We start from the raw sequence: 72,089 nt of genomic DNA, 5'->3' as shown, positions 1-72,089 counted from the left end.
TCGTCATTGAGTGCAAGAGGTTGTTTCCATGAATTTTGAGTACAAATTCAACTATTTTTTGTGAAAGACAATTTCAGGGCATTGGAAGAAAAATTTCACCTATTAGGCAGTATAATACGGTTTTTGTAAATTAAAAAAATAATTCCTATGAATTTTTTTTTTCAATTTTCATATTTATTAATTCACAAATTTTTTTTAAAAGCAAAATCAAAAAAAAAATTATATGTGGGGGGGTTTGTAGCTTTCCCCCCCACATGCCATTGTACCCTCTAATTGTTGTGCAAGGCTCGTTCGCTGTCTGAAAGACCCGTAGACTGGTCCCTAGCTCCCACTGCTTCGCTCATCCCCGCCAACCACTGCAGCGACCTCCGAAAGAGCTTCACCAGCCATTGGCAACTCTTCACAACTCAAGCCCCACCTCTCCAGCAGCGCAAGGCCTCCAGCCTTTCTAGATCCAGCAGTGACCGCCACTATCGCTCAGCCAGTCTCGCCACTGCGGCCCTCCGCCTCTTGCAGCGCCACGTGGTGGGCCATCATTAGCTCTCATGGTTTTTTTATTTTGCACTATGAATGACATGTGGCAACCTTTGATTCACCCATGCGTGCATAATCATCACCTTTAGCAGCGCCATATGGCTCTAGATCTCAATGGATCGTACCCTGCTAGCACAACAACACGTGGCAGGATTTCATTTGTCCATACAGACACATCACCACCACATCATCGTACTGACTAACATGTTAGTTTGCCCAATCATTAGGACACATTAATCATTTGTACGACATGCCAGCTATCTGTACGACACATGACACTCATCTGTAAAATTTGTATGCCCAATCAATAGGTACAATCAAATTGTTGATGTCATCATTCGTACGACTGATGTTAGCATCCGTAAGGCCATGCAAGGAGGTGAAGTTTTCCATGACAGCCATACGGCCATCAATTTTAAGCTCATAAAATATTGAGTTGGCGCATTTTTTGAAAAAAATTGACCCCTCTCCAATGAGCTTTTTTATTTTGCAGTCCAACTTCAAAGGCTCATATATTGGTCATTTTGAGGCATTTTTTAGTGCAATTTTTTTTATTTGGGCTAGTTTTTCATACTCTTCATAGTGGTGTGATTAGTTTCTAATTATGGTGGACATATTTTTCAAAAAAAATAGTTTTTCACAATTGTACCTGTCCAATCCTCAATTCTACAACCTCCTGAACTCCATTAAAGTTCATAAGACTTCCTTTTCATATGTCATTTTTTTGAAATTGCATAATCTTTTGTCTACTTTTATGTGGTGCTAACAGTTTTTCACCATTTTGAGTAAAAATTGTACTTTCAGTATTTGGTCTTTTTTTGCCTATTTGGTACTTTTAATTTACTTAGATCTCAATTTAGATCTCTTGCATTATTGGTTTGAGTCTTGTATAGCCTATTTGAGGCAATTGTAAATTTGAAATTAGAAGCCCACTTTGCCCTTATTTGCAAGTGGCCCATTGTACATGCACCAAGTATAAAGTGCCAAATCACCATTTTTTTATTTATTTTTGTGGGTGGTGGGGGAGGGCAGGAGGGTGTTGTGTGATAGTGCATCTCTTTATCTTGTGTTCTTTCATTTTGTTGTTATGGGTTCTCCTAAATTTCCACTTTTAACTCCACATAACTATGCTTCTTGAAAAATTGATGCATGGGGTAAGCTAATGGAAAAAGGATTAACTCACTATATTGATGGAACTATTATGGCACCAGCTAATCCTAAAGATGATCCTAATGCTCACATGGAATAACTCACTAAAAACATTATGGCTCTTGGAACTTGAGGAAGTATGTATCAAAGGATCTCAAATTTCACATTGAGAGGTGTACAATAGTTAAAGATGCTTGGGATCTTGGGTAAATTGTATGGCCAAATTGATGAGATTAGGGGCTATCAGCTTGATAATGATCTCACTACATGTTGGATCCCAAGAATTTTGATACAATCCAAGACTATGTCACTAAGGCAAATGAGATAAGAGAGTAGGTTAAGGATTGTGGCATTGACAAGAAGGATGCACAGTTGGTCTACAATTTATTGGGAAAGCTTCCATCAAAATATGCAGCCTTTGTTTCTAGCTTCCAAACCCATTGCTTAACAGTGGATAATTCTTTCACTATGCCCTCATTTGATGCATTCACAAAAATGTTGACACTAGAGAAATCAAAGTTGATGAGTATGGGGATTCTCAAGTCTTCAAAGTCCAAGGATTTGGTGGCTAATCAAGGGAATCAAAGCAATCAAGGAAAAGGCAAGAACCAAAAGCAGTCTAAGACAAAGTCACAACAAGATAGAGCACAATCATCCTCTCCACAACAAGGTGATTCTACATCCTCACCTAAGGGGAAATCATATAAGGAGAAGTGTTTTTGTGCACATTGCAAGAAGTCGAGACATGATGAACACCAGTGTTACAAGAAAAATATTGATGAATTGAAACATCTTCTTGAGAAGAATAGAATCAGTTTGCCTTATAGAATGTCTACTTCAGTGTCTTCTTCCAAAGAAAAGGAATTTGATAAGGAAAGGATCCATGATTTTGGGACAAGTAAAGGACAAGCTATTTTTGCTACTACCAGTCATGATTCATGGAGATGGATTCTAGATTTAGGAGCTTCTCATCATATGACATCTTCGCAATCTATGTTCTCTTCATTTGAACCTAGTAGCATGTCACTGATTTTGACGGGCAATCATACATATATGAATGTGAGTGGGAAAGGATCTATTGTTATTGGGGATAACTCCTTCAAGGATGTGTTGTGTGTACCTCATTCAACAAACAATCTTCTTACCATCTATCAAATCATGCATGGGGAAACAAGGAAGACTATGGAGTTCACACCTAATTCAGTTATCATTAGATACTTGGAGAGTAGAGCTATCATTGCTACTAGGGTAGTGGATCATGCATCTTGGTTGTACTCCTTTTCAAATTTTGTTCTTATTGATGAGTTTGATTCTTCAGATGATAATCGCACTTATTGTGTGGATTTTGATATCGAGGAGAATTTTGGTTACTTGAACTTGGGTGTTCTCACATGTGATCCAGTTCTTGAGCCTTGCATTTCATCTCCTCCTATTGATATCACATCTACTATTGCACCTAATGTAGATGTTGCTACAGTTTTGGCTTCTTGTGACTCAATGCAACAAGATATACCTTGTCTTCTAGATATAGTTCCTTGGGATGACTAATTGACAGATGTTGCAACTTTGTTTGTACAGTCTTACATTGCAAATTTGGAAGACATCATTGATGATATTCATCTTCTGTTTGATGGAGATGATCCTTCTTCAGTTGTTGCAAGGGAACACTCTGACCCTCTTGTTCATTCTCGACATGATCATTCTTTTGAGGTTGACATGATTGTGGATACCTATATACAACATTTGGAGGATATCTCTTTATCCTTGGAGGAGATACTTGAGTCTTTGGATCATGTTCTAAATTCATCTTCACTAGATATTGGATTGTCCTTTTCAGTCGTGTGGACTATTACACGTGATTTGGAGGGGGGAACTTTTAGTATCAACATGGGGACACTTGAGCAATTTTCAAAGACTCATACATCCTGAGTTTTTTCTTGCATCTTCCCTTCATGATTGGAGAGACTTCATGGATACACCTTTGGTTTTGTTTCTTCCTAAGGGAAGGAACGTTGTTCGACAATCATGGAGAAATTTCTTCATTCAGTTTCGAGTTTCTACCATTGGTGCACATTCTACGTTGAGGGGGGGCTACTTGGTTTCTCTTCTTCTCTCTTATGGGGGGGATTTTTTCCTCAAATGGGGTTTTGTCCTTCTCATTCTTCTTTGAGAGTTCTTTTGTATTTTCATCTCTCTTTTTGGGGGGAGTTTTTTCCCAATGGGTTTTTCTCTATTTCTCCGTTTGTGAGAGATTGCATTGCTTGCATTTGCATTTGTTCATGGGTACCTAACATGGCCTAGTAGTCAGGACTCATCTTGCATTGTTAGTTTTAGTCTACATTCCCCTAAGTTGCACTTAAGGGGAGGTTGTGTAAATTATGTCTCATAATTACAGGGTAATGCATTTCATAGTAGTTTGTATATGAGACACTTAGGTAAGTGTGCACATAGGAAAGTTTCTTGTAGGAGAAATTTCACCTTTTGTAGTAATATCTTCTTGTCACATTTATTCTCTCTTATGTGCTATTCATTTGGCCTCTAGATCTTGGGTTGATATAGGCAAATTCTTACAATGAGTATTTTAATAAGTAGCTTTGCTTATGGCATATTAAGTTTTCAAGTCGAGTTTGCCATTAATTTAATATTTAACGAGTCAAACCTAGAAAGTGTTGTGAAAGTACACTTCATTAATAAGGAGATAGAAAACTAATAATCATAGGCAATTTTTAAACATAATGTAATAAAAATATTGACTATCTAATATCTATTATTTTTTAACTTTTAAATATTTTGCAATGAAAAGGAATAATAGCCCTACAATTCTTAGTGTGAATTGTCCTTTATCCTTCCCCTATTCCTCCAAGTAATCCTTACGCCTTATATAAGGGAAACGACATAGTAGTTGAGTGTGTTGCATACTTGTGATAGCATTTGTTGACTTAATCCATAACATTCTTAATAACATAGCACTACTAGTCATGACTTCATCATTGTTAGTGTTGATCATGAGTACTCATAATTGAATGAAATTCAGTAGATCTAAAAAGCAACAAACCATATGATGTCACATCAGCACACAAATAGAATATGATTTAGTCCATAAATACCACTCTAACCTTTTTGGAGGCCCTATTGGACACCTCAGACCCAAAAATAAGGTGCTCAATTACTAGAAGGTGACCAAGATAACAAAGCTATAGAACATCAAGACTGTACTTGGAACAGAAGCACATCACAGAATACATCCCTTGAATCTGCAATTTGGAACACAACCCAGTACTGGTGTAAGTACATTCTATAAAACAAATTCCCAAAACATAGGAAGTATAATCTCATAACCTAGGAAGAGGTCAATGGACGATTCTCCTTTGCCTCCAATGATTTCATGGATCTGGAATCTGGATTCCGTGCACTGATTTGTTCTGGAAGTCGGTAATCAATACATTTCTGGGTACAAGAACAATCCAATTTCTTCGAGGACTATAAATACCCAACAAGGCTCTGTAACTAAATGTGATGCCACATTGTATCAGCTAAAGATCCTCCTTGTTCAGCTCTCAACAAAATTAACAGACTGCAAAAGAGGCCTGAAACTCCATACTTGAAGTGGCCTTAACTGTTACAGTCAACTCTCAGCATATCCACAGTCTAAACTACAAACACACATGACATTTAAGTTGAGAGGCTTCTGATCTGCCTCCTTGTTTCTAACCACTCCTAGAATATTCAAGAAGTGGAATTCCTCACAAGGAATAGTCAGCAGGCCAGGAGATTCGAACCCGAATTCTTCTTCTGCCCTGTCCAGGAGCTCCCTAAACAGGGGATGGTTGAGATCTGTGGCCCTCACCACAAAGCGCTTCTGCTGAATAATGCCCACATACACAGGCAAGTGCCCAGAAGGAACATTTAACATTTCACCACCCTCTTCACTGAATGGAGAGGCTTTTCCCCCATTTTTTCGACACAGGACAGAAGCAATTCTTCTCAGTTTTCTCTGCCATTTGATCAGAGCCTGAGAGAGCTCAAAACACATTTTGGGCTTCATCAAGATCACAATTTGGAGGCTTTTTTCTCTGGAATAGCAGTGCAAACAGAAACCCATCTAATAGCCCGAGCTGCCAGCCAATTTGACGTTGGAAATTTCAGATTTCAACGAGAAATTATTATCACTGCACTGTGTATGGGTCCCCGCCATGACGCCCAACTGTACGATCTTGGAGAAAGCGAATGTTCTGCGAATGAACGGGTCGTACGGCCACCCAAATTGGAAAATTAGTTGTCACTGTCGGTGTCAGATCCACATGCAAATATATAGACAAACGTGTAGGAAAACAGTGATGCCATACCATGGCTGTGTGAACTCTGAAGCAGAACATTAATGGATATCAAGCCTGGTCAGCAAAACGCGTCTTCAAGCCTTACAGCCATTCAAACAAGACAGTTTCAGTCTGTACGTTACGTTTTTTCTCGCCCCATTAAAGTTGAGTAATCAGTACAGATTTAACTCTGCGGCCGATGGCATTCTTTTTATTTTTTTGCAATTTATTGCTTCCTTTCCATTTTGGAGCAATTAGACCAGACTCAACTTTTCTTTGACTTTGAATCAAACATTTGGCACGGGCTATTTTCCATGGGGGTTTAACAGTGGTGTAGAGGTGGATCATAAAGATTGAACATTTAAAAATTTCTTGATTGTGTTTTGTGGATTTTAGAAACTGTATTGATTGTCATTTTATATAGAGAATAGTCACATCCTATACATATATTTGACACAGTCTCTATTCCCATGATTTTAAGAGTGGACTCAAATTTATAAGTATTTTGAGTAAGAAGACATTAGCTTTCCACATTCCATAATGTTAGGCACAAGTAGTTTCTGTATTTAATTGTGTCTGATTCTTTTAGTATCAATATTTCGGGTCACGGCTCTGTGGACTGGTAATTTTGAGTATTAATTTTTGGTTTGATGTAGGAGTACAAGTCTAAGCTTTTCATTTGAGGATTAAATATTGAGGGAGTTAATATTTTTTTAGTTGTGTTATCCATTCCACCAAAGTCATTTAAGGCACAATCTTTATCTCATTCCTTATTTATTATAGCTCCATGGGATTAGACTCTTGGTAGATGGCACAATCAAGGTACATACCATCATTTTTACTAGTTGAGTTCAACCAATTGACTACAATCTTGACCCTATTCCTTATTTATTGTACCTCCATGGGATTTGAACCTTGGTAGATGGCATAATCAAGGTACATGGCATCACTTTCACCTATTGAGTTAGCCAATTGACTACAATCCTTTCACAATCTTGACCTCATTCCTTTTTTATTGTAACTGCATGGGTTTTGAACCTTGAGGGATGGCATAATCAAGGATATGTCAACACTTTCACCAATTGGCTATAACTAATTGGTTTTAACATTTAAACTAGAAGTGAATCAAATGACCAGGGCATGTCAACACTTTCACCGATTGGGTACAAGTCTAAGCTTTTCATTTGAGAATTAAATATTGAGGTAGTTAATAGTTTTTCAATTGTGTTATCAATTCTGTCAAATTTATTTAGGGCACAATCTTGATCTCAGTTCTTATATATTGTAGCTCCATAGGATTTGACTCGTGGGAGATGGCATAGCCAAGTTACATAGCATTATTTTTACCAATTGAGCTCAACCAATTGACTACAACCCTTTGACAATCTTGGCCTCATTCCCTATTTATTGTACCTCTATGGGATTCAACTATTGATAGATGACACAATCAAGGTACATATCATCACTTTTACCAATTGACTACAACTCTTTGACAATCTTGACCTCATTCTTATTTATTGTACCTCCATAGGATTTGAACCTTGGTGGTTGGCATAATCAAGGTACATGGCATCACTTTCACCAATTGAATTCAGCTAATTGACTACAATCCTTTCACAATCTTGACCTCATTCCTTATTTATTGTAACTGCATGGGTTTTGAACCTTGAGGGATGGCATAATCAAGAATATGTCAACACTTTCACCAATTGGCTATAACTAATTGGTTGTAACATTTAAACTAAAAGTGAATCAAATGACCAGGGCATGTCAACACTTTCACCGATTGGGTACAAGTCTAAGCTTTTCATTTGAGAGTTAAATATTGAGGTAGTTAATAGTTTTTCAGTTGTGTTATCAATTCTATCAAATTTATTTAGGGCACAATCTTGGTCTCATTTCTTATATATTGTAGCTCCATAGGATTTGACTCATGGGAGATGGCATAACCAAGTTACATAGCATTATTTTTACCAATTGACTACAACCCTTTGACAAGCTTGGCCTCATTCCCTATTTATTGTACCTCTATGGGATTCGACTATTGATAGATGACACAATCAAGGTACATATCATCACTTTTACCAGTTGACTACAACTCTTTGACAATCTTGACCTCATTCTTATTTATTGTACCTCCATAGGATTTGAACCTTGGTGGTTGGCATAATCAAGGTACATGGCATCACTTTCACCAATTGAGTTCAACTAATTGACTACAATCCTTTCACAATCTTGACCCCATTCCTTATTTATTTTAACTACATGGGATTTGAACCTTGAGGGATAGCATAATTAAGGACATGTCATCACTTTCACCATTAAGTTCAACCAATTGGCTATAACCATTTGGTTTTAACATTTAAATTAAAAGTAAATCAAATAACCAAAAGATTGTATCCCAATCGATTGAGCACAATTGATGAGGATAATGGTTACGTTCCTAGATTTTTCAATCCACCAAGGTTCAAATCCTTTGAAGGTGCAATATAAGGGATGGGGTAATGATCAAATCCTAGGTTACTTTGCCAAAATGGATACACCTTAATCCTTGGCTCTTAGTCTATGAAGTTCAATATAAAACCCTCTAGAGAAAATTAAAAGAGACATTCAAATAAGATATATACACAAAAATATATAATTAACTTAGATTCAATGTGATGGTTGTGGAAGTGATAATTGAAATATTGAATACTAAGCTAAGAAATTTAATGTGATATGGGGGGACTTAGCTCTTAGAATTAAGATGGATGATTCTAATGTAGTCCTTGAATTTAAAAATTTAAGAATTAGAACTAGATCATCTTTAAATACACTTTGCCTCGAGATAAAAATAATTGATCAAATTCAAAAGTGTGGATCTTTTCTCTAATCACAAATATAGTCTATATTCATGGAAGTAACCTAGCTTAGATTGGACTCATGTTTTATATTTTACCCAATTCACTTCATTCCTCTCAGTGTGATGGATTGGCAATCTTTACATGCACCTAGGGGAAATCACTGAATTGCAAGGAAAATATTCTCCTAAGTAAAACCCCTTGATAAAACCAAATTTATGGTCATAAAAATAATTTAAGGATGACAATATTTAGACATGAAAAAGATATTGTAGACTTCAATTCATCTGAGGTGCTCAAATTGAAGCTTTCTTGAATTTTACTATTTTAGAATTAGAATCTGGTGTTTTTTATACGTACTTTGCCTCAAGATCAAAATAATCAATCACCTTTGTAAAGGATCAAATTTGTAGGTATGAGCCTTTTTGTAATCACAAATATAATATCTAATCGAGGAAGTGATCTAGTGTAGGATGAACTCATCTTTTGTTATTCATATGATTTGCCTCATTTCTCTAAGTGCTAAAGATTGGCAAAGTTTATATACACCTAGGTAAGATCACCAAAATGTAAGGGTTATATTCTCATAAGTTGAATCCTTTTATAAGACCAACGTTCTAGCCATGGAAAAGATCAAGCATGGAAATATTCACACATGCAAAAGATATTGTAGACAAATGAATTTGAGGTGCTCCAATTGAAGCATTTTTAGCCCATGTCTTCCTTAAATATGAATGATATGCAAATAAATGCTTGAATGTCTTTAAATAAGACCTAGCAACAAGTTGCATAAACATGTGTTTATTTTTCTCATTATAGTTAGTGAAACAATCAACTTTGACCTAGAATTTGAATTCTAAAATCTTAGGGGTCAATTGCATAGATACAAGATTGATCTCATCCATAGGATTGAGCCAAGACAAAAAGATGTTAGATAGGAGTAATATGGATAATCAACATGAATATATAAGAATATATAAGTATATGGATAATTGAATAATACACATTAAAAATGATATGAGAAAATAAGTTCAACTTTGACAAAATTATATCATTGTTTTTTATTAAAGCAAAAATAGGTTTTGAAGGGACCCAAAACCCTTTACAAAAGGAGATCAGTTTGGACTTAACAAGACATTAAGTCAAAACAGACCACAACAACAAAACAACCCCATAACTAAAGATATTCAAGAATAACTACTAAACAAAGTTGAACTAAGAGGAGACGGAACAAATCCAAGAATGGGGATCGAAATAGACTGGCCCCTCCAAAATGAAAAGATGCCTTACAAATAAAAACATATGCATGGAAAATCTGCAGGCAATCCAAGATCCAAAAGGAGATACATCAAGCAGTAAAAAAGAAAAGGCAAAATAAAGTTCCAACTGCCCTAAGGGGTTTTAACAACAAGCACCCCCAACCTGGAGCAAACAACCATCATTAAGATTTTCCTTTGGATCCCTTCTTTTGGGATCTAAGGGTCATGTCAAAAGAAAGCGAAGACCTTTTAGAATGTTTGCTTTTAACTGAAATCCAGCCTTCTTCAACCTTAGAAGCCTCACCTTGCCAATCCAGTGAATCCAATGCAGGAAACCCAGCGCCCAAGGAGAGGCCAGCAAACATCGAAGAGCCAGGGCCAGGCACATCCCTGAAGAAGAAACAGACAATGGGACAGCTCCAGCAGACGCATCATAAGCAGAAACAGGTATAGGGGCAGCTCCAACAGACATACCATCTAGAATCCTGACACACCCAACAGCAAGGACAAATCCAACAAGTAATATATCAAGGCCACCAGATGGCTCAAAAAGAGTCAAAGCGGGAACACCATTTGAAACATCAGCAGAAGGGACAACACCAACAACATCCACTAAAGGAGTATTAGACCCCGTCCCAAGGACCAAGGGGGCAAATCCATCAAAATCTACCAAAGGTACTTTAGATCCATTGATGGGAAGATCCTGCCCAACCGTCTGAGAAGAACTCTTGAAAATCGTATAATATTGAGAAGAGGCACCTTTCCACCATGAAGAGGGCTTCTTCACTTTAACATTCTCTAAATCACATTTAGTCGCGACATGCCCAATCTTGAAGTATCTGAAGGGAATCCCTTCATAATCCAAAGGTTGAATCCAGAAACCCTTGGGGGTTGAAAGTATCATTGTTAGTGTGTACTACTATCTCAAAATAACTACAATTTTAAAGTGAAACTATCTCTATATTATCAAAAAATGCTAGGGATGTCTCTTGCTCCCGCCTAGGTGTTTTCAAGTTCCTCCTCTCCTGCTCGCAACGGCTCCCCTGCGCCGGCCCCTACCATTGTGAATGGCGCTACTAGTGTTGGTGGTGACTAGTTGGTGTCACTGCTATTATGGGTAGTGGTGGGGGTTGCTTCTCGGTGCCCTTGTCCACGACCTTCCCTCCCCTTTGTGTTGTTGGGTTTGTGCGTGTTGCTCCCCTGGTTGTGGGTTTTGGTTCCCCCACGATTGGTGTTCCGATTTTGGATTTGGATGCCCTAGTTGTTGCTAATGATGCTTCAGTTATTAGGGAGTCTCCCAGGATTGGTGTTGCTCCTGACAACCCTCCTTCAGGTGCTAATGCTCTGCCCAAACCTCCTTTTGTTGGGATTCATAGCTTTGCTCATGTGGCTAAATTTGTTGCCCATCCTTCGAAGGGGGTTCGACCTCTTCCTTGTGCCAAGACTTCTCCTAATGTGGTATGTGGTCAGGGGGTTGTGGAGAATGTTCATTTCTATCAACGTAGTGCTTTGGTCTGCAGATTTGTTAGGTTTTGGCCTTCTCTTCCGGACCTTCATCGTTAGGTGAGTGATTCTTGGAAGCCTTTAGTTGCTCATGGCATTGAGCTTTTCCCTAGTGCTAAAGGCTTTTTCGTTGCTTCTTTTACCTCTACTCTTGATCGTGATTTGGTTCTAGGAAAGTTGTGGACTTGGGTGATCTCTCCCTCTCTATTAAGCCCTGGACTTCTTTCTTCAACCCCCTTACTAAATCTTTCTTTGTTCGTCTAATTTGGGTCTGCCTCCCCAATCTCCCTCTCCATTTCTGGGAGCCTTCTTGTTTTGAGGCCATTGATAACTCCATTGGAAGCTTCTTGAAGGTTGATGATGCCACGTTCCCCATGGTTCATTCTACCTTTGCTCATCTGTTAATTGATGTCGACATATCTCTGGCCCTCCCTAAGGATGTGGTTCTTATGGTTGGGGAGAGGCCTTGGACTCAGCCGCTGGATTATGAGGGCCTCCCCTTTCTCTGTCAAAGGTACTTCTCAACAGGTCACTTAGCTTCAGATTGTTCTCTCTCTCACTGCAAAGGTGTTGCTACTTGGTGGAAGGGTGTTACTAAAGATCTCTTGACTATTAATGCTTCAGACTCTTTAGTTGAATCCTCTCGAGATGAGATGCCCCTTACTGTTGATGAAGCCTTTGCTAATATTACCACTACCATGGACTCTTCTGCCCCCCTGGCTCCTACATTTGTTGCTCCAGCACCTCTGCTTCGCTCTTCTCCTGGCGGTTCTGCTCTTGATGTTGTTCTACAACATCATTTTGTTGTTGTTCTGCAACAGCAGTCTGGCAATGTCTCTGCGGGGTCTTCCCCACTTGATTGTTCTTTGATTCCTAATGACAGTGGCTTTCCTGATGGTTTACAAGTGGGATCCTTTCCGCTTGGTCATTCTCTTGATGGCCCCGAGAGTAGTATCGCCTGGATTGTTGTTTGTCGCAGGTGGAAGGGGAAGTCCTCCCCGCCCCCCGCCCCCCCTGGATTGGGTGTCCACACCCCTCCCTGATTTGGGTTTGAGTTGTTTAAGGTTGGACAAGTTCCCTTTGTTCGACCTTGTTGGTCCCCGGCTTGCTCTGATGTGTTATTTTTCCTGTCTGCGGGCTTTTCTTTTTTGTTAGTCTCTTTCTATGTTAAGGGTCAGTGCCCTATTTAACGTTGCTTATTTTTAATCAAAAACATAAGTATACAAATTTCAGCATTGTAATTTAGTGTCTTATTTCTATTGATAAAAAGTCATAAGTTTGACATGTTTATATTCAATTTATTTTTTTTAAAAATCAATAACATTAAATATGTTAACCAAATTAAACGCGCAACATTGTGTGATTAGAAATTTACATATGTAAACCTAACTTAACTTGACCAAAATGGATATGTCATAATTATTGAGTTATAAACAAACTTAGTTTGTAAAATTTAGATTCTATATATAAATAAATTAATATATAATAGATTTCAAGACTAGTCTTTAAAAAATTAATTATTTACTATTAGATTACCTATAATTATCAAAACATTTGATGTTGAGGAGACCAATCGTTCAAGCAACATAAACTCAAATGCAAGATAAAAAATCATAGTATTCATAATGAAACAAACTTCCAAATAAAGAAAAAATAATATTTTCTCTAAATGAATTAAGAAAGAATGCTTAATTAAATATAAAATAATATATTTATTTATAAATATTAAATTATTTTATAATCAAAATAATATTTTGTTAAAAAATAGAATAATTATTTATTATATTAATTATTTAATTGTTAAATTGTTTGATATATAAATAGAACAAATCATTTATTAAATCGTTTAAACATATATAAAGTTTGATAAAAATAATAAGCCTATGTAGTTTATGCCATATATGTTTGACGATATATTTTCAACCATAAACAATATCCCCAAATCAGGTGGCTAAATATTTTATTTTTTTTTAAATGAATGGCATACTAGCATAGGCTTCTCTCACACATCTATGATTCCATAAATCAAGCTAACAATGACATGACTCAAAATCAAATCAATTCCTAAGAATAACCTTATCAAACTAAAAATTATGGACCCACAAGAAAGAGAGATGATATCATATCTCCCACCTTCTATGAGGATTTCAATAAACTAATCCCATCTTATGTCTTTGAGTATAGTGTTATCAAAGAAAGCCATATTATGTGAACTATGCTCAAATCTATTAATCCTAGGACCAACTTTTTAGCAATAAATTAATGCCATATTATATCTCCACATGAAGTGTTATCAAACAAATTCATACTGAGTAAATCATGCTCAAATCCATCAATCTAAGGATCAACACTATAAGTATCTCAAATTTTCTCTTAAGGATCATAAAATCAATTTAATGAGATCAACAATACCTTGACCATGGTTAGTAAGTTAATCTATAAACTTCAATACTTAAAGTGTCTTTATTAAATATATATTTTTGATCGAGTGTTATGTGGAGCATTAATATATTGGAAAATTTTATTATTAGTTTAAATTATATTTAATATTAATTATTGCAAAAATAAATATATATATACTATTATATTTTTTTATAAAATTAAGTAGGGATTTTAAAAGGTACCAAACCCTTATACAAAGCATGAAAAGATTAAAAAAAAAAAACTAGGGTTCCAACCCTCTACAAAGTTGCTAAAAGGCTAGGTGAAATGGGCCTAAACAAGCCATGAAAGGCCATCATTACCTGGCATTGCGGTAGATCTCCTACTATCTCCAATAAATCACCGCACGCTTTGTGGGTTACTCAATGCGAAAATTTGAGCAGCATCGGGAAAGGAGGTCTCAATTTGCAGAGAAACAAAGCAGATAACCTGCATTCGAAAATGGGAGGAGATCTAAGACGCGAAGAACCTGACAGCACGTCGACCTGGAAAGCAATGCCTAAAGTCTGGGCGAAGCTGGAGAAGGGGCTCTCTTACCAGCTTCATGGAAAAGCTTGAGGACTATAACAAAGGTTGGGTTAACTTAGCCATTTCCAAGATTTCTGAAAACTGGTCTAATGGCTCTTTTAAACTTTACAAAGTTAAATTTAAGCTGGATGTTGGGCTTATTTCAACTGTGACTGGAATGCCCCACACCGGGCTTAACTTCTTTCGAGACCTCAAGGTCTCCAACAATGCGGTTAACCTGTTCCCACGGAAAGAGAAAGAGCGGGCCAAAATAGTCAAGGCTACCGGGGGCTACTACGAAGCTGCAAACATCAAGAAGTTGTGGGGCTGGGTCCTGAACGCAATCATGGAGTATATTACAATTGAAGGTCATTTCTCCAGGGCCCACACCTACCACTTCGTGCTCTTAAACCATTTTAGATACGACAAAAAAGTGTCTCTGCCCTACTACCTTTTTCGGTCCCTTTCCAGGTCCCTGAACAAACACAGGACTAACCCTTCCAGCCCGATTCTCCACTGCAGACTCCTGCTGCTCATTTATGAGCATTGCAAAACCCTCGCTCTGTAGGAAAATAAGCGGATTTCCGCTTCCCCGGGTAAAAGAATGATGGAAGAGGGAGAAACTAGCAAGGAGAATGCGTCACACGGCAAGAAAAGGAAAAGTGCCCCCGGGTTGGAAACAGAGGACATTGTCAAGGAAAGCAGTGGTATGGAGACGGACGAATCTAACGGTGAAGACAGCTGGAAAGAAGAGGAGCTGGGCAACAAGGAAGAAAGTGGAGATTTCGAGCCTGGTCAAGATAGCCCTATTCTAAGTGATCACCCTAGTAAGGACAATATCCATCTAATGGAAGAAACGGCTCCCAAGGATAATGAGGAAACCGAAGTTAATTATGAGAAGGAAATAAACAAAGACTCTGAGAAGGACTTGACTGAGGAAAGGGATAGCAAGGACAAGGAAAGTGCTGGTGAGGGGCTTATCCTGGATAATCTCAAGAAGCTCTCGGAGGCCATAATGGATTTCGACAAATGGACCTACGAAACCCTAAAAAACCTGGAAAAGAAAGGGATAAATTCGGCTAAAAAGAGGGAGGATGAAAATAGAGAGCATATTAATTGGAAGCAGGAAATGAAGAACAAGGTAAAATCGCTGGAAGAGGGAAAAGAAGCGATGAAAAATCTGATGGGAGTTATCCCAAGTATCCTCTCTGCTGTCACCAAAAACCTAGAGGACATCGCCAAGGTCTTTGACCATACTCCTAAACTGGTTGTGGATCTTGACCTGGAAGAGGAGACCATCCAGACTGGAAGTGGTGATGCTACCCCAGCGGGCGAGACTGCGAAGAGAACCAGGGCTAGTATCAAGAAAGTTGTGGTTGTCGCTGCTAAGGACCCTCCCAACTTCAAAGACAACATCAAAGAGCTACAAGAAATTAGCAACACCCTAGCTAAAGCTCTGGAAAAAATCTGATTCCTGGATGGCCTGCTGGCTTTTCGGGGCTTTTGTGGGTTTTCTTTGGTTTTCCGCTGGTTTTCTTTGGTCTTGCTTGTAAAGGGTTTCGGGGCCCCTTCAAAACCTTCTTTTTCATTAATCAAAAACAAGCCATGAATAGCAAAAAAACAACACTACAAAGAGAAAGAGGAACAACTATAATCAAGATGTCAAATAAGAACACAAACAAATGAGAGAGTTGGGGCCACCAAGGTCCACCTTAGATAATCTCATATCTAGAGAAAGTTGACCTTTCACCCAACACTCGAGCATGAATTTGGGAAGCAAAATTAGGACCTTTCTTCCTTCTTCTAACAAGAGTCCAAGCGATATTATCATCCAAAATCTCATTACAAGGGGAAGAAAGAGGAGAAACCCCTCAAAGAGTCTATCAACATGTGAAGTCGAATGACAAAGTGAATGGTGGCCTTCCACCACATGAGGATTTGGGAAGCAAAATTAACTTTGATGATCATGCTAGGTTGGCTACAGGTTTTGGGAGAGAACTCTCTCCCAATTAAACCTTAGTCAACCTCATTTAACCCCATTATTGAACCACTCAATGTGTGTCTAGTGTGGGTTAAGCTTTTAAATCTCCCCTTCAATTTTGGGTGCACTCTTCTTATGAGGTCATCAGAACTTCTATTGGTCACTTCTTGAAGGTTGATGATTGCATTTCCTACATGGCACATTCTACCTTTGCTTGCATGTTAGTGGATATTAATACCTCCAAGCATCTTTATGGAGATGTGGTTTTGATGGTTGGGTTTAGGCCTTCGACTCAATCACTTGATTGTGAGGGCCTCCCTTTCAAATGTCATTTCTTCTCAATTGGTCACTTGGTTATGGATTGTCCACTTTTGCATAACAAAGGTATTGCTATTTGGTGGAGGGGTGCTAATTGTGATCACTTGAATTCTAGGCTCATAATTCTCTATTGGGTGAATCCTTTAAGGATAATTCCCTACTGGACATTATTCTAATTAAAGTTAATTTACAAACATGTGTGGAAAGAGAAATTATCTCAAAAGCTTCTATAAACTAAATTAATCACGTGCACAAGTGGAGAACCTATATACAAGACATAAACAGAGTTCAAAGAAAACAAAAAATACATAACACCAAAGTCTTCTATACTAAACATATTTTTGGTTGATGCAAGATTACACGATTTCTAAGATGCTCCTACATCAAACGTCGCTCAAATTTCAGTCTTTATGGGGGCCTAAATAGACCACTCAAGAAATGAGATATATTTCTACTCATTATGTCAAGTTCTCTTTACAATGCATATATCCAAAATTTGTTCAATTTCATCTCATTTTTTCTAGAATGTGCGCTCTTCATTCATCCCTTCCTACTCCTAAACAATATATTCAAGACTCTGTGTGTGTTAGGAAGATAACAAATATTAATGAGATTTCTTTCCTTTGACAACTAGATTTTATGTGCATTTTCTATAAAAAATTATGCAAATTTTGCTAGAACCAATTTTCTTATATTTCAATTTGTCATATGATCTATGTAGGAACCTCTTCTTTCTCAAATTTTCCATGACTAACTAGCCATTTTAGTAAGTTTTCTCTCTCCAATTCTCATTTGTTGGCATTCTACATTTTTCACCTCTTTTTCAATTGCTTCTTGACTTACACATGAACTTTTGTCATATGTTGTGTGAAGTCTTCCACTTCTACACTAATGCCTTTTCATCTTTGATCATTAAAAAGTCTATTAGACCCTTTGAAAATGTCCCATGCACCACTTGCAACAGTGTGGACTTCTAATGGACCTATTTACTAAATTACCATACACAAACTTTATACATGCCAACATAAAATCTCATCTCACTGTGCAAGTTTCTCTACCACCAAACTTCTCAAAAGATTTCCAAAACTACTATTTTCAATCTCATTTAAGGATGATGTTCAACGTTATATAATTCAAACTATGAACCCAACTTCAAGAGTATGCACCAAAAGTTTTTTAGAAACTTTGTATTCCTATTCTTTGGAGGATAGGGATTTGATTTTAGGGAAGTTGTGGTCTTGGGAATAAAACTCTTTGTCTCTCTCAAGCCTTGGACTTGTTCTTTCAACCCTCTTACAGAACATCTTAATGTGCATCCAGTGTGGGTGTGGCTTCCTAACCTCCCCCTTCAGTTCTAGGAGAATTCATGTTATGAAGCTATTGGAAACTATATTGGATGGTTTTTGAAAGTGGATTAAATTCCACTTCCTTCATGGGGCATTCTACCTTTTATTGTTTTCTGGTGGATACTGATCTCTCCTTACCTCTTCATGGAGATGTGGTTTTAATGGTTGGGGACCGACCTTGGTCTCAACCATTCGGTTATGAGGGAATTCCCTTCCATTGTCGTCATTGTTTCGCTACCGACCATAATTTAGCTTTAGGTTGTTCTTGGGGTTGTAGGAAGGGCCCTACTACTTGGTGGTTAAACACTTTTGATGATATTCTAACTATTAAGATTCCTAATTCCTCAAAGGGTGCTTCTCCTTAGGGTTCTGTTGGGCTTGATTTAGGGGTGTAATTGTCTTGTCTCATGGACCATGTGGTGGTCCTTCTTCAAGCTCTCCTCCTACTTCGCCATCTACTTCTACTCTAGTCATGTCTTCTTCAACAGTTGTTGATTTCCCTACGCTTGGTTATTTTGTTGATCCCCCTTCTCCCATTGTATGCCCTCTAGAGAGGAGACTCTCTCTCTCTCTCTCTCTCTCTCTCTCTCTCTCTCTCTCTCTCTCTCTCTCTCTCTCTCTCTCTCTCTCTCTCTCTCTCTCTCTCTCTCTCTCTCTCTCTCCTCCTCATGGTGGATCTCTGGATTATTCTACTACTTGGATTGTGGTTCATAGATGGAGAAAATGTTGTGTCCCCTCCTCTCCCTCTTCTTCATGTTGAGAAAGAATCGATCGTTTGAGGTAGTGATGTTTGTTCTCTACTGGTTCAAAGTTTTGTCTCTTCTTTTTCTTTGGTTTCTTTAGTTGTTTCATGGCTTGTGAAATCCCTCCTTTCTGCCTAGTTGGCTTGTTATGTAAAGGGTTCGAGCTCTATATACCGATTTACTTAATCATAACTTTGCACCCCTATGAAAAATTGGTACATTGCAACAACCCATGTAATCTAACTCTCCTTGAAAATAAATCAAGTATCATGGATGCATCATTCAACTTTTGACAAGAAATTAAATGTCATTTTAGAAAATTAGTCGACCACTACAAAGATAGAATCATTACTTCTCTAAGCTCGCAATAAACCAAGTATGAAACCCATGGACAATTATTGCCAAGTTCTATTTGATGTGCATAATAGCTTATAGAATCACTTATTTTGGGGAAGCCCTTTAGTCTTGGCACATTCAACATCTATTAATAAATCTACTCACATCTTCACTCAAATTTGATCAATGGTACCTTTCCTCCACCATATCCTATCTTATCTATCCCAAAATATCATGTCGGCCCACCATTCTATAACACCTTAGAAATGAGATGTTCCCTCATTAAGCTAAGTGGAATACATGAATGTTTTCTCTTAAACAATTATTGATAGTGCAAATAATCATCACATAGGCCTCTATCTCTAACCCAAGGCTATATGCATGCTCACAATGTATCTGCAAAAATCAAGTCTATGCAATACAAGCTCTATAGTCACTGTGGACAATAATGCTTGCATCTTGCTTAAGGTGTCTACAACTTTGTTGATTGAGCTCATTATGCTTCTCCACAAAGGAGTAACCCTACAAACATTCCACCCATCCCATATGTCTCTAGTTTTTCTTAAGTTGATTATTGATAAGTTCAACATTTGGTGGTAACCTTGTCAACCAGTAAGTAATATCTAGACTTGTGTAAAGCTTGAATAGTGGCATAGAATTCTTGATCGAGTGAAATATCTCTACCTAGCTTCATTCAATTTCTCATTTTAATATTGGATCGATCTACTCGATTGGCTCATGACCATGCCAATTACATGTCCATTGGCATTGTAGTCAACTTAAAAGTTTTAAGTCAAAGAATACAAACACAAATTCCATCATTGCCTTCTTCTTAAAGAGCTTAAAAGCCTTAGCAACAACAATAATCCATTCACATCCACTTCTCTACATGTAGTGTGCCAAGGGTGCACAAATACCACTAAATTTTATGATAAACTTGTTAGTGAACAAGATATATTACCTAACTAGTTCCCATTAAGATCATATTATCACTAGTATAGTTTACTTAGGGTACACTTAAGATACTTATCTTTGTGTCTCATCATATTATTATGACGCATGCCATAACCATATGTTCACTTATACTCTCACCTTGCATATATAAGCAAGGCATCTATTGAACTTTGTGTCATTGATCCATTTGATTGTTGTTTCATTATTGCATCACTAATTAAACAATCTCTCTTGTGGAAGGTTGTTTTCTTGTTTTCTAGGTCATCCTCGGAGATTAAGCCATTGTATGACTCTTACATTGTATCAAAGTTTTAGATCTACCAGTCCCTCCTCAAATTTGAAGGTGATTTAGATAAGAGATTTTTTTGTGCATTTTTTAGTAATAAAGACTTCACCATTAAATATAGCACTAAAAACCCCTATTTTCATATATGGCACTCTATATTTTGGAGTTTTAAATATTTTTGTAATTTGTTTTAGTTTGAAAAAAAAAATCAAAAAATTATTTTGTACATGCGTACAAAATCACAGAGTACAAATATGTTTGAGTCCCCACCTAGTTACTAGTTATTTAGCAATTGGTTTTAGTAATCATGTAGGAGCTTAAGCCTTGGCTATGTACAAAGTGGCATCTGATAGTCGTCGACCCCCAATGGCACCTCCAATTTTGGAAATCTGTACACCACTTCCAATAAGGCTTCTACCTAACATTCACCCATGCATCGCCACTTCTACGATTTTCTCCACCTTAGGTTACTCCACTCATATCTATTAACCCTACTAGTGGCTCAGCTCATTTCCACCACCAAAACACTACCAACATAAGTGATACCCCTTGAACAAAATCCCTTACCTCATTTTAAGCCTTATTGAAACAACTTTTTTTGGTACCCATAACTTTTCACCCAAGTATCAATTTTTTTACTTCTTAAAGTCAATGGGAAGATAATTTCAAGCATTTCACAATGGTACAAATTATTTTTTTTTAAATTACTATAAGTCCTTGATTTCATTGATTGAATTCCAAATTGCCTTTCAAGTTCCAAGTTCATAACTTTTAATTTATTTATCTGATTTTTAGGATTCTTGCAATGTTGGAAAGGTATTAAAAAGCTCTTTGGTACAAATTATTTTTTTTAAATTTACTGTAAGTGATTGATTTCGTTGATTGAAGTCCAAAATGTCTTTCAGATTCCAAGTTCATAACTTTTAATTTATTTATCTGACTTTTAGGATTCTTGCAATGTTGGAAAGGTTTAAAAAGCTATTTAAATCTACCCATGAACTTTTTTCATATTCAATATGAAGTATCTTTTATCCAATTTATCAATAATTTTTACTTTAATTGATAACTTGGATATACTAACACCTGAAGAAGTTGTCTTTTTTGGGTGTTCATTTTCAGCATTGATCATATTAGGGATATTATAATTTTATTTGAGGTTTTGTGTATGTAATATGGAGATCTAAATTTTCATTATGATTTTTTCATTTCATCCTTCTCTAATCAGCTTGAAAGGGGAAACCATAAATAATATAGACTATGTCTTGAAGCATCTATGTTGGGTTCATCTTTTGCCACATCTATACAATATTGTTCCACAACTAAGTACTACTTGTAAAAAGTTTTAAATTTCAAAAATGATCATGTCTTAGGAGTGATTCGTCCACATGTTTATGATAACACTTCAAGTGCTCTCTATCAGAGAGTGTCAGTGTGCTCTTAAGAACATCATTTGGGAGATTTATGAAGATTTTAATACTCAATCCCTAGATGGTCATGTTTCAAATTGTCTTGTACCTCTTAATGCTTCAAATAGCATACAATATAATTGTGATATTATTCAAGAGTATGTTTCTTTGGGGAGCTTTGCATGTTCAAATGATCTTGATGATGATGAGGTTTCTTAAGATTCTCCTTCTCTTGCAAAGATGGTTGTTAATCCTTCACCATCATTGATCCCTTCAAAGATAGTCATAGGGAATCTATGCACTTTCACCCTTCTACAAAAAAAGTAGTACAAGCATTAAAAGGCTCATATTGTTTAAACAAGGCCTCATTCAAACAACTCTACTTATCTATTTGATTCTACACTCATGTCAAGGATTAACATGTGTTGCAATTTTTCAAATAAATTAGAACTCAAAATCAAACCACTACAATGGTTATTCTATACAAGCTTCACTACTGACACATTGCTGCCATATAAGTCCACATCTTTGAGGAAGTTCTTCACAGAAAATTAAAGTCACCTTTAAAATCACCTTACTCTTGGCACATTCATCTTCAACCTTCATCAGCAACAATTAAAACTTCTTCCCTCATTCATGATGAACATGTTCTTTCTGTCATGATGGATTATACATAATCATATTGCTAAAGCTTGCCCAACATGTGACAAGCATCCATCAAGGGCATATCACAACATATTTTATCCACAAATCCACCAATGCAAAATGCAACTTGGCATTGTTCTTTCATTGCATTGATATCCTTAAGTGTATGCATAGAAAAGAAACCATCTATGCAAACTATTAATCTAGTGCATGATCTATTAAACTATTGATCTAGTGCATGATCTCTAAAACTATTGATCTAGTGCATGATCTGTTAAACTATTGATCTAGTGCATGATCTCTAAAACTATTGATCTAGTGCATGATCTGTTAAACTATTGATCTAGTGCATGATCTCTAAAACTATTGATCTAGTGCATGATCCCAACTTGTGAACAATGCAAGCATTCATAGAAACAATAATCACCTTAAAAGGTCCTTCAAACCAAACCAATCATATGTATGGCCACAAAATCCTTGAATAATACACAAACAAACAAGACATAAAACCAAAGCCTTAATTGCCAAATATAATTTTGAGTGAACTATTGATCTAGTGCATGATCTCTAATGCCAATGTGTGAACAATGCACACTTTCATAGAAACAATAATCACTTTAAAAAACCCTACAAATCGAAACCAACATATATATAGCCACAAAATCAATGCATAATACACAATCAAACAACAAAATACATGTTACCAAAGCCTTATCAAACAAACATATTTTGGGGTCATGCAAGAAAGCACACCCTTTATGATATTCATACATTACAATCTTACATGGAATAGCTACAACTCCAAATGTAAGACCAACATCACAACTATTCCTTTTCCAAATTGACTTTTTTCTTTACTCAAATGCAAAAATTATATTTTGGTATTTGTTGACAAGTGACAATTGGTCTATTGGTGAACTTGAAGGCTCACAAAGAGCCACCAAATATTGCTATGTGCAAAGGCCCAATGTCCTTACAGAATGAGGTCAAAATCAGGTCAAATGAATTTGGCAAAACAAATATCCCTCAAACCTTAGCTCTAAGCTGAAGGAGGCAATATTTTGTGCATCTAATACCACAATTGCAAAAATGGCATTATAAAATGTTTTAATCACCCAAATGAAAAAAAAGATTGTGTTCGAATATAATAAAATGTGACTTCATTACTGTTCCCAAATTGACCTATCATTGCACTCTAATTAGTAAGAATATTAACTTCCTAAAACTATTCAGCTAGATTAAATAGCTATTTTGATATTTCTGCATTAGGATATTGCATTGAATAGTTGTTGCTAATAATGTAAGACCATAATCCTACACCACAATTGTTTCTTTCAACTTGGCCTTTTTTCTTAATTAAAATGCAAAAGCTAACAATGTCATAGTGTTGTAAGTGGCCCTTGGTCTATTGGTGAAATTGAATGGCTTACAAAGAGACATGAATTTGATGTGAAACATGAATTCGACATAAAGGGGTAAGGTTATAATCATGTGAAACATGAATTAGACATAAAGGGGTAAGGTTATAATCATGTGAAACATGAATTCGACATAATATATACCCCTCAAACCTTGGCTCTATGCCAAAGGAGGTGATAATTCGTGCACACACTCGCAAAACTGGCATTGTAAAATATTTCAAATCATCCAATGAAGAAAAGAGGGTAAGAATTTGAATCTAATTCATAATCATCCCTCATTACTGTTTCCAAATTAACCCATCATTGCTCGACTTAGTGCTATGCTCTAAAGGGTAAGAATATGAATTTCCTCGCAAGATGTTAAAAAAAATGACCCAAACAAAAAAGCTATAAATAATAAAGGCTCGTGATGAAAATTACTTTTTCTAATTGTATGAGATCTTGGAGCTTCAAGAATCACATCTTCATTAGCCCACGCTGAAACAGCTCATCTCCAACAATCATGTCACTTACTTATCTACACATATTGTCATATACTGTGAGAGATTTGCACAAAATCGCTCACTTTTTCATTCAATGTATTTAAAAAAATTAGCTACTTTTTTACTAATTAAAAAATTAGTAAACATTCAAGAACTCTTTGCAGGGGAGGAATCAAAAAAAACTAGTTTCATTCCCCTCCGGTTGTCTCTCTTGGTGGGGCTGCGGAAACTGTGCATGTGTCTCCTGATGTCTCCCGTGTGATGGAGACTCGGGAGACTTCTTCTGGTGATAAAGATTTGGCTAGTACTCTTGTTATTACCAAATCTATTGGCTTGCCTGTTGATGCTGGGGTTTTGCCGTTTGCTGGTTCTGGTGAGGATGTCTGTCGTACTGAGGCGGACTGGTGATGTTGGGGTTCTGCCTTTGCTGTCTGTTGGTTCTAGTGAGGCTGAGACAGCAGCTGCTGGCCCTCACTCTCAGGATTTTGGTGCACCAGATTGGCATGTTAAGGCAGCGCAAGTGGAAGAGGGATGGATTTTTGTTAAAGGCAAAAAAGCCAAGTCCTTTAAGTCGTCTTTTGATATGACTCTCTGATCCCATAAGAGCAATTCTAAATGTAAACCTTGACGGTTCTTGGGTAGTGGATGGTTTTTGGTTGGCTGCAGGTAGTTCTTCTGGCAAGTTGTTCTTTCTGGTTATGGGTGTCCTTTTTATCCATGGTTGTCTAGTGCTTTCCTGTTCCTTTTATTCGAACAACTTTCTGGTTGAGGATTCCAGATCCTATCTTTTTCTGGTTGTAAAGGGTTTCAGGGCCCTTCAAAACCTGTTTTACCCTAATAAAAAACAAACTGGTTTCATTGCTTCATTTACTTCTTCATCTGATCATGACTTCATTTTGGGCAAGTTCCTCCTTGGGGATGTGATTCTTATGGTTGGGGATAGGCCTTGGTCTCAACCTTTGGACTTTGAGGGCCTCCCCTTTCGCTACCGAAAATGCCTCTCTACAGGCCATTTAGCTTCAGATTATTCCCTTTCCCATCACAAAGGTGCTCCTATGTGGTGGAAGGATGCTGCAATGAATCACTTGACTGCCTATGTTGATGACTCTGTTGACTCCTCTCAAGTGGATGTGACCTCCTCTCAGGATGAAGTTGTGCCTCTTACTGCCGCTGGAGCTGTTGTTGATGCTGTTGTTGCTGCCTTTGTGGATCCAATCCCTGTTGCTCCTGCTGCTCCTGTTGTTGTTCCTCTGCAACAGACTACTGATGTATAGCAGAAGCATGCTGCTAGAGGATATTGATTGTAACCCTATGGGGCCCCTCCAAAATGATCTCTATTGATGGTCCTAATGACAGTACCGCCTGGATTGTGGTTTGTCGCGAGCGGAAGGGGAAGTCTTCCCCACTCCCCCAAACTCCTCTCTGTCATAATTTGGGAGCCTCTACCCCTCCTTGAGCTGGGTCTGGGTTGTTGGTCTGGCAGGTTTTTCTTTTTGCTTGTCCGATTGTTTATTTGTTTATGTGGAAGTGTCGTTATTATGGCTTGCCTTTGTTTTGTTCTTCATAGCTTGCGATTAATGTGCAGCTACTGGTTTTCTGGTTGGTTTTATGCCCTCTTGGCTGTTGTATTTGGGGACAGCACCCCTGTTTTGCTGCTTTTGATATAAAAAACAAACTGGTTTCAGCATACCTAAACCTATTACAACTTACATCCCATTAATAAACACAACCAAATCTCATCACCCTATTTGTTAAAGAATCTGTCCCTAACATGGTTATCTCACACGTCCAAGAGATAAGATGTAGAATTTAGCCAGAACAGCAGAAATCTCTCATTTTTTATACAACCAAATTTAATATAAAAAGAAAACATGTACACTACAGAAGGTACCATAGCAACAGCCAGATACAACTCACAGTCATACAACATATGCGATTCCCTATGATTGCACTAACCATAGACAATAAAGACATAAATGCTACAAACAATTCTTGCATGTCCATTTCAAAAGTGGATACTTACGTATAATAACTTAGTATTTCTTATAGTAGCCCACAACCTTACTTAAAGGGACCCCTAAAATCTGTAGGGTTTATCAAAGTTGATGCACTTTAGCCTTCTACAGATATTTTTTGGCACTGTCAAAATGTCATGAATTGGACCAAAAATCTTAACAAAAACTTTGTCTATTCCAGTTACATGATCCTTGCCTCATTTTTCATGGTAGTAAATTAGAATAATTTACAGAATTCAAGCAAAAACAATTTAAACTAACATTGTAAGGTAAATATACCTCAACTCAAACAAAATGTTTAACATAACAAATGGAAACGTCAATAGCAAAATAGACTAGAATTATACATAGTCAACTAGCTTGCAAGGTTTCTTAAAATTGCTTCCGCTCTCTGCTCTATCCTGGGCAGAGCCCACTCATGTTGAATTATATCTAGACCATCTTTCTCTGCACCAAGAGTCTGAGATCACATCATATAAAAATTCAGTAACTTCAAAAACAACCAATTTCAGAGCAAAGATTCTATTGCAAATTTGCAACAAAACAAATTAACAAAAAATCGTTGCAACATGGATTAGTCATCTTTAAAATTACTGTCCTACTCCTAAATAATCATAAAAAAGACTGAAGCATAAAGATGACGTTAGAAAGTGACAATAAGATTCAGCAGATATTAACAGAAAGTCGGGCATTAGATCAACTCCCAAGAATGCACGACGAAAAGAATACCTTAGATGGATCAACCCCAAATCCTCCACCACCCATTTGCATCATTCGCTGAGTATCATCTAGGGCTGTGTGGGTCACAATAGTTGACACCAAAAAGTGCAAGTGTGATCAAGCAGTTGAATCAAACAGAAAGTGTTCAAACAAAAAGCACAATGGAATTTTGAAAACTCAGAAGGTAATGTATAGCAACTTTGAAACTTCAGCATAATAAATTTACATGTACTAACCATTTTCTTCTCCTAGGATCAAGCTAAACAGCCCCCTGAGACCAAAGAGGTTTAAGAAGTACCTGCAGACATAAAATTAAAAAGCATTTTAGCAATACAAATATCTACTGCTATAGTTGAACAAAAAAAGAATAAATGCACCAATAGCCTCTTTTAAAATTTTCAGAGAAGCCAAAATATAGATCATCATAGTGGAATTTCAATTTTCTTAGTTCCCTGACCTTCCAATGAAAGATTACTAAGACAACCAAGCTAATTATGAAAATCCTTTCAATAAACAAGCCTTGATTATTAAGTAATTGCATACCATGAACGACTGCTCACATAGCTGACATCCACTGTACTCAAATCAATTCCATTTTGTAACATGGACCGAAAACGCTGAGTCAATGGAAAAGGTATCTTTGCTGCAAAAAAGTGAATGAGAGAGCTTGGAGATCATAAGGATTGCAGAAGGATTGCAGAAGTACTCCAAAATCAAGACTTGACAAAAACTACAATATCCAAGAGGAAAAGGAAGGATCAAGTATCATTTCACCAAGCTTTGAGTATAAATGTGTTGTGGGAGTTGAAGACCAGCGATGGGAGCTGTGCTGGCTCATTTGTATGCAAGAAATCTGTGATTTCTAAGTCTCTATTTATAATTTCAGAGGTAATCTTTGATTTGTTATGGAAATTTAAGTTCTATAATTTTTCTTAAAAAAATTACTCAGGTTGATCTGTGGAAATAGATGCCACTTCATTACAGCACTTTGGTGTTTTCATAGTTGATTTGATGTAGAACTCCATAACAGTTCTGTCAGATGTCTATATGCCTGATGGCTGCAAAACTAAAAGCAGCATCTATGACAATATATGGAAGCTCATAGTACATATCTATTCAGGTTCTATCTGCACTGTAACTTATTGCTGACGCAGTTTTTTATAAAATAATTTGGTGTACAAATTGCAGGGCAAGGCCCCTGTCAAACAGATGCCACTTGTTTACTGATAAAAATGGGAAAAAATAGCTCAAGGATTTTCTGACAGAAAATATCCAGTTTGAAGTAAAATTCCAACGCTACCTTCCTCCCAAAAAACAAATACGGAATTTAAAACTACCAAAAAACTGCCCATCACTAGTGACAGATACCGATTACTCCACGAAAGTAATGGTACTGACTTTTGAACTTATAGCAAAACTGTTAATTATTTCACTTACATGCTATGCCAAGGTTTCTGCACAAGCGAGCAAGTAAACAACAAATTGAAATGACTAGAGGATGTACCCTTGCCAAAATCAACAGGATTTGGGATGAGAAGATCTTCTCACCCTAGAAGAAATGTCAGACCCCTAAAAAATTTTAGCTTGGCCAAGGCTATCTAAGAAAATTCTCTCAGCAACCTCTTGTTATCCAATTTCTAAAATAAAGGAGGGGTAAAAATTTATTCAAGACAAGAAAAAATACAAAGCAAGGGTGTTACATAGCCCTATCAAGCTCAACTAAGTGAAGCAAATGTTGATACAAATCAGGGGGTAACTGAATCCAATCCACAACATTCCAATCATGAATATGATCAAAGGCCCACTTGGCAAGACAATCAGCAACCCCATTCCATTCACGAGGAATATGAGTAAAAGCAGACTCCAGAGAAGCACAGAGGTCGAGAATTTGATCAACAATCAAAGCCAAATGCCAACTAACCCCATCTAAATGCCGCCTATTCAACAAGTTGACCACCACCCAAGAGTTAGATTCACATATAATCCTGTGCCATCCCAATTTACTAGCTAATAAATAGCCTAAGCTTCCATTAAATTATTAGTATGAAGACCCATATAAACAGAAAAAATAAAATGTACATCTCCAGAACTATCTCGACCCACGCCACCAATGCCAACATCACCAAGGTTTCCACAAGAAGAGCCATCGATATTAATTTTAAGAACTCTCTAAGGAGGAGGAGACCATCTTCCCTCTCTATTCACCTTCGGAGTAGGGTGTCAACATCTATTGCGCATGAACTAGCGCTGCAGAGGAGGAAGATGAAGACGATCAAAACACTCAATATCACTGGGAGCCACTGATTCAATCATATCACACTTAGCCACAACAGTTTCTCCCAGAGAATGCAAGATCTTCCACCACAAGTGAGGAGCCACCAACCGCACATCCTAAAAAATCCGACGATTTCTCTCCAACCAAAGGTTCCAGATAATGAAGGATGATCCAATAGCCCAAGCAACTTGAAGGAAGGAAGTAGAGACATGGGCCCTGTCCCACTGATCCACAAACTCAGTCCACGAGGAAACATGCCTACAAGGCAAATTCCACACCCCCCACCAAAAATGCCAAATCTCCCTAGCAGAAGAATACTCGAAGAAGAGATGAGAGACACTCTTCGTAGCATCACAACAGAGCACACACATTGAGGGACCATTAAAACCACGCTTGCACAAATTATCCCAAGTGAGGCATCGATTTTGAGCTACCAACCATAAGAAGAAATTACACTTGGGCCAAGACAACTTATGCCAAACTTGCTTCCACCACGAGACCTCAATATCCCCAAGCAACTGCTTATCCAGATGTTTATAACCAGCAGAGACAGAGTACTTCCCAAACACATCAGGACCATTCCAAGCCAAGACATCAAAGCCCCTCAAAGAATTACAAACACGGGAAGCCAAAAGTTGAACAAGCTCATGCCTATCATCCTCAGACCCTCCAGGTGGCCACTCAGAAGGATGCTTCCAGCGGTAGGTAACAGCTAGACCACAATGCTCTGCAATCTTGTAATGCTCCACAGTATCCCAACCTGCTGCAGTAAAAACATCACAAAGAGACTAAAGGTGAGGGCATGAAGAGAGAATAGGTGGATGACCATCCCAAGAATCGTACCAAAAAAGCACCTGTGACCCAAAATGACAAATCCAGAAAAGCGCATGCTTAATCAACTGAGCCCCCACTTTTAAATTATGTCGAATCATAGAACCGCTTCCCTCCAAAGGATAGCGAGGAACCTCAAAAGAAGCAACTCCTCTACGATATTTGTGGTTGAGAATACGGGCCCATAACTGGTGTTGATTAGTACACCATCCCAAGTAAAGCTTAGCAGCCAAAACTTGTCCGTTCAAGATAGAAGAGTGTAAGCCAAGACCACCCTCCTACTTCAGCCTGAGGAATATCGAAGAAGAAAATAGAGGACTTCTGCTCATTCACTTTCTAACCCGAAGCAGCAAGATAGATATCCAAAACTCGCCTAAAGGATTTAGCTTCCCGAATACAAGCCAACCCCATGAAAGAGGTGTCATCAACAAACTGGAGATGAGAAAGCATTGGCAGACCCAACCCCCACTGCCAACCATGAATCAAACCTTGAGAAACCTGGGATTTAAGAAACCTGCCCAACCCCTCTGCTAGAATAATAAACAGATACGGAGAGAGAGGATGCCCTTGACGAAGACCCCTGGTAGCACCCAAAAACCCTAAAGGTTCACCATTCACAATAACTGAAAATGAGGAAGAAGTCACACAGCTCATAGTCCAACTCACCCAATCTGCAGAAAAGCCGAAAGCCAACAAAATCTTCTGATGAAAACTCCATTTGACCCTGTCATACGCTTTGGCCATATCCAGCTTGATGAACATAGACCTATCCTTAGAAGTCGCCATGGAATGAATGACCTCAGATGCAACCACCACTCCATCCAAAATCTGATGACCCGCCACAAATCCACCTTGCTCCTTAAAGATAATAACCGGCAAACAAGATTTAAGCCTCTCAGCAATCAATTTTGTAATAATCTTGTATGCCACATTACAAAGCACAATAGGTCTATAGAATTCAAGCCTATCAACGCCGTCCTCCTTAGGAATAAGGATCTAGAAAAGTAGCATTCAGGGCACGAAGCATTTGTTTATTCTAAAAAGACTCCCGCACAACCTCTAACAAATCCAGCTTCACTATATCCCAAAACTCTTGGAAAAATTCAACCGGGAAACCATCAGGGCCAGGAGCTTTCCCCTTATTCATGCCAAACAAAACCTCCTCCACCTCAGACAAAGTAACTGGACGAGTAAGCAATGCATTCAAATCCTTAGAAATCAAAGAAGGAATACAGGCAAGAACCATATCTTCAGCAACCTCCGCAGGAGTCCGCAGGAGGAGAATCCTCTGAGATAGGGAAAAATAGAACTCCTAGGCCTCTCTGGACATAGCCTGTTGCGAAGAAATCATAACACCCTCAAAATTTACTAAAGAAGAAATGTAACACTTATTCCTTCGATCCTGCACAGAGTGATGAAAAAAAGCAGTATTCCTATCACCCTCTCAAAGCCAATCAATTCTAGCCTTTCGTTTCAAAAATATCTCCTCACGAAGCTCCCACTCCGCCACCAGTTTAAGAGCCTGGGACTCAACTTGCCCAAGAACCTTTGAGAAACCCAGATCCCTTATCTGGCGAGTAATAACAGCAAGGCGCTCATGCGCCTCCCTTTTCTTGGCCCTTAAATTGCCAAAACATGACCTATTCCAACGCTTAAGATGATACTTGACATACTGAAGTCGCTTAACAAAGGAATACATAGCTATACCATACGCAGGGGTCTCATCTCGCCACCAGTAAGCCACAAGATCATACAAAGAAGTGTCGCAAAGCCACATAAGCTGAAATTTGAAAGGTGGATTATTAGGAAAAGAAGTTGAAAACTTAATTGACCAATAGTTGGAGCCGCACCAATCAAGAATCTCAAAGCAAGTGACCAAACTTCCCCCAACCCAAAAAGAAGAGACAAGAAATCTGTCCAACCGCACAGACAACACTTCTGATCCACTCCTATTGGTCCAAGTAAAAATATCATTAGAGGGTTTAAAATCAACAAGAGCAAGAGTACCCACATTTGCCAGAAAAAGAGCTGAAGCAAAACCCAGCCTTGGTAACCCCACACGTTTCTCCTCCAAGCACAAGACAAAATTGAAATCTCTAGCTAAGATCCAAGGCAGATTTGGAGCACAAGACCTAACATACCGAATATGGACCCAAAGCTGGGTTTTACCATGAATGTCAATCGGAGCATAAACACTACCAATCAAAATAATCTCACCAGATTCTAAAACCGAAGCAGCTACCAAGATAGATAACTGGCTAGAGATCCACCAACGAGGAACAATCTTACGTGGATTCCAAAAAAGAGCCAAACCTCCAGAACTTCCGTTGGAACCAATACACTGACACTGACCAGAAAACCAAATACGAGGAGCATACTGAAGCATGAGGTCTACTTGAAGCTTAATCTCCTAAACACAAAAGATATCAGGTGCATGAACCACAATCAAATCCTAAATAGCCTTCTAACGGGAGGTGCTATTCAACCCCCTTGCATTCCACGAAAGAAGAATCATGAGGAAGGTTGAGCAAAGTGGGCATCAATGGTCTTAACAGACCCAGATTCCGCCAGCAAATCCCCAGTAGATTTAATCTTGTTCACATCCTTCTTACGACCAACTTTAGAGGATTGTACAAAATGCCCCTTCTTGAGAGGCCGTTGCAGCACTCCCAGATCAGGAACCGATCCCCGACTGTGAGCTGAAGACAACACCTCCTTAGCAAGGTCCACTAAAACAATATCATTCTCCAAATCAGCAGAAGCATTAGGTAGCCCAAGATCTCTCTTGTCCAAGACCCCAAAATTATCTTTCACCACAATTGCCTGCTCCGGCTCCGTATCCATACCAGTAGCACCAAACGAAATCTCAACAAGGATCCCCTCTTCTAAGGCCCGATTATTCAAGACCTCAATAGGATTGAATTCAGGATCACTTTGTCTATCCTTGAAGACCTACTTCTGACCCCTCCCCTTAACCTTCGACTTAACAAGAATAAAGTCATCCTTATTGGGGTCCCCCTCAGCCATAGACGGTTTGTCGTTAGCACCCTTGTCCACTGAAGATTCAGATGAAGGAGAAGAAGAAACCCCAACCTTTCTAGACGTTCGAGGACATTGACGCTGAAGGTGCCCATACACATGACAGGGACGCCATCGAAAATGGAGGGACTCGTAATCCAACTGTTGAACCCACGAAGCATTGCCAATACAAATTTCCAAAGAATCCGACAAAGGATTGTTTAAATCAATCTCAACACAGATACGAGCAAAAGAAAATACCTTTATATCCAAAGTATGCTGAGCAATGGCAATCGGCTTCCCCAATAGAGTTGCAATTTGCTGGAGAATATCCTCCTGCCAAAATTCCAACGACAGCCATGGCAGACAAACCCACACTGGAACCCGTGAAGGCAAATCCTCTGCCGCATTAAATCCTCCATGCCAAGGCTTCATAAATAAGCCAACATTATTATAAAAATATGGCCCTCTCTCAAAGACTTGATTTCTATCCAAAACACGAGAAATCGACCAAAAAATAGCCATTCCTGGCTACCAAAATCTCAAAATACCCCTCAATCTGCCAAGATCGACGCATCTAGGACTCCAAAGCTGAAAGAGGGACACAAATGCCCAAGAACTTACAAATCAATACATGCTGGCTCCAATACAAAAAATCCTCCTGAACCGATTTAGGAGAGATAACCAGGACAAGCCCATCTTGACTCCTTGGCAAACACCCATTTACCTTCTTGAGTTTAGAGCTCACCCACAAAAGAGGAATATGAACCCCGCGCATGCAAATCGGCAGAGAAACCAAAAGACGGGTTCACACCAACGGGCACCAAACTTTTTGAAGCCTCGGCCATTCCACCACCCTCCAGCGCAACCTCTGGCTAACAAAAGAAGAAGACAAGGAAAAATCCCAACCACTACAAAAAACACCGACCACTAAACTCCCAACGTCCAGCTGAAAACACTAGAGCAGACAAGAATGAAAGGGGACCCCCGTCCCCCACACTGCCGACCCCAAGACCCTCTATCACCCCGCATGCAAAAGAAACAAAGACCAAGCTAGGGCCCACAAGCCCTAGCCCCAATACTCCACGCCACTCCTCATCGCACAAACTCCAACTCTGTTATCCAATTTATGAAAGCATGACAACATTACAAATATTAATTGTTAGGTAGCTCTCATACCATGTCAAAGTCTTATTGGATACACTAGACAGGCACAAAACAGGAATACCAAACATAGCAATGTCATGATAGGAGAGGATGTTGAGCATTCCTTGGATACGACATTAGTCTTATTAACAACAAAAATGTCATAAATGGTTGAACCGTATGTTACTGAGTAATTGTATAGCCAACATTCAACACAAAAGGCTTCCCCGTTTGAACTTCACAGCAAAATACTCAAGAGTAAAAACAAACTTGTGCTTTGAAGTTGACGCATGAACCAAACCCTCCTGAAAAAGTTGAATTCAACATTCCTGACTCTTGCTTTGCAAGAATTTGTTCATTTCAATTTGTAAAAAGCTATTTCACTTTTCAATACTTATCGTAAGCTAACTTTCAAAGAAGTTGACGCATGAACCAAACCCTCCTGAAAAAGATGAATTCAACGTTCCTGACTCTTGCTTAGCAAGAATTTGTTCATTTCCATTTGTAAAAAGCTATTTCACTTTTCAATAATTATCGTAAGCTAACTTTCAAAGTTATGGTAAATCGAATTAAAGTTTGAAACAAAACCACCTTGACCTTGTTTATGAGGAACAAGGAATGTTTGTTAACAGTAGAAAGGTCCTGGACAAGTTCTGGACAGTATTCTTCTCGCTTGAGAAGATATATACATATGATGAGTAAAAGCAAAAACAGAAGAGCATGTTGTTCACACGAAACATAAATAAATCTTATAACACGGTTTGCGCTTGCAGTTAATAAAACAGACACTCATCCTTGTCCAGTATACATCATGGAACGTTTAGGTTCATATGTCATAATAACAAGCTTCTGTAAAACACCATGAGATATCAACCGTAAGATGCCTATCAACTGAAGATCTCCCCTTTCTTGATAAGATCAGGATTCATGGCAGCATTCTGAAGATCTTATGGAATCTAGACCAATTTGGCATTAAGATCTGACCATGGGAAGTTTTGAACTTGAACTGTATTTTCTTAAGGTTTTGACTACGTCTTTACAGATCTCCCTTTTATCCTCCTATCTTCTTTTGGACTCCAGACTCCCACAAGATTTGCAGGTTGGGTTCTCAGTTATCTGATCAGACCCTGTGAAGATTCATGCTTGATCTGGTTTATGCATAATCTGCACCCTTTTCATGAAGATCTGACTAGAGAAACACATCCAGAGAAGTCAACTTGGGGAGTTTGCTTCAGATATAACCCACAGAGCAATTCACACCACCCCAAAGAAATTGCAGGTCTCATCTTTTTCAATAAAACCTATTGAGACATATATATCTTGCATCCAGACTTCGAGTAAGTTTGTATTTACTATGAAATCTAGAGGTTAAATTCTGCAGTTCCCAATCAGGTCTCCTCCTTAACCCGGATTTGCCAGATTTCAGAGGCTATAAATAGGCATGCAATGTCCAAATCAGGTTAAAAAAAATCATGGCATGTATTTCTCCAAGAAGAATGCATTTGTGATATCAATTTCTACAATCTCTGCACTTTTTTATTTCTGATCTTCAGCACATTCCAAATTCCAATGCATTCAAGAAAGCAATTAAAGTAGATTTTCCTGATATCAAATTTACAAGTGATAATTAAGTAGTGATTATATGAAAGATGTTGAGCAGTAAAGGGTTGTTTTTCCTTGGGAGAATGAGCCATTTATTGATGAAAAGAGGAGTAAGTGGCTCAATCGATGTGATCAGACAAAGGGTCACTAGGTTGCCCATTTTAGAAGATCTACATTACATATCAATGAGGATTTAGGCTCCTTCTCTGGAGACGATATGACTGACCAGTTTTTAAACTTAGACATACTAATATAAATTTGACAATTCATTTGGGAAGTGCCCTGGCCAACACTCCTTTCAATTTGATCAATCAATGTGACCAGGCAAGAGATGATATAACTGGCCAGTTTTTCCTTGGTTTTCGTGAAGAGAATGAGCCATTTATTGATGAAAAGCAGAGTAAGTAGCTCAATCAATGTGATCAAGCAAGTGGAATCACTGCTTTCCCATTTTAGAAGATCTACATTCCATATCAAGGGGGTTTTGGGGTACATTCTCTGGAAATAGATATTATAATATAGATTTGCCAATTCATATGGAAAGTGCCCTGACCAACACTCCTTTCACAATCTTGAGAGATAATATGCACTATTCTATGGGGACACCTCCCCTGCCCCCAACACAACCAAGCATTTTTGGCCCCAGAACATCCTCATGTTGCAGGGAGTTGGGAAAAACATCTCTACCGCCATCCCACCACTGCCACTAGGTAATCGAGGGCATCTACCTCAAAGAGCAGCATCTTCCCCAAAGAGTGGGCATTTCCAAGGCATCCCCCTATAATGGAGACACCTCAAAGACGTTGGGATGATCAAAGAACTCCCTCACATCTCCCAACTGCACCCAAGATACCCAATCATCCCCCACAGCAACTAAGACAAAAAGTTCATTTTTAAAGAAAATTACAAATTAAAAAAATTGGATCTTCGTGCCAATAAAGCTAACCCTAATCATCATTGGTCCCACCCAAACTCTAAGCAGTCAAAAAAAATATAATTTGACATATAAGCGAAGATGATAGGACAAAGGCTGGTGAACTTTCTGCTTACATTAAATATCTCGTGGATCCCGTGGATTCAAATGCACCAACACCTACCCTTCTATCTGCACAAGACAAGGACAAGCAGAGGAGAGATTTTGGAGGAGTGGTGAAAGAAGTGGTGGAGAAGATCAGGAAGAATCTTTTCTCCAAAAGAGCCTTGAGTCCAATAAACTTGTGCTCCCAACTTCAGCTCCATCCTGGAAGCGTTGGAGAATTTCAAAGCACAGTTCCTCGAACAATGATGTCAATGGAGCATCCAAGTGTAGCAGTAGGACCGTGATGAGTTAAGTGTTCATCTTCTTCTTAAATGATGTACTAAACCATTCCATGACTATGAGTGTGTTTAATGTAATTTTTTTCTTAGGCCCAAATAATAAAAAAATATGCAATTTCATTTTAGCGCTTTTAAGTTTGAAATTAAAATGTAACTTGTAAATTTTGAGTCCAAAGATCCATTTAGGATCTAGGCTGACTTACTTTAGTAAATGTAGTTTTGGGTGCCCAGGTTGGATATTTAAGAAAGTGCCAAAGACATTATAAAGGTTTGGAATTGTAGGAAGAAGCTAACGACAATATATTTTTATTGTTCGGAATATTGCTGAAAGTTGTAATCTGCATGTCATTTGCTGATCAATAAAATTCATGTTTGCTTCTTGTGATCATTCTCATTGTTTGTGGTTATGAATTTTGTGTTTTTTGTTCTTTGAATGGGATTATGTGTTGAAGTTTTATGAAAGTGTGTCATGCCCCCGTCATGGTGTATCTCCCTTGCACCTAAAAGAAAACAAAATACAAACACATGGTGTGCACCAATAATTGAAAAATGTCCTTACTACTAATAGATTACTACAGACAAATCGATTACTACATATTAAAGTCTGCCTTCTAATCATCAGTTGGTGAAATAAAAAAAATCAGTAACAAAGGCAATGTAAGATGAAGAGCAACAGGGTCAAATGGTATGAGGCAGCAATCCAAATAAAAGTCATCATGATAGCAACGTGATTAAGGAGGATAGGAATTATGTTCAGTGTTACTAATGTAGCAAGGGTCACATGATTGAGTCGTCACCTTTACAAGAAAGGTGTCCGTGGAAGAGACACCCTTCCATTCGATGAAGAGGATATATAAGCAGCAAACTGACCAATTAGAAATGATCATCGGAGAAACAGAATATCAATTTACTGGCAGCTCATCTATATTACTGCAATCATTATTGTGACAGCAGATTGGTACGCTGAATCTCTCCTATAAACTAAATGCTTTTTACAGAATATTATGTTTCAGTTCTATTAGGAATAAAGGACAGATATATGGCCTTTAGTATAAACTGTTACATTTATTCTTATATACACATAACCTAAGTCACAAGATTCGAATTCGAATTCAAATTCATGTTCGGCAACAATGAGATTCAGCAAAGGAAACATTTAACATTAAATTCGACTAATATAAATATATGGTTGATTTTTCAAAGCTTTGATACCATGTTGAAGTTTCAAAGCTCCAATACCATGTTGAATTTTGCAACACAAAAGATTGCAATACAGGCCTGCAAGATCAAATGGCAAACAAAAACACCTTCCACAAACAAGAGTTGCACAAATGAATTCTATATCACTCAAAAGCTAAGTTACCGGGTTCGCCCCTGGGACGCCCTGGTATGGGTCCGGGTTCGACCGGGTCCGGTTCGACCTGGGTTCGACTAGGGTTCGAAAAACCTAGGGTGGGTTCAACCCTGGTTGAACCCGGGTCGAACCCAATCGAACCCGGGCGGACCTAGTCGAACCCGGGCGGCTGGGCGGCCCATAAAGTTAAAAAACAAAGCAAATTTTATTTTTTTTTCAGTTCCGCCTTTTAAAAAGTGAAAATTATAACCTAAAAAACACTTCTAAAACACTTTATTGACACATTTCACCTCATTTATGTTGCAAACAATTTTTTTATGAGAGCAGGTTGAAGAAAGGTTGAACAAAATTTGGCTTCCAAGATCAAAGAGGAGGAGTTGAAGACTGATTTTAGAAGCTTCAACAAGTGTTGCAGCATCATTTCCATACATTTTCAAGCTTCCATTGGCTGCAAGAGGTAGGTTTTTAAACATTTTTTTCCAACTATTTTTGTTTCACAAATTGTCAAACATGAAACTTGAATTTTTTTTCATTATTTAGTTTTTGTTTTTGAATATGTTTATTTTATTTCTTGCCATAGGAACTAGAATGGCATCTACATCTTCCTCCATTGGCAATGAAAAAATAATTGCAAAACAAAGAAATGATCCAAATTCTCACTTATGGAAATATGTGGACATTATAAAACAACTTCCGGGAGGTGGGGGATTCCGTTGGAAATGCCATGGATGTGATATTGAACGTAATAGTTCATATTATCGGGTGGTAGGCCATTTGTGTGGAATAAAAGGAAGAGGCATCAAAAAATGCCCTGGAAAAAATGGTAAACCTATACCAAATGAGATAGTGATGAAATATATTAGGGAGCATGAGGCGGCAGAAGAGAGGGAAGCCCGTAGATTGAACCAAACCGCATCAAAGAAAACAAGGGGAATGCAAGGCCCTTCTAATCCCAGTATTGTAGTAGAAGACCACCCCTTCTTTGCCACAAATGAACCTCAAAGTGAACCACCCTTGACACGTAAAAGAACAAAGGGGTCTTCAGAAACCGCATTCCAAAATGAGAGTAGAGACAATGCTGATCAAGATATAGTAAGGTGCATTTATGCAAATGGGTTGTCATTCAATGTTGTTCGCTCCCCATATTGGAAGCAAATGATAAAAAGTGTTAATGAGGCACCAAGAGGGTATAAGGGCCCCAGTTATGAGAGGTACGTGGAACATTATTGGAGAAAGAGGTGAAGAGGGTTGAAGATGCATTGAAACCCATAAGGGATTCATGGGTTGAGACAGGTGTAACAATTGTTTCAGATGGGTGGAAAGATGCTAAAAACCGTCCCTTGATCAAATTAATAGCGGTGTCCCCTAAAGGGGCAATGTTTTTGAGAGCTGTGGATTGTGAGGGCCAAATAAAAGATGGCCAATTTATTGCAGAAATTCTCATCTCTGCCATTGAGTCTGTGGGACCTCGCAATGTTGTCCAAGTCATAACAGACAATGCAAAAATTTGTAGAGCTGCTGGTTTGTTGGTTGAGCAACGCTATGATCACATCTTTTGGACACCTTGTGCGGTACATTCACTCAATCTTATGCTACAAAGGATTGGGCAAAAAATAAAATGGATCAAAGATGTGTATGCAGAGGCTGAGGACATCCAGATGTTCATCACAAACTACCACATGTCTCAAGGGATTTTTAGAACCTATTCGAATTTGGAGCTATTGAAGGTAAGTGAAATAGTAATTTAATTTTACATTTTCTGATTTTTTTGAATTTTCAATGTTAATAATATCATTGTGTAAGCTATATTGTGTATTCTTCTTTAAAGTTTGGCTTTATTTTTTAATCGTTTGGCATTAATTTGTGTTATAGGTTGCTGAGACCCGTTTTGCATCAAACACAATCGTCTTAAGACGACTTGTGAAAGTTAGAGTGGCACTATGCAATATGGTGATCAGCACCAATTGGACTGTATGGAAGCAAAGTAGCACTGAGAGGGCAGAAAAAATTAGGGATAGAATATTGAATGAGAAATGGTGGGATCTTGTTACATATCTCCTAAGTATCACTGAGCCCATCATGAGCATGATTCGCTATACAGACATGGATAGGCCTTGCATAGGTGAGATTTATGATGGCATTGATTCAATGCTTGAAAAAATAAAGGTCACTATAAATGAAAAAGAGAATGATCCTCAGGAAAAATTCTTCAAAGAACTGGAAGTAATTATTGTAGAGAGGTGGAATAAGATGACCACTCCTTTGCACCTTCTTGCCTATGCCTTGACACCTAAGTACTATAGCAATCAGTTTCTTGATAAACCAGGAAGGATTCCACCATGGAGAGATCTAGAAGTATCTGATGGGTATAAGGCAGCATTTCTTAGACTATATCCCGATGATGATTCGCGAGATGTTGTTACAAATGAGTTCATAGAATTCGCAAATGGGAATGGTCTAAGTGTTGATGCACTTCGTCATAGATCCAAGAAAGATGCTCATAGCTGGTGGTACTTCCATGGCACATGCTTCCAACACCTACAACCCCTCGCTATAAAAGTTTTATCACAAGTAAGTTTAATTAATTAAAATTTTAAATTTACAAGTTTTAGTTTATTTATAGTTTACTTTGTCTTCATAGGTTGCTAGTAATTTTATTTTTATTAATGTATAACTTTAACTGTTTACTTTGTCTTCATAGGTTGCTAGTTCATCTGCTTCAGAAAGAAATTGGAGCACATACTCTTTCATCCACTCAGTAAAGCGCAATAGGCTGCTATCAAAAAGAGCGGAGAATTTAGTATATGTGCATTCCAACCTACGTCTTCTTTCACACAAACAACATGACTACACACAAGGGGAAACAAAGATGTGGGATATAGAGCCAGAGCATACTGATTTGGATGCTCCTGCTTCTCAGCTTCTTGCATTGACACTTGATGACTCGGAAATTGAGCCAACTTATAGTGCAAGTGCAAGTGGCATTGGCTCATGTAATGTCAATGTCAATGAGGAGGAGGAGGAGGAGGAGGAGGATGAAGAATTAGATGATCCATTTGATGATTAAACTTTAAGTTTATATTGTTGAAAGTTGAAACAATGATACTTGAATATTTTGTCATTTTGATATTAAACTTGATGTATATGATGCTATTATCAATTATGGTATGATCATGAAGCTATGATTACAAGTTTATGTTTGTTTTGTTGTTCATATGATGCTATGTGACATGCATATTTTAATTCATGCTTATAGGCTTTACAAATATCAAAATATATATATATATATAAAAAATTTACATGTTTTTGTACTAACGAACCCAAACCCCTTTTCAAAATTTTGCCGTACCGGCGTATCGGGTTCTTCGAACCCGAACCCGAACCGGCAACTTAGCTCAAAAGCAAAGAATACAGAATTACAATTGTACAATGAGGTGCTTATAGAGAAAGCACAAAGCTAAATTTAGGAGAACTAAAGTGCAAGCATGAGGAGCTAAATAAAGTTCAACTCTAGCTAAACTAGATGCATAAATCTAAACTAATATAAGCACTCGTAAGTGAACTTAAGCAAAAAGGCATAACTAGTTGTAAAAAAACAACTAATGGCTAAATATGCTCTAACACCCCCGCTTAAGTGAAACTTAGGGTGAGTAAAAAAATTCTAAATGCACGAATGCAAAAACGAGTCCCAACAAGTTTGATTATGTACCCATGTACAAACCAATGAAGTCTCTGTAAGCAAAGAAAAGGAGAAAAACCACATTGGAAAAAATCCCTCCAAAAGCGAGAGATGCACTACATAAATTAGGTAAAATATGTGACTAAGATGAAGGACTCCAAGTGTCCCCCCAAGTACAAAATCAGTCATAGAAGTACAATGAATGTCCCCCCCATACGAGAGAGAAAATGAGGATAAGAATCCCCCCAATAAAGAAGTAGCTCATGTGCCAATGATGAATGCCTGAAGACAAACCATGATCCATTGCTTGCAAACAACATTTCTCCCCTTCAAAAGAAATCAATCCACTAGTGATATGAAAAGCCACTCCCATAAACTCAAAGATGTAGGAATCCAAATCCAAACTGTATGCGCCTCTGGAAACTATTCAAATGTTGCTATGTCCATGATAGATGATGATGCCACAAACCAATTAGTTACATGTCCAATCAATGTAGGATGTGAAAAATCAGAACTCTGAAAAATCCGATGAAGAACAAGATCCATAGGTCATAGATAAGCTGACAAAAACTGATGTGGCTATCAGCAAAGAGGAGATGAATTTCCTCAAAATAATCCTCCAAATCTGCAATATGAGAATAAACAAAGAAGGATGATATGTTTGCAAGATGCAAGTCCCAAGTAGTTGTGTCTGGAAGAACAATGTCTTGCTGCACTAAATCAATGTGGGCTATGCATGAGCCAATGCCAATTTGATCAAGAACAACAGAAGATGATGAAGATAAGTGAGATGGAGTCTCAGTATGAGTGAAAACTAAGAGACAAGCCTCAGATCCATCTGGACATGAAAGACTAGTGATATACTCCAACATCTCAATAGTACCATGATCATAGGGTATACGATCTGCCCAAGCAAGGGGAATGACACAATGTACTACAAGATCCTCTGGAAATGGAGAGAGATGAGGGTGTCCAAAAATCTACCAAAGGCGAGTCCAAAGTGTGTGGGGACATTCAATGTCAATCAAAGCACACAGTGTCAAGATCAACACTAGAACCAATCACTCCAACAACATGGTCATTAATGATCCTCCAAGCATACTTACCCCTCTCTGAATATGGTTGAAGGACAAGTCCATAGAGATAGGGCAAAAAATCAGGCTACCTAAGATGTGTCAAGATGCCCTTCTTCCAAGACTCATAATTGCCCTTTCGAAGCTGATCATAGAACAGTGAACAAAAAAACCCATGATAACTCGAATAAAATGATTAGACCCCAAGAATCTCAGCACATGTAAAGCACATCAAATGCAACCCTCTCCAACAAATAGATCCATCCCAAGTGCCAAATTATCCAAGTAATTGAGCATATAGTGAAAACACAAAATTCTCAATAAAATGTACATGGAGCACAATTTGGAAAAATAGACCTAAGATACAGATAGGGGGAATTGAGAGGTTTTCACCAATGTGTGGAAGTCGAAAAATGGAGTTCGTTTGTGCAAGATATGGCCCTGGAAGTGCGAAACTAAAGGCTGACTTTGGAGGCCTAGTACGGAATATTGGTACAAAATCTGATCAAACAACCTGCAAAATCGGATAGCCTTCTAAACCAGCTTGCCAAAGATATCTCATTTGCCTAATTTCAACTCCATATGATGAAGTTATGACCAGAACACTAAAGATTGCTTTTTAGGACTTGGAAGGCTTGAAGGGACCTGAAAAATTAAAAAGAAAATCCAAAAATAGCAACTTTTCAAAAATAGCAAGTTTCCACAAATAGAAACTTTACAAAAATAGAAAGTTCCCATAATAGAAACTTGCCAAAATAGAAAATTTCCAAAAATAGAGACTTCTTGAAAACGGGAACTTTTCGAAAATGAACTTTCTATAAAAAATTTACAAAGAATTCCCCGATCTCTGATTTCGACAAATTGGCAGGCCATTTTAGGGTTTTTGGGCCTCCTGAGCACGATGGTGATATTTCTTTTTGCCCCAAACTAACCATATTTTTCAGCTACCCCCAGAACTTGCCTCAAAAAATGTGTCAACCAATCTAACCCCAAATTCCAACTGCTCAGATTTTGATGAAATGACAGTCAATCTTAGGGTTTTTCGACATTGCAGACGCAATCGTTATGCCCATTTTGCTCCAAAATTGATAAAAAATTGCCCACCTCCTAATCCACAAAACACAAATATGTAACCTTGCAATGCTTTTGATCAAAGAAACCCCCAAAACTTGAAAAGGGGCTTGCCGAATCCACGCTCTAATACCATGTTGAATTTTCAAAACTCTGATACCATGTTGAAGTTTCAAAACTCTGATACCATGTTGAATTTTGCAGCACGGACCTGCAAGATCAAATGGCAAACAAAAACACCTTCAACAAACAAGAGTTGCACATATGAATGCTATATTACTCAAAAGCAAAGAATACAGAGTTACAGAATGAATTACAAATGTACAATGAGGTGCTTATAAAGAAAGCACAGAGCTAAATTTAGGAGAACTAAAGTGCAAGCATCATGAGGAGCTAAATAAAGCTCAACTCTTGCTAGGCCTGCTAATGGGCTTTTGAGGGCTTATCCTCCTAGGGATGGTGATAAAAGTCGTGTGGATACCGCCAGACAGGGGATGGATCAAGATCAACTTTGATGGGGCATCCAAGGGGAATCCCGGGATCTCCGATGCAGGGGTCATAGCTCGAGATGAGAAAGGTAGTATTTTAGCACTTGGAGCAAAGAGATTGGTGGATGGCACTAACAATGAAGCTGAGTGTCAAGCGGCAATTGAAGCAATTCTTATGGCAAAAAATTGGAGGTGAAAAAACTACAACTTGAAGGGGACTCCCAGATAGTGGTGAATGGCATTGCTAGGGGTAGGATGGATGCTTGGCACTTGGATAAACATATTAGAAGAATACATGACCTCCTGAATGGGTTCGAGGATTTTAAAGTATCGCATGTTCTAAGGGAAGGGAATGCAGAAATTGATGTGCTCTCGAACGTAGGTGCAAATGCTTCCTTGTCTAGACATTTTAATTTCTTTGAAGACTTAAGGGATTTGGATCCCTTAGAATTTGTATGAAGGTGCTTTGAGTATGAAAGGGGAACCCGAGAAGTTGTGATGAGCTATGCGTGAACCATTTTAGATATGCATGTTGAGGGGTGGGGATGGCTCACGTGGATTGACTACACCGCAATGGCAGCAAGTTGAGAAATGGCGGTGTAGGTGCAATGATGACAGTGAATGAAACTTTGGATTGTTGGCGATGTGTGGTGTGAGGTGGTGCGTGCGGTGTAATAAATGGATGGGGTGGCAGCAAGTTGTGTCATTATGGTCCTCGTTTTCTTTTTGGCACTGCGCAAAGGATTGCAATTTCTCTTGCGAGCGTTGTGTTTTGGCTGTGTGGCAAGGGAACGATGGAAGCAAACTTCTCGCTGCTCACTCTGGGTCAAATGCCTGCCTTTCGAGGCCCTATTTCAAGCCATCGTCTAAAGAATGTTTTTAGGGTGGATGAGGAAGAATTTTGGATGGCTGTTCGCTTGATGTTTGGGGACGAATTCCTAGACATTGACTGTCGCCCGCGAACAAATTTGGACGTATCGTCCCTATTTGTGGCACTGGCATTGATGGCGGGAAGTTCAAGGGAGGATGTGTTGTGGGTGGCGTCTCTAGTGCTGAGACCAAAATGGTCGGGTGGCCTGGCGGAGGTGGTGGAACGTGCGGAGATTGGTGTGGGTTTGAGAATGGAGCAAGGGTCGTGGAGGCACTTAGGCGGGCGGAATGATGCAGTGCAACCTCTGGTGGTGTGGTCGGCCTCTTGCCCGGTTGAAACCCAGTTGGAGGATGCAAGGAAAGGATGGCGAGATCTGTTGGACTTTGTGCGGAAGATGGGACCGACGGAGCAGGTGAAACTGCGCGGCAAGAAAACCCCGATGAAGTCGCAGGCTCCAATTGGTGAAGATGGGCAGCCGTTGGTGCGTCACTAAATCCCACTAAGGAGTGCGAAGATCGTGGAACGCAGTGAGTTGCGATGAGGACGGCCGAGAACCACGACAAGTGTTGCGATGGTGCAACCCAATGCAGGACCCAGTCATGAGTTTCGGTAGGTTGGTTTCCTGAGTTGGCCGTCGGTTTTGTGGGTGGTTTTTCCTTGTTGTAAGGAAAGTAACCTTAGTGGTAGGCATAGCTGGTGTGGTTTTTGTCTCGGGCCTCATTTTGATTTTGTAGGGGTGAGAGCCCATATAGTCTTAAGATAGTGGAACGCTGCAGAGCAGCTGAAGGCATGTATTTCTCCTTTCAAGCAATACAAATATTAACCTGTTACCGATCAAAAAAAAAACCTCAACTCTTGCTAAACTAGATGCATAAAATTAAACTAGGTGCACAACTAAAATAAGCACCCCTAAGTGAACTTAACCAAAAAAGCATAACTAGTTGTAAAAAGCAACTATTAGCTAAATATGCTCAACATAAATAATTATATAAAATTACTAAAATAAATAAACTTTAATTTATTAACTTTTATATTATATATATATATATATAAAATAAAAAATCTAAAAAATAGATTTTAAAATACTAAATTTTAATCTATAACATTAATATATTAAAGAAGAAAAAAACGAAACAAATAAAACAATATTTATACGTTTTAATATGTTAAATTTTATAATAAATAGAAAATTGGCCCGCATTTTAACCGCCACCCATTCGCGTTAATTCCTATAGTAGGACAAAATGAAATAAAAACGCCAAAGAAGACCTACAAATACAAACAAATAAAATATATTCAATAGTTAGAATATATTAATAGCCGCCTTTTAATAGCGTGGGTTTTAGTCAGCGAACGAGAAGACCTGCTCAGCGACGGGAAGACCTGGTTGCGAATACTGAATCGAGGGGTTCAACGGTTGTACATGCCAAGAATCCAATACATCCCAGTGTTTCGCAACACCTCAAGTTCACCCATTTTGTTATGTCCTAACCTCCTCGCCATGATCTCCCCGATGGTTCATATAGGAGCTATTGTCATTTGATCGTTATTCTGGAAACGTTGCCCTGGGTTTTGAATAATCACTGCATTTTAAAAATATTTTATAATAAACAAACTTTAGGGCATTCTCAATACGAATTTGGGCAAACTTAAAAGAATTTTTATTATTTTTATGAAGTTTGTTAGATTTCAAATTTCTTACTTGAAATTCGGCGAATGTTGTAGCCTGTGACATATAGCATATAGCAAAAATAATAAGATTTATCTTTGTTAATCAGATTTATATAATAATTATGCTTAATTTCATTGTTTACATATATATATTCATAATACATGAGAGAATAGTATACTCAGAGCCTAATCCTTAATCATTCTCTATTGCCACTCATGAGGATAGGTTGCTTTTGTTAGGGAAAGGTGGTTATACTTCCTCCCAATTTAGGCGAGCCCCAAGAGGTGGTATGGATGGGTGTTCCTAAAACCCTTGGGCCTATTTGTGGAGAATAGTTTTCCCCATCCTCCGTTAGGGTTGATGATGAGGAAAGAAGTAAGGATTAGGGCTTCAATATAGTAACTATGAATTGTATTATGAAAGCTAATTGTTCTTTAGCTTAATAATCTGATTTAAGGCATAACAAGTATGATAAAGTATGTTTAATTATGGAAAACAAGCATACTTCTAGTAGGGGACATTACGTTCCCGAGTATAAACCAAACCCTATTGGGAATTTGGGGCAAATTGAGTTAAGTCCCAATAGGGGACATTACAAAGTGCTTTAGAGTATATCATTCCTCATAAAATTGTGAGGTACCGTGTAAAATTTGTGCATGTTATACAGTGGTCTTATGCATTAATTTTCAATTCTCGCAAAATTCATTAGAATCTTGCATCTAGTGTCTATGATAGAGTAGAATACTGATCACATCATTGTAGGATATTTGAATTTCACTAGATCTTCCAAAGTTAAGACTAAAAACTAAATGCATCATTGGTTGTTTATTTTTGTTCTTCATTTCTCAATCTCTAAACCCTAACAATCTTTTATCCATTTTACAATCTATTAGAGTAGGATTTGATTGGAAGAAATTTCCTATAAGAGCTTGAAAGATCTATCATCCATAAAGCAGATTTAACATATTGGAGGCATGAATTGTCAAGCTTTGATTTATTTACCAGCATAGGCCCCTTAAACAAACAAATCACATAGAGCACTAAGTTGTTCCAACCCTACCATGCCCTTGCATACAAGACCTTGGAGGTGAATGATTTCTAGGATCAATCATCTTTTCAAGAGAAGTAGAATGATCTTTGTTCTACTTGACTTGCATGTGTCAAACCAACCCTCGATAGGAACTATTGATCAAATTCAACAAAATGTAGAATCAACTGCTACATTTCCTTTGAATCTCTAGAGAATCATATTTTTTAGATGGTATTCTTGAACCTTCAATCCTTGACTCATCAACATTCTTGAGCTCTCGAATCATAGGTGTTCTTAAACCTTCAATCCTTGACTCATCAACATTCTTGAGCCCTCGAATCCCCTATGGGAAACATTCCCCTATATCTAGCCATATATAATTTTGCATTTGAGTGCATAAATAAAGTGATACTTATCCTTCTCCAAATCTTCTATACAATGACATTTGTTTTTATCTCATATTAAAAATAACAATTTAAAAGATTTTAGTTTTTTAATCATGTTCTCAATCACTTTAGAAATTTCCCCAATGCTAGGGGAATCTCTATCGACATAGTGATTCATATCATCATTTGGAGTTGTGCATAAAACAATGTACTTGCATTTAGCCCACCAAATCATCTTTCAAGATAACTACATTTGTTTTCCGAACTTCTTCTTTGATTGCACCCACATAGTCAGATCATTACCAATCAATTTTTCTATGTTTGCATCCAATCAATTGCTATGCAATTATGGTGATTGTTAATGAATATCACATCCCTTGTAATTTAAATATTGTAAAGATTCATTAAAAATCTTTCAGATGCAATTCATTACATTAATAAGTGCATGCAAATAGAGGAGTTCAAATTTGCCCCTATATCTAAATTTAGAGATTCTAGAGAAACAAATAGTGACAATGTTTTTGATGCCCTACACAACAATGGAAGGTCTGACCTCTTTCAAGGCCCCTACTGAAATCTCAAACTAGAAATGTTTGCTTTATCTTCCACTTCAAAGTTCAATCTAATGATATCAAGGAGTAGATCCCTATGTACAAACTAATATTGAAGTTCAACAACAAATAATAATTGATACTTGTTCACTTGTCCATCATAATCAAGTATCCTGTCAACATTCCTGACTAATTCAAAACTCCAAAATTCTTGCCCATCTTAGCCCCTACAATATTAAGCATTATTGTCCTCATTGATCACCAAGGGTAAAAATAATGGCTTGGCAACTATTATTTTCCTCGGCATAACTTAATAATAAGTACATCTTGCCTTGAATGCAATGCCATGGAATGTCCCCTACTAGGAAGCTATCAGTTTCCCAATAATTAACATATATCATTAAATATTATTATGCCTTGAATTAATATTTTGAGATTAGAGAACATCTAATCCTTCATAATACAATCAATAACAAATTATATTTAGGGTTTATCCTTATTACTTCCCTAACCCTAACGAAGGATGGGGAATTATTGTGCTATGGCACTTGGAAACCAATCTACAAGCAAGCTCCCTCAAGGTTTCAAGAACACAAGTCCTTACCCCATCTTGGGACTTCTCCTTCAAAGTTTCAAGAACACCTGTCCATGCCTCATCTTGAGACTTTTCCCTCAAAGTTTTAGGAACATCTATCCATACCCATCTTGGGACTTGCTCGTCTTGTGAGGAATTACTTCGCCTCTCCCTACATAAACCAATGTATCCTCACGAAGGCATTAGCAAAAGATCAAGGACTAGGCTATGAGTATACTAACTTCTCATGTATTATGAATATAAATGAAATTTAAGTACGAATGTCATACATATTGCAGTCTATATTAATAGTACTATTAAAATCTCAATAAGAGCATTATCAAGCTTCATATATTAAGCATACATATTAAGCACATCCCCATGCATACCACCAAGAACAAGGATGTTACTGCTTGTAACTTAATAACAAATCTGATCTGATCAATGGTGATGTCCACTGGAGGCTTTTGAATCTTTACTTTATATCTCTCAATGTGAGGGAGAGATCACACCTCTTCATCATGTATGCCCTTTGGCAAGAGACACACACTTTCACCGTTAGCACCCATTGAAAGAGTGCAACTCTTCATTATTTCTGCCCTTTGAAAGGTACACAACCTTTGACAATCAGAAATGCACTTCTGATTCCCAAATTATCCCCCCTTCAAATGAGTTCTCCTCTCTTTTATACCTCAAATGAGTTCTCCTCTCTTTTATCCTCAGATCTGATTATGGATTATATTCATATAATGATTACAACACTTATCTCAAGTACTTGAAGATGTTTGCACTTAGGGCTGATAAAGTCTTCAACAAGTCTGCACTTTCATAAGCATCAAGTCTGCCCCCTTTAACACATCAAACAGCAATCAGGTCCACACCCTAGATCTGCACTTTATTGCATCTTAAGTCTGCACCTTTGCTTGAGACTGGACTGCAACCTTGGCACCTTGAATCTAGAACAGTTTGCCCTCCTTATGATTGTATTTGCACTTGATATTAGCACCTTTAATGACAGATATAATTCGCAAATCTTGCTTCTTCAAGCTTCGCATTTAGACAGATGTATAATTCGCATGAAAGGATCCTGTGAGTGAATGATAATGTGAAGTTGTCACTTATTTATATGTGGAGCAAGGTCTTAGTTAGGTCGGCTTTGCTTTAAAATTAACTTTTATTCATTACTTTCCTTTTGAGCGAATTGCCTTGATAGGATAGGGTCGGCCCTATTTTGTGGGAGCACGTTTGAGTGTGGCGTGAGGAATTAGGGAGTGTCATGGGAGATAGGGCCCAGTCCTACACGTTGAAGGAGGGGCCAGCCCTTTGGGCGGATTCCAATGTTGCCTAAGGCAATTGGAATCCGCCATTCCTTCCTAATTACAATCAACAAAAGGCACATTACTTGTATACTTTAGTATTCACCAATAGACACACTATTTGGGATAAGCTTATCGATTGGAGTTAAGGAAAGCACTAAAGTAGGAAAAGATTTAATAGTGTGAGTGCAACTTCGTGCATAAACCTGCCTAAAATCCATCTTTTGTGAGAAGCTACAGTAAAATTACTTAAAACCATAACCTACCTCATCAAAAAGATGATAATACACATGTATATAAATTCCATAAAACTATCATAACAAAAATTACATTTCTACTTTTCAAAACCCACTCTTCTCTTTTTAACCTATGGGATGATGATAATGATTTTGCAGGTTTAAATTTCTGGTTTTAAGGGTTTGAAGCTACCTATTGAAAATTGGATTTGTGTCATCATGCTTTCAGTGTTTTTTGAGAGAAAAGATGAGAAAGGACTAAATCAACTCTTCAAGTTGTAAACTTCCTCAACAATTTTGGTATCCCAATAGTGAAAGCATTATTGTGTGAAACTCAAAATTGGTGAATAAAAATCCAAAACAGATCAACTCTCTGGGACTCTTCGAGTCTGAGTATGAAACTTGAAAACCTAAAATTTGAGACGAATTTGCTTATTTAGAGTAGCCCAGTTCTTTGTCCAGTTTTGGTCAAGTTCTTTTATCAAATTCAAATTAGCTTGGTGTATCAGTCTAGGCAAGTCCAAGTTTTTAGCTAGTAAACTGTAGTTGAAATGCTATTTTGATTTTCTAAGCCAAAAACAGTCCCTTGCCTCAACAAATTGTGATTCTTAATTTTCCACTTTGGCAGAAGCAACAGTCTTTTCTTTGTATGCATTAGGTTGGGCTCAGGCTAGTTTTGGACAGTTTCTGAATGCATCCCTGGCTGATGCAATCTTCTATTATCATTTGTTTTGTATGGTTTCCCAACTTTCACCATTCATACAATGTGCACGGTGTCAAGTTTGTTTATCAATTTTGCACTACAGGATGTCATTTTCACTTCACAAGATTGCAGAACTCTCCCGATTCTGTTCTTCAGGTATTTGCACTCTTGTATTGTTGGTAAACAATCTTTTTGTCCATCACCAACACCAAAAAAATATGGGAAGGCAATGATGGCATAGGGTTTGGCACCTGGGATCATAAAAACTGGCATTAGAGAAGGCCATACAGGCATACATGGCCTACCCATTCTTGCATTGAGAAGGCTGAAAGATTCTTAATTGGCAGGCCCAGCTATTAGCAGATCTGTAACTGGTAGGAGATAAGTAAGACTGCTAACAGATGTAAACAGTATTCCTTTGGGAGGCAAATCAAAAGTCCAGACCAAAAATCAGCATATGTATGGGATTTCATGTGTGTCCAGAAGTAAACTTTAATATTGCAGAGGTTGGTAGCTGCACGGAGCATTTTGGCAAGTTAGGGGTGGTTGGTGAATGCAAAGTAGTCTGGCTGGCAGAAAAAAATGTCTTGGCATGGCCCAAAATTTCTTGTAACAGTCATGTTGATGTCGTATTCCTCCCTAAATGTTATTTTATCTTGGTTTTTACCTTGAACAAAGCAAGAGAAGATGCTCTGCTGTTAGGTCCACAGAAAATAAATGGAGCTGAAGTTTTTTTCAGGCTGGAAACCTTTCGTCTCTCCTGGGGTAGATTTGGATGAGAAGATGGAAATATGGGTAAGGTTCTATAGTCTTCCCATAGAGTTCTGGAACAAAGGAGAGCATTAGAAGGAATTTGTAATGGGGTGGGCAGAAGTTTAGAAGTGGATAAGGAGGCTGTATATTCTTCCCATGCGATCTGCCTCTTCACAAAAAAATATTTTCTTCTCAGAAAGCTTTCTTCAAGTGATGGAATATGAGAAAACACCTTTAAAATGCTACAGTTGTCATAAGATTGGGTATCTAGCCACCTCTTGTAAAGAAGCAGCAGTTATGGTTATAAGGGTGAAAGTTTGGCAGATAAATAGGTTTCTTCTGTAAGCAAAGATCTTCTTAATCATAGGAATTATATGTGGTTTTTCACTTAAGGCAAAAAGGCCTCCAGTTTGGAAGGATTTCATATCCTCCACTGAGAATAGGAGTAACAATAAGCTCTCAAAACCAATTATCAGTGAGAAGGGTGAGAGCTCTAGGAGGGTAAGGCAGGAGCCTCTTCAGGCAAATCCAAATTCAGGGCCAGCAAAGGTATCAGAGGGAGGAAAAGCCATACACGAAAATTTATCAGAAGTGTTGGCAAACATGAAGTTGCATTTAACACACATGCTTTGTATGCATTTGCTTTAAAGGAAGAAAAAAAATATAGCAGGAGAAGTTTCATCTACCATGATGTAGGATGAGGATTTTTCAAAGGTGTCTTCAAAAGAAGTGCCTGGGAAAGGCTTATGGAAGGTATTGCAATCTTGGAGTCAGTATGGCAAGCAGCAAGCTTATCTGAGATGAAAAGGAAGGGAAGGAAACCTCATAGGAAAAGTCTGCAAGGGGAAGCAAATCTGATTATTGAGGAGGGCTCTCAGAAGACTATTCAATGAATGCTTACGTGAACAAAGGAGAAACGCCCCCAAGGTGGAAAATGAAAGTATTTTCTTGGAATGCAATGGGCCTGAATACCCCTAGCAAAAGAAGACTAGTGAAGCATGAATTGGCCTGTCTAGCTCAGAATTGGCTTTTCAATAGGAAACCAAAATGCCTGCAATTAGTTTTTTACATTGGCAGAGTGGTAATATAAATCTTGGCAGGATTTAGAAGTTTATGATTCTGGTGCTTCAGGCAGCCTATGTATTTTATAGAATCCTAAAAGGATGTTGGTGAATCACATTTCAGCCTCAGTTTGTTTGATGGTGTGCTCAGTCCAATCACTGCAGAAAGATACTGTGAATTAACGTGTGAATGTGTACAGACCCAATAGTGTGGTAAGAAAGAAAGTACTGTTCCCAGAGATTTCAAAGCAGTTAGAGGACTGGGCATACAGGATCTTTTTCTTAGCAGGCGATTTTGATGCAATAATAGGCCCAATGGACAATAGGGAAGGTTCTTCAAAGCAGTCTCAATCTCAAATGTATCTGAATAGTTTTATTGTCAATTTTAATCAGTTATATGTAATCCCAAAGTCAGGAATATATACTTCGACAATAAAAGGAAATCCTTCTAAATATAGCTACAAGACTTGATATACTTCTTTTATCCTCCAGAATGGTTATTAAGGCCTTGGGACTCTTCAGCAATGAAGATATTAAAATATTTGGTGAAACCGGGTTACGCGATTCTTAGAAAGCATGATATTCCCCAAGAGGACTGACCTGTGAAAATGATATGAAAGAAAGCAGCTCCACTGAACTGTTATGTGCTAAGTTGCTGAATCATGGTAACTTTTGGGCGATTCCGGGTCTGAAACGTACTGCAATCAGATTCTGAAACGAATGTCCTGTGGGTACGTCCAGGGTTTGTGTTTTTAGATGCCGAAATGTTTGGTGATTCTAGTTTGATCTTTTTGATATTCTTAAGACCTACAGTGCTGATTAGTGAACTTAGAACTTATCTATCATGAGATTCAGTTTGATCTTTTTGATATTGAAAGCTGAATTTAAATTAGTATGGTAGGTTTCCAAATTTGAAATTTGTAATGGTTTTGTTTAGCATATGTATTGGTATATGACATTCTAAACTAAATTCTATTTTTTAGCTACACACACACACACACACACACACGTATGTATGTATGTATATGTACATCTCTATATATATGTGTGTGTGTGTATATGTATATATATGTGTCTATATATATAAATATATATTATTTTTGTATGAACATACCATAAACGTACCCAACCCCCTAAAAAATTTCTGCCGTACCGGCATTTCATACCCACGTACCCGTCCCTCTTCCCATATCCAATTCGGCAACTTAGGTTATGTGCTTGTCTGGCTTGAAGGGCTCAATAAGATTCTAACTTTGGATTATATTAAAAAAAAGAGGGTTCCAAGGACCATCTAGATTGTGTTTGTTTGATGGTGTGGTCAGTTCAATCACTGCAGAAAGATACTGTGGATTAATGTGTGAATGTGTGTAGACCCAATAGTGTGGTAAGAAAGAAAGTACTATTCCCAGAGATTTCAAAGCAGTTAGTGGACTGGACATATAGGGTCTTTTTCTTAGCAGGCGATTATAATGCAATAACAGGCCCAATGGACAATAGGGAGGGTTCTCCAAAGCAGTCTCAATCTCAAATGTATCTGAATAGTTTTATTTTCAATTTTAATCAGTTAGATGTAATCCCAAAGTCAGGGAAATATACTTTGAGAATAAAAGGATATCCTTCTATAATATAGCTACAAGATTTGATATACTTCTTTTATCCTCCAAAATGGTTATTAAGGCCTTGGGACTCTTCAGCAATTAAGATATTAAAATATTTGGTGAAATTGGGTTATACGATTCTTAGAAAGCATGATATTCCGCCTCAAGAGGACTGACCTGTGAAAATGATATGAAAGAAAGCAGCCCACTGAACTGTTATGTGCTCGTCTTGCTTGAAGGGCTCGATAAGATTCAGACTTTGGATTATATATAAAAAAAGAGGGTTCCAAGGACCATCTAGATGTGTTTTGTATGAAAGAGAGGAAGAGTCAATGTCATGTCCCCTTTTTCAAATTTAAATGCATAATCATTAATGAAGTAAAACGAATTACATATAGGCAATTACATTAAGATGTTTCTAAATGAAACAATCGAAAGAAGAACTGAAATAGAAACTATCTAACTAAACTAACTAATACTAAATGACCATTAAATAATAATTAATTACTAATACCCTCCCTAAAATGGTCATCCCATCAACTACACCAAGATGCCCCCTAAATTTTACAAACTTGTCTAGGCTTAGAGACTTGATGAGAATGACTGCAGTCTCGTCCACAGTTGGAACATACTGCAAGATAGCAGTTCTATCATCAACAAGCTGACGAATGAAATGACAATGAAGCTCAACATGTTTGGTTCACTCATGGAAGACTGGATTCTTGGCAAGTTTCAGCACCCCGTGATTGTCACAATACAAGGGTGAAAGCCCTACTTGAGACATTTTCATGTCAAAAAGCATCCTTCAAAGCCAAATTGCCTCACATGCTGCCTTAACAGTTCCCCGATACTCTGTATCTATCAAGGAAAGAGCTACTGCTTGCTACTTCTTACTAGTCCATGTGACTGCACCTATGCCAAGACTGAAGACATACCCAAAAGTAGACTAACTGTCATCAACAAAACCTGCCCAATCTGAGTCTATAAAACCAATCAGCAGAGGATCTTTGCTTTTGTTGTACAAAATGCCAAAGTTAGGTGTCCCTTTAACATATCTCAATACACGCTTTGTTGCAACCCAATGTTTTGCTTTAGGGGCTATCATGAAACAAGATATGCAGCTCACAACATAGCTAAGATCAGGTCTAGTGGTTGTAAGGTAGATAATACTGCCAACTAGTTGCTTGAATGCCAACACATTCACCACAGGTGAATCGGATTTGGCTGATAGTTTCAGCCCTTTCTCCATAGGTGTAGATGAAGATTTGCAATCTTGTATCCTAAAGTTATCCAGCAAACTCTTGGCATACTTCGACTGAGAGATGAAAATGTTGCCATCTATCTGCCAAACCTCTACACCAAGACAATAATGCAGAAGTCCCAATTTGTCATATCAAATGCCTGACACAAGTTTTGTTTGATTTGTCCAAGCAAGTGTTCTCCACTACCAATAATGATGATCTCATCAACATAGATGACAAGAAAAATGGTGTCATTACCAGCACACTTGACATACAAATTGGGATCCGAAGGACTTCTATGAAAGCCTTGTTCAACCAAGTATTGATCAATTTTAATGTACCACGCTCTAGGGGCTTGTTTTAGGCCATAAAGAGCCTTTACCAATCCGCATGCCTAGTTCTCTTTGCCTACAACCTTGAAACCTTGAGGTCGCATCATGTAAACCTCTTCCTCCAAATCACCATTGAGGAAGGCACTCTTTACGTCCATTTGATGGACTTTCTAGCCAAACTGAGCTACAATGGCTAGAACTAGTCAAATGGTGCTCATCTTTGTTGTGGGAGCAAAGGTTTCCTCATAATCAACTCCTTTCTGTGAGAAGCCATTAGCCACCAACCGAGATTTGTATTTATCAAGTGTTCCATCAGCTTTATACTTCACTTTATAGACCCATTTGCAGCCAATGGGTTTCTTCCCAGGTGGAAGATTTGACAAACCCAAGTGTTATTCTTCAGAAGACTATGATGTCCAACTTCCATAGCCTTTCCCCATTCAAGTATTCCTTTTGCCTCTAAATAAGTCTAGAGCTCATAAACACTCTGAATGTTCGCCATAAGAGCAAAATTAATTGGGTTCTTCTTCTTGCTCTTGGCTCTAGAGGATCTATCCTCAACAAGCTCATCATCTCGCACATCACCGATAAGCTTTTCCAACCACTTAGGATGACGAGCAAAACTATCTACTTCCAAATCAGGTGTAGCAACATGACTTGGGCTGCCTGGAATTAAATCATCTTGATGCTAATCCAGGATTTCTTGAGGGAACTCTAGTGTTACAATATCATGCCTTGGTGATTCCACAACTTCGGGTTCAGAATCATTAGAAGCCCTCACTTTAGGTGAAGCTAATTGAAGCCTAACACCTATATTTGTTTTCTGCAGAGGTTGATCTTCGGGATGCCAGATGGCAGAAGTGAGCTGAAAGGGCCCACTATCTTCATCGAATACCACATCTCTACTGAATGTGAGATGGTCAATGTCTGCATCAATCAGTTGTTAGGCCTTATGATTGTCATTGTAGCCTGCAAGCATCAACTTCTAACTCTTGGAACCCAACTTTGTTCTCTTGGCAACAGGTATCCAAGTATATGCAGTCAAACCAAAAACCCTAAGATGGCTGATTTTTGGTTTCCTCCCAGACCAAGCTTCTTCAGAAGTCGTCATCTTAACGGCCTATGTGGGAGACCGATTCAGAAGGTATACTTCAGTATAGACTGCTTCAACCCAAAATTTCTTAGGCAATTGTTTTCAATCATACACTAAGCCATCTCTATTATGGTTTGGTTCCTCCACTCAACAACACCATTTTGTTGAGGGGTATAGGGTGTGGTAAATTCACGCTTGATGTAGTGTTTAGCACAAAAGTTTGTGAATTAAATGGAACAAAATTCACCCCCATTATCTGACCTAAGAGTTATGATTTGATGTCTTGACTCTTTTTCAACTAATGCTTTAAACTTTTGAAATCATTAAAGACATTTGATTTTGCTTTGAGAAAAAACACCCACATTTTTCTACTAAAATCATCAACAAACAAAAGAAAATACCTGGCACCAGTGACTGATGTTGTATTCATTGGTCCACAAACATCTACATGAACCAGCTACAAGACCTTGGATGTTCTCCAAGCTTGTCCATCAAAGAATGGAATTCAATGTGGCTTCCTTGCTTGGCAAGCTCTGCACACACCATGTGTTTGTTGCTGAATATAAGGTAAGCCTTCAACTAGATTCTCTCGAGACAACTATGAGAGATATGATATGTTGAGGTGCCCATACTGTTGATGCCAAAGAGTGCTTATGGAAGAACTCTTCGCAGCCATTGCAACCTCCAAGACTCTCTAGTATCAATCAACCTATACAATCCATGATTTTCGAGGCCAACAACAATTGTCTTCGTGGACTCCTTATCAATAATGTGGCACTTGTATGCACTGAAGATAACATCCAACTTAGACATTATCACATCATCTGACTGATAGATAACAAATTAAGCTCCATGCCCAGAACATAGTATACGTTGAGGAATATAAGATTCCTCCCATCAGATATAATCTCCACATTGCCCTTGCCGACAACTATATACTCTTCACCTCCTCCAAAGATCACTGAATGGGAGCAAATCATGTACTTCGTGAACCAATCTCTTTTGTGCGTGAAATGTTGAGAAGTTGCAGAATCAATGTACCAGGCAAATGATTTCACCTAGTCTACTAGTCTTTTGGCCATAAAAGCATAAAAAGCACTCTTGCTCACTATGCTCCAACATGGGCCTTCTGTTGAGACCCTCCCTGGTTGGATTTGCTTGTCAGCCAACTGTTTGCGATACTGCTTCTTCATGTGGCCAAGCTTACCACAGTACTGACATGCGACAACCTTCTTGGAGCTGCTCTCAGGTTTGCTCTGTCCTTTTGGCTAAAAGGACTTGCCTTTGCCTTTGCCTTTGTCCTAGGCTTTGAAAGTGAAGGCTTGATTTGCAAGTGATGATTCGCTGCTGGTCCCAAACTATTGTTTCCATCTTTCTTGCTTGAGAAGTTTGTTGCACAGTTCCGGAAACTTGAGGTCAACATTCGTGGATGTAATGTTGAGCATCTCAATAATATGTTCATATGAGCGTTGTAAACTTTTGAGAGTGATCACCACCATGTCTTCTTCCTCCATCTTGCAAACAATAGCTTCCAGTTGATTGCGAATATCCTTGATCTTCGTAAGATACTCTTGTAGAGACATCTTATCGTCCATCATTATTGAAAATAGCATGTTCTTCAAAAAGAATGCTCAGCTCTTGTCTAACGTTTCATGGAGATCCTTCAGATGCACCCAAATCTCCGAAGCTAACTTGCCAGACAACTCTTGTGGGAGCATGTCGTCAGTGACTGACAATTTGATGAGCATAACTGCTTCCGTATTATGCTCATCATACTTGTCCTAATCTTTTCCTGCCACCCTTGGATGAGGAGTCATATCTAGAACAACTTGGTCTAGACACCGATATTCAAATATTGTGAGCATGCACTATTTCCACGAGTTGTAATTTTTGCTGTTGACTCGCTGATTGTTCTCCAACATGATGTTGGTCAATGGCGCCATCCCTCCTGCTTTCCAATGCACAAAAAATGAGGCAAACAACTGCAGCAACTAAAAGTGACTTTTCTATTTCGAAAAACAATCAAAAAACCTTGCACGGAGCCCGAGGCACAAAGCCCAAGGTGCTTGTCAGAAAAACCCCTAATTTTAATATTTAAAATCAGTCAAAAAAAAAACAGTTGCAAATGTAAAGGCCCTTATTTTATAAAGATCGCTGCAAACCCTAATGCAAATTCAGAAATCCACGATCAGACCCAGAAACCCTAGGTCGCCATGCTGAAAAAAGCCAAAAAAAAATGTTTGAAATACGACACAAGAAACCCTAGTCGCAGATAAGAAAACCACGATGATCTGCAGAGAAATAGCTCAGAAAAAAATGAGATTTTGTCAGAGCTGAGAAATCCTGCAGAATACTCCCGCGATTCAAAAACACCAAGTGCAAAGAAAACTGCGAAACACGTGATTAGAAGAATCCGCGAGCACAGGATGGACTTAAAAAATGGACACGGGTGCAGCAGCCGGCACAGAAAATAAACACAAACTGTCACGCGACCTTGATCAGAAACCCGCAAAGAAATCCGCTTTTTTTTGTTAAAAAATCAGACTCAGCAATGGCGCAATTTGATGATCGAATGCCTTTGCGATTTCGCAAACAAAACCCATGATATTTCAAACTGAAGAGTGCTCATGGAAAAAAACTGCAATTCTGCTCTGAAACGCTCACACGATTTTGTGGACAAACAACCCAAATCCGCAATTTCGACATAAAACTCACACAACCTAGGGATTTTAAACTTCAAAAAACCCTCGATTTTCTCTTTTTTTTTAAATCATTAAAAAAACTTATGAAAAAATTTTAGGATTACCCATGAATTATATTTTTATTAATAAATTCGCCAAAAAATTCCAAGTGGCTCTGATAACATGAAATGGTAAATGCATTATCATTAATGAAGTGAAACGAATTCCATATAGACAATTACATTACGATGTTTATAAACAAAACAATCAAAAAAAGACTAAAGTAGAAACTATCTAACTAAACTAACTAATACTAAATGACCATTAAATAATAAGTAATTACTCTAATAAAAATAATGTTTATATTTTTAGGTTGAACTCAATCCACTTTTACTTTTCTGGGAACTTAAATAATATTATTTGAATAAATTAAAACTGTATTTTTTTTATAACACTTGATTATAAAAAGGATTTTTAATACTTGGGGAGATAATAAAATAAAATAAATGGAGAGACAGAATAGTAACTATGAAACGAGCACTATTCCTCAAATTAAGTTATCCTCTTTGCATCCAATTTTCAGATTTGAGCAGTCTTTCAGTCTAAGGCATCCAAAGACGACAACCCTTGGTTTGTTTGGGGTTTGAGAGGACGAAGACCCTCTTGAATTCCACATTTGGGATCAAAGATGAAAATCCTTGTTTCCAATCTTGCATGATTCAATCTGGGAATCACAATTGTGCTGCTTTGTGGTGGGTTTAGATTTTACCTAAAGTGTCACAACAGTGTTTTTGGCAAGCAAAAAACATCATTTCATCACTGACGAATATTTGAGGGATTATATATTGAGTTTCAATTTTTTGGTGAATTTTTGGGCATCATAAAGGGCTGGATTTGAGTTGTTACAGTCATACCAGCTGCTGGTTGAAGTCATTGGAAGGTTTTGGCACTATTTTTGGAGGTATCCCAGCTGCACAGAAATTCATTAATTATTTTTCAAGGGTGACAAACCATTTTTTGAGATATTTATTGCTGATTTGGGAGGCACCAGCTGTGAGGAGAGACCATACATACTTTTTTGGCACTTTGAGGTCGGATTTGTGTTTTTAGGGTCTGATCTGCATTACATCAACAGCAAGGAAGTTAAAAAATAGTCCATTGTAAGCTTCTACCACAGCCATACAAATGTTGTACCAGTCCATACAGCCCTTAACCCAGCTGGATCAGCCAACCATACCACTCCAATAAGGTCTATGTGAGTTTAAAATTGTAATTTCTGATTTTGGTTTTAGAAATTTAGAGAAATTTCCAGCTTGCAATCATTGCAAAAATCAATAAAACCAGATTTGATAGTTTCCAAAATTATGTTTGAATCTGATCTGAGCATTTGAAGTAACCTAGGGTTTGTACACAATTAAAGTTATCAAAATTTGGTTCAGAATTGGCTTATGAAGTGTTTGAGGGTTTGATCAAGCATTTTCCATCATTATTTTCATTTTAAATTTTCAGTTCACTGTTTGAGTTTGTTTCTTGTTTCAAAAAAATCAGAAAATATTAAAAAATATAAAGGGGGCATTACAGTCTCCAGGAGATCAGATCCTTCTTTATTGCTCCTATGCAAGAACAGTCTGGGTAGCAGCTGTGGCGAAATTGGGAATATATTGGGACTCCCCAGCCACAGCTAATAATCCTTTACAAGTGGCCAACAGGCTCTTCTAATCTGGATTTCTTTCGGAAATGGTATGCAGCTGCACATTTTGGGGATTGTGGTTGGAAAGAAATCATAAATTGTTTAGAAGTAAGAATAGCATTTGGGAAAGGTGTGATGCCAAAATAAGTTTTTCAATTTTCCCTTATGCTGAGCCTTGTATTTCAGAATAATAAAATAACCTCTCCTGAATAATGATGAAAATATTTTTTAAGTTGATGGGATATCCTGATCGCACAATGGCTAATGGAAAAATTTAATAGAACAAAGGAGTGTGTGGGAAAATCCAAAAGTTGGCTTTATGAAATTCAACTTTGACAGGGCAGTGAAAGTCAATCCAGGCCCAGTGGGAGCAGGTCCTGTAAAATGAATGGAGGGTAATTTTGTGATAGTTGACTCTTATTATCTTGATTCTAAAACTAATAATGTGGGAGAAGCAGAGATAGTTCTGGAAGAAATTAAATTGCCAAAATCAGTCAACTATTCCAAAGCTCCAGGTGGAAGGGGGACTCTCAATTCATCATAAATAGATTCAAGGATAGAGCGATTAGAGACTAGAATCTCAATAATAGACTAGATGAAAATAAAACAATCGCTTTGAAAGTGTAGAATTTTCTAATTGTGCAACAGAATGTAGCAAACTCACTGATTCTTCAGCAAACTGTAAAGTGCTTGAATCACCCTTCGCAGCTAAAGTGAATAGAGATGCTAAAGAGTCGCCAATAGAAATCTTTCTCTAAAATGATCAAAATATTGCTCTCCCACAACCACTTCCCACTTTCAGATCTCCATCTAATCATAGCAATTAACAATTGATGTTGAAGGTGTCCACCAAAGTCAGGCAAACAGAGTCTTGTTTCTAGAGGTTTGCAGCAAGGATATAGTGCTAGTGATAGTCAATATGAGAGTTATCCTGCATAATCAAATTCTTTATGTAGTCAGCGACCACACCACCACAGAGCTTGGTAGTGGTGGCCTTTGTAGAGCACAGTTAAAGGACTCATCAGAGACTGGTGTATATATCATTGAATATGACTTGTAAGTAATGGCAGCTCAATATGTTCTGTAGCTAATTATAAGTTTTGCAGCTTTTCTTTTTCCTGATGTATTAGTTTTTGTCATGCTTTGTGGTAGCCTTTTGACTGCAGCTATGGCAATTTCTTTTAGGTTTTTACTCTTAGGGAGCAGGCCCTCATAGAACCCGCAGCCATTCTAGCAAAAAGAAAATCATGCTCTTCTCAGCTTCATATTCCCTATTGTTGATATTAAAACATTACATGTATTGAGTTATTACTGAGGTCATACATAAAGAGATATATTCTAAAACTAACATGTAGACAACCAACTCAACTTAAGTAGAAGAAAAACTGGACCATTTGGGCAAAACAAACACAATGAGAATGGAAAGTTGCAAACCTGCTACGAAGCCAGAGAAAAAGAAGTTAACCCAAGCAAAGGTCAATGTCTACACAAGTAAACAAAGTAAATTTAGGTCAGATTGCATGCAAACCAAATTCACCTTGTCAGATATAAATGCATTAATAACTACCTGAGGTATTATCATTGACAGGTTTTTTTTCATCATATCCATCGCAAAGTTTGGATCAGAAATCATCTGTGCTTGCATATTTTGCCCCTGACCTTTTGGGACATGTAAAAGTCCATTTTCCTGCAAATAAAAACAACCAATACCCAATTATCATTTGATGTCACAAAACCTTTGCTATAGATTTTGGAATTATAGGGTTTCACATATAGCGGCACACCTCGTTACTGTAGTATGTCCTGCGTGCGCGAAAGGACCTGCCGGGGATCAAAGGCGCCGCGGCCCTCAAACTCCTGACTCTTAAAATTAACTGTCTGTATACCAAACACAAGAAAGAAATGAATATTTTTATTTCATAAGCGCTGAGATTTTGGGAGAAAATATGGAATTTAAGGGCTTACCCTTCTTTAACGACTTTGACATCGGGAAGCTGGGAAGATTTCATAAGTCTTGATACGAAGTAACGTAGGATGCCGATCAAAACCATAACCACAGACAGAGGCACCAACACCCAATTTCTGATCGCTGTATCCAACACCAAATCCTCTGCCATGGCTTCGCACTTGGCCCTGCGTTGATCGCCTTTGTGGGAAGATCTCCCGATTGTATGCTGAAAGTTTTTCTTTATAAGGATTTGGCCTTTACGATCTGGTGGATTTTTATTATTTTTATTTTTAAATAAATTAAGAAGACGAAATTAAACATATAGCGAAGGTTCAATGAATACAATTAACAATGTAACTCCGGTTAGTTTAAATTTGTAATGGACTACCTCGAGATCATAAGGCAACTAGTAGGTTGTCATAAAAAAATATAAAAATAATAATGAATAAAATATTTATCAAAAGTTAATTACATATTTATTTACATGAGTACAATAGTTTTGTTGATAACAAAGAGAATATACATGGATAGGAATTTGCATACATTGTATAGCAAATTTGTATTGAGTAGACATTTGTTCATGCTGAAATTGCAAAACATGTTACTTGATTTGGTATTCTTTTTGTAAAATTTATAGGACTAAAAACAAATTTCCATCCAAAGGAGTATGTTAGAGTAAAGCCTTAGAATGTCAATTTCATGGTGATAATTGTCAAAAAACACGACATTACATCTATTATGTCAAATATGCTTATAATTATTTGTCTAATAAAATCTGTGACCAAGTTATTATGCATTCCAAAACCCAAAATGACTTCTTTTTTATTCAAAGAATAATTAAATATTGCAAAAAAATTATTGAGCATAGAAAACCACTATTTTTTAGCATATAAGAAGTCTCAAACTATATGTTTCATGCTTTCAGCACCCTGGCAAAATGGGTAGTTAGCTTGTTGAACCATAATACATTTCAACCTATCTCCAATAGGTAGTTTGTAATGTATTACTTTTCGAGCCAACACTTGAGTGTTAAAATTATTTGCAGATTTCCAAATTGAGCATAACTTATTCCAGAACTTGGAATTAAAATTACATTTCCATTTACAATTTAGTTGAGGAGTGGGGGGACCAATTAGGAAGAATATGAGAGTACAACCTCTTCGAGGGAATGCGATTGAAATGGCTAAAAGGCAACCATCGCAATCCTTAAAAAATGGCATTCCCTTGGAGTGCATAGCTTCATAGACAGTTCAAGAGGGACTAGAGAATGGGCAGAAAACACAAAATGTTTATACTTATTGTTCAACCCATAATTTGCTTTGATAGCGTCCCATGAGGCCCAACTAAAAGCTTTAAAATCTCATATATCTTTAGATTGTTGAAACCCTTTTTTGTATAAATAAAAAATATGTTTTGGAAAACTAATAGCGAGTGGTTGATTATGGTATATGATGAGTTTATTCCACCATTCTGAAGCTAAAGCAAAACTAAAACCATGTTGCAAAGAAGAGTCATTCCAAATCAGAAACTTATAAACCTTTTGTCAAGCTTGTCGTTTGTCAGGCTTGCCATATTGACTATAAAGGAAATGAGACCCTGATTTTAAAGAAGGGAGACAAAAGTAATTTATCTAACCAATTGACATCTTGCCATTTTTTCTTGACTAAAGCCTCCATAATTTAGTGTCACACTAAGATTTTCCAAGGTTCATTTCCACTGGCAACTCTAGTAATCCATTTAGCAGCAATACATGTTCCTGTTGGCATTTGTGCAGAGTCTGTTGACATGATGATATTATGTTGTCATTGATGTCAATATGTTGGAGAGTGAACCGGCAATATGCTGAAATGAGAACCAATACAATGTGGTGAACCAGTATATGTGCAAAAAACTGAACATGAATATTGAAGCTAAACAGTTGGCAAAGTGAACTGGTATAGTGGTATAAACCGGTATATTGAGCAATAGGTGAAGTGGTATGTTTGTCCAAGAGAACCGATATGATGAAATGTGAACCGGCATATGGAATTTCTCTATGAAGACTTAACATGGTATGACTACCGGTTGGTAGTCTTAGCTTAGGGGTTTCCGGTTGAAGTGTTCCAAGCCTGTGTGATTCAACCGATGACATCGTGTGATGAGTTAGAGTTGAAATGAAAATCAGATCATGGTGCCATGTTAGTCTTGTGCGCGTAAAGGATCTTACATGAAGGAGATTGATCCTATCTACCTCGGGAATGTGCAAAGTCCCTGTAAATGGTGGAGAACGCGTGATGGGTTATAGCTTCCACGAAACGGTGGAGAACGAGCGATGGAGAATGTCTCGAGATATGTTCAAGACCGTTGCATTCAAATGCAAAGTGTTCAATGGCCAGGATTGAACCGCCTAAATTATTGAACTCAAATGTTTAGGGTTTAGGGTTTATGCTACCGACCTATCTGTTTCCTATAAGGTCGATGTTGTGTTTCATGCTGAGGTTGCTGGCAAATGGTGTGTGTGTATCTAAGTGCAGAGATACGTGATTCTTGCCAGACCAAATGAGATAAGAGGATTGATTCCTGCATAGTGTGTGTGCAGAAGGAAGGTACTTAAGCAGATCTGCATTAGGCATTGAGTGCTATTATCAGATCATTGTAATACTTGTTGATCTTTAACCACTTCAACAGTTGAAAAATCCCTTAATCGGGTAGCTTTAATCAGCTTGTTGTAAATCCTTTAACAGGGTGACTCAAACTCATTGAGTTCTTGAAATCCTCTAACAATGTAACCTCTAACAGGGTTTAACCCTTAACCGAGTATTTAGCCATCCCTTAACAGGGTGATCTCTGATAGGATCAGTTCCTAGCAGAACCTATTGTAACAGTCTTTAACCGAACTAGGCTCCTAACAGAGCAGACTTCTAAAGAGTTCAAAAGTAGCTTGTGGGTATTCATCCCCACCGTGGCTTTTCCCAATTGGGTTTCCACATGAAAAATATGTGTGTCATGTGTAGTATTTTTCATGTGATGATTTAAGTGATTTGTGTCTGAAGGTAAATCATGCTAAGCTAGCTGTTAATTTATTTCTGATAATAGATTACCTATTCATGCATAAAGGTGAAATGGAAGTGTAGTAGTAAGTTGAGTGGAAAGCTAAGTGATTAACCGGTTAATGCTTGTCACAGTCATTCTTAGCTTTACCGGTTGCACTCTGTTTCAGACCGGTGTTACTGTCTGTCAGACATTTGCAGTGTTTGCAGTCAAACTAGATTGGGAAAGGTTTTTGTGCCTATACTGATTCACCCCCCCCCCTCTCAGTATGGTTTGGTACTTATTGTTCATCATTGAGTTATCAATTGGTATCAGAGCGTCCTCCAGGTCCTCTGTGTTGTAAGCTTAACCGCTTGAGGGAAAGATCCTATTGTAATGATGAAGAGGGAAGGTCCAAAGTTCAACAGAGACAATTTCAAAATATGAAAGGACAGAATGAAGATTTACATCAGAAGCATGGGTGCTCAACACTGGAGCTATGTTGAGAATGCTTTTGTTATTCCTACCGGTACTCTCACCGATGATCAAAAGAGAGAAATACAGGAGAATGGGCAAGTCATGGAAGCCCTAATCAGCAGCTTATCTGACATTGAGTTTATTGATGTCCAGGATAAAGATAATCCCAAAGAAGTATGGGACACTCTTGAGAGTATTTATGGTGGGGATGAGCATGTAAAACAAGCTAAGGAAGAAAGCCTTAGAGGGAAGTTTGAAGACATGTGGATGGTTGAAGGTGAGACCATTCAACAGTATGGAATAAGAATCAAAATTGTTGTTGGAGATATCAAGAGTGCAAGTGGTAAAATGGAAGATTCCACTGTGGTAAGCAAAGTTCTGAGATCCTTATTACCGGTCTATACAATAAGGGTTGCTATTATTCAGGAGTTGATATCAATAGACAAGACTAAGGTATCCCTATAATCCATCATTGCAAAATTGACAGCCTATGAGCTAAATAGTTTTGATGGTAGTGTTCAAAAGACTGAATCAACTTTTAAAGGTTTTGTTGTACCATCTAGAAAAGGAAAAGAAGCGTGCACCAGTGGTGAACCAAGACAGAGCAGAGAAATGGATGATGAGGAGATCCTGATGGAATTTGAAGCTCTTCTTGCCATGAAACTTCCCAAAGGAACCGGTAAATACAGAGGTAAGCTCCCTTTGAAATGCTTTTCTTGTAATCGGATAGGACATATTGTTATAAACTGTCCTAATGGTGACAACAAAGACAAACCAGAGAGGTTCAAGAAATTCAAAGGAGGAAACAGGAGAAACTGTTTTGTTGCAGTTGATGAAGGTGTCACAGATGAGGAATCAGAAGATGAAGAGAATGAAGATATTGTGTTTGTTGCAGTAAAGGAAGATGTGTCAAACAAGAAGGCTCTTGTCTCCCGCTTTGATAATTCCAATGAGTGGATTATTGATAGTGGTTGTTCTCACCATATGACTAGTGACCGGAGCAAGTTTCTATCTTTGGAAGAATATGATGGTGGTGTGGTTCATTTTGGTAATGATGCACTATGTATGGTTAAAGGAAGAGGGTCAATCTCTCTGAATGGAAAGAGTAGTGCTGACGATGTGTATTGGGTGGAAGGTCTCAGACACAATCTATTGAGTGTTGCCCAACTAAATGATAGTGAACTTATTCTGGAATTCAAAAATGGAGTGTGCAAAATCAAAGGAAAGAATGGTGAATTGACGGTCACCGGTAAGCAGACCAAAGGTAACTTATTTCAGATAGATGCAAATGTAAGTACATGTCTTATGGCTAAATTTGATAATAGCTGGATATGGCATAGGAGACTCTGCCATATAAACTTTGATAACATTGCAAAGGCCAGTAAGACCAAGGCAGTCAGAGGATTGTCGGTGCTGAGCAAACCGGAAAATCCTTTGTGCAGAGAGTGTCAACTGGGGAAAATGTCTTCCTCAACTTTCAAAGGTAAATCTTTCACAACAGACAATTTACTTGATCTTGTGCATATTGATTTGTGTGGTCCTATGAAAACTAGGAGTGTACAAGGAGATAGGTATTTCATGATTCTGACTGATGATTGCTCAAGAATGATGTAGGTCACATTCTTGAAAGATAAGTCTGAAGCTTTTGGAAAATTCAAAGCTTTCAAAGCACTGGTAGAAAAGGAAAGCAGTAGAAGAATCAAATGCCTTAGAACTGATCAAGGAGGAGAGTTCACCTCAAGTGAATTCAACAAATATTGTGAAGAGAACGACATCAAGAGGCAACTGTCTGCCCCCTGGACTCCACAGCAGAATGGCTTAGCAGAGAAAACAATCAGACTGTGGTTGAAGCAGCTGGAACCATGTTGATCCAATTAAAAGTTGCTCACACCTTTTGGAGAGAAGCAGTGAACAATGCAGTATACACAATGAACCGGGTACTCATCAAGAAAGGAAAGGATAAGACTCCTTATGAGTATTGGACCGGTAAGACACCAGTGGTAAGCTACTTTAGAATGTTTGGTAGAAAATGTTATATCAAGAGGAGTGAACATCAAAGCAAGTTCGATGCAAAATGTGATGAAGGAATATTCCTAGGATATTCCACCAAGAGCAAAGCTCTCAAATGTTTCAACAATAGGACTCAGAGAATTGTTGAAAGCATCAATGTTAGAGTTGATGAAAACTCTGGAAAACCTGAGGAAACTGGCAGTAAGCAAGTAAGAAATGAACCAGTAGTAACCTTCTGGGAACCGGTTGCTAATCAGCCAAGTACCAATAACAGTGTCCCCACACCGATAGATGATGATGCTGATGAAGATGAGGATGAAGAAGAAAAGCAGGAGGAATCAGTCAAGAGCATTCCTCGATATGTCAAACTGAATCATGATCCAAAGCAGATCATAGGAGATAAGGATGCAGGAATCCTTACAAGAAGAAAGGTCAAAGAAAATTCTTGTATGATCTCTGAATTTGAGCTTAAATCATTCAAAGAGGCACATAAAGATGAAGACTGGATCAAGGCAATGGAGGAGGAACTTAACCAGATAGAGAAGAATGGTACATGGTCTTTGATACCCAGACCGGAGCATAAAAATGTCATTGGTACCAAATGGGTTTTCAAAAACAAGCTGAATGAGGATGGTACAATGGTAAGGAACAAAGCCAGACTAGTGTGTAAAGGATATGCTCAAGAAGAAGGAGAAGACTATGGAGAAACCTTTGCCCTAGTAGCCAGATTGGAAGGAGTTTGTATGCTTCTTGCATATGCAACTTTTAAAGGATTTAAGGTATACCAAATGGATGTAAAGTCTGCATTCCTAAACGGAATACGTGAAGAGGAGGTGTATATAGAGAAACCAGATGGGTTTGCCCTATCAGAAGACAGTGACATGGTGTGTAGGCTACATAAAGCCTTGTATGGACTAAAGCAGGCACCTAGAGCATGGTATGAGCGATTGCACTCCCATCTTGTGAAGATTGGATTTGAAAGAACAAGTGAAGATAGCAATATCTACTTGAAATCAGAAGGAGATCAAATTCTAATCTGTGAAGTATTTGTTGATGACATCATCTTTGGAGGTGATGACAAGATGAGACATGAATTTGTTGATGAGATGAAAAAGGAGTTTGAAATGTCACTCATAGGGGAGATTAAGTTCTTCATTGGACTGCAGATTCAACAAATGAAAGATGGAATCTTTATTACTCAGTCCAATTATGCCAAAGAGGTGTTGAAGACCTTTGGCATGGAAGATAGTAAATCAGTTGGTACACCAATGGTGACCGGTTGTAAGCTATCAAAAGAAGATGATTTAGCAGTGGTAAATGAGAAGGATTACCGATCAATTATTGGTAAGTTGCATTATGTAGTGCATAGCAGACAGGACATTGCACATGTAGTGGGTATTACCTCTAGGTTTTAGCAAAGTCCCAGAGAATCCCACTTGGTAGCAGTCAAGCGAATTCTTAGATATCTGAAGGGAACTATTGACTATGGGTTATGGTATCCATACAATAACGATTTCAACCTGAAAGTGTTCACAGATGCTGATTGGGCTAATAATGTAGATGACCGGAAGAGCACAACTGGTGGTGCATTCTTTCTTGGTGGTAGACTTGTCTCGTGGATGAGTAAAAAGCAGAGTTGTATCTCTTAGTCTACAGCAGAAGCAGAGTATGTTGCAGCCTTTATGAACTGTACCCAGACTATTTGGATGAAGCATGTATTGAATGGCTTCAAAGTTCCTGTATCTGAACCGGTAAGCATATTTTGTGACAATACAAGTGCAATCGACATTTCCAAGAATC

The 72,089-nt window shown here is 38.0% G+C and overlaps 2 protein-coding genes across 2 annotated transcripts; both read right to left on the bottom strand.

Annotated features, from left to right (window-relative positions):
- Nucleotides 1-4,794: 4,794 nt before the first annotated feature.
- LOC131063928 (auxin-responsive protein SAUR50) lies at nt 4,795-5,888 on the bottom strand. Its single transcript, XM_057997902.2, has one exon. The coding sequence runs from the start codon at nt 5,783-5,785 to the stop codon at nt 5,309-5,311; it is 477 nt and encodes a 158-aa protein (XP_057853885.2). The 5' UTR covers nt 5,786-5,888; the 3' UTR covers nt 4,795-5,308.
- Nucleotides 5,889-26,492: 20,604 nt separating this feature from the next.
- On the bottom strand, nt 26,493-65,049 carry LOC131063959 (uncharacterized). Its single transcript, XM_057997964.2, has 8 exons — nt 64,811-65,049; nt 64,630-64,723; nt 64,413-64,532; nt 64,280-64,328; nt 27,747-27,846; nt 27,440-27,501; nt 27,213-27,277; nt 26,493-26,943 (listed from the first exon to the last, which is right to left on the bottom strand). Exons 1-8 carry the CDS (start codon nt 64,960-64,962, stop codon nt 26,839-26,841), a joined length of 747 nt encoding a protein of 248 aa, XP_057853947.1. The 5' UTR covers nt 64,963-65,049; the 3' UTR covers nt 26,493-26,838.
- Nucleotides 65,050-72,089: the final 7,040 nt, after the last annotated feature.

This window comes from Cryptomeria japonica, chromosome 11, assembly GCF_030272615.1.
Source record: "Cryptomeria japonica chromosome 11, Sugi_1.0, whole genome shotgun sequence".
NCBI lineage: Eukaryota > Viridiplantae > Streptophyta > Pinopsida > Cupressales > Cupressaceae > Cryptomeria > Cryptomeria japonica.
This window is presented reverse-complemented; position numbering and strand designations above follow the sequence as displayed.

Excerpts from the sequence above, each read along its gene's own strand:
- LOC131063928 (XM_057997902.2), bottom strand. The coding sequence starts at position 5,785 with ATGGGTTTCTGTTTGCACTGCTATTCCAGAGAAAAAAGCCTCCAAATT.
- LOC131063959 (XM_057997964.2), bottom strand. The coding sequence starts at position 64,962 with ATGGCAGAGGATTTGGTGTTGGATACAGCGATCAGAAATTGGGTGTTG. Across the intron at positions 27,847-64,279 it reads TTTCTCTGGCTTCGTAGCAG|CAAAGATACCTTTTCCATTG; the intron begins GTTTGCAACTTT and ends ACTTTTTTGCAG. Across the intron at positions 26,944-27,212 it reads TTGGGGTTGATCCATCTAAG|ACTCTTGGTGCAGAGAAAGA; the intron begins GTATTCTTTTCG and ends ATGTGATCTCAG.